At 32.7% G+C, this 72,089-nt stretch overlaps 3 protein-coding genes across 9 annotated transcripts; all 3 read left to right on the forward strand.

The window, feature by feature from the left end:
- Positions 1-13,157: 13,157 nt before the first annotated feature.
- Positions 13,158-16,459, forward strand: LOC140175025 (uncharacterized). Its single transcript, XM_072201920.1, has 2 exons — positions 13,158-13,808; positions 16,415-16,459. The coding sequence occupies exons 1-2, from the start codon at positions 13,158-13,160 to the stop codon at positions 16,457-16,459; spliced, it is 696 nt and encodes a 231-aa protein (XP_072058021.1).
- A 9,528-nt stretch (positions 16,460-25,987) lies between these two features.
- Positions 25,988-37,848, forward strand: LOC112710088 (protein ROOT HAIR DEFECTIVE 3 homolog 1). 7 transcript variants are annotated; one of them, XM_025762186.3, is made up of 20 exons: positions 25,988-26,199; positions 27,093-27,317; positions 27,519-27,585; positions 27,695-27,800; positions 28,301-28,371; positions 28,472-28,535; positions 28,623-28,688; positions 28,780-28,827; positions 28,916-28,984; positions 29,090-29,146; positions 29,629-29,787; positions 30,139-30,207; positions 31,215-31,306; positions 31,894-31,972; positions 32,191-32,356; positions 32,909-33,000; positions 33,816-34,175; positions 34,274-34,444; positions 34,693-34,794; positions 37,271-37,848. In XM_025762186.3, exons 1-20 carry the CDS (start codon positions 26,196-26,198, stop codon positions 37,445-37,447), a joined length of 2,244 nt encoding a protein of 747 aa, XP_025617971.1. In that variant the 5' UTR covers positions 25,988-26,195; the 3' UTR covers positions 37,448-37,848. The 7 variants fall into 7 exon arrangements, 5 of the variants coding, with proteins under 5 accessions (XP_025617971.1, XP_029144694.1, XP_072058437.1 ...); XR_011865272.1 differs by having other exon boundaries at positions 26,006-26,199; positions 33,816-34,185; XM_029288861.2 differs by having other exon boundaries at positions 26,198-26,602.
- A 7,647-nt stretch (positions 37,849-45,495) lies between these two features.
- LOC112708762 (protein ROOT HAIR DEFECTIVE 3-like) lies at positions 45,496-56,783 on the forward strand. Its single transcript, XM_072202339.1, has 20 exons — positions 45,496-45,670; positions 45,874-46,062; positions 46,201-46,267; positions 46,347-46,452; positions 48,231-48,301; positions 48,398-48,461; positions 48,548-48,613; positions 48,699-48,746; positions 48,835-48,903; positions 49,127-49,183; positions 50,064-50,222; positions 51,017-51,085; positions 52,733-52,824; positions 53,382-53,460; positions 53,661-53,829; positions 54,538-54,635; positions 54,717-55,062; positions 55,147-55,299; positions 55,486-55,587; positions 56,362-56,783. Exons 1-17 carry the CDS (start codon positions 45,661-45,663, stop codon positions 54,816-54,818), a joined length of 1,515 nt encoding a protein of 504 aa, XP_072058440.1. The 5' UTR covers positions 45,496-45,660; the 3' UTR covers positions 54,819-55,062; positions 55,147-55,299; positions 55,486-55,587; positions 56,362-56,783.
- The last annotated feature ends 15,306 nt before the right edge of the window (positions 56,784-72,089 follow it).

Raw genomic sequence — 72,089 nt, forward strand, 5'->3', positions numbered from 1 at the left:
AAAATTATTCCTATTAACACGTTGTTTAGTTTTTTCTTACTCCAATTTCACCAACCAAACACTCTTACTCCAATCTCACCAACCAAACACCCTTACTCCCACCACTTAATAGTCATCTTCTACTCCTCGTATCAAAACAGTCCATTTCCTCCATTAACATTGCAATTATCTTCTTCTACCTCCTTCATTCCAGTTTCTTCTGTTCCATTCGCTCTTCACCGCACCTTCCCTCGCCTGGAAATAAATAATATGATCATAATCTAATCAATTATGTGTTAAATAATTTGTTATTATTATTATATTAAAATATTAATATAATAAAGTCTTTGATTAAATTTAAAAATTTATCATTGTAATAGTGATCATAATATTGAGAGATGAATTTTTTATAATTTAATTTAAATTATTCTTGATCATAGAATTATTTAAAAGTTAAATTATTCTTGATCATAGAATTATTTAAAAGGACATTAATAATCTAAAAATATATATATATATATAAAATATGATATTTATTGGATGAAGATTAATAGATTTTATTTATTAAATTATATATATAGATTGTGCATATAGAGATATGACTCATTTTGAGAATTTCTAATGATTACAATTATCACATATTTGTCAATAGGATATTCTTAAGATGAACATGGTAATTGAGTTTTCTTTGACCTGCGACTGTCATATAGTAATTAATATAACAATGTATTTATTATACTTTGATTCCGGACACTTAATACCTTAGGGTGCTAGTTAAATGGATATTGGGTATAATTTAAATACTTGTAGAATTAATGATTAGTCAATAAAAAATCCGTCAATTCTCGGTATAAAGAGTTTGAGCTCTATGATTATAATGACTGAGATAAATAAAACCTTGGTCAAGGGGATTGAATGAATAAAAAAATGAGTTTCTTAAGTTATTCACAGTTTATTATAATAATGGTAACAATTTAGAGTTTTGACAATTAAACCATATTTTAAGGGTTAACCAAGAGTTGAAAAGATAGAAGGAATTATACTTTGTTCTTCTCGGGTTCTTAATAAAAATATATTACTTCATACTATTGGGGTCATTGAGGAGTGTTGCTAGACGCCAACCTTAATTAGTAAATTTAGTATGACTAATTTACTACCCACTTAGTATTGAACCTATGGGGTTACACACTAACGAGTGTTCTAATTTTTGCTGTAGAATTATTTAATCATTATTTTAATTTGATCAAATAAATAATTATATTAATTCAAATGGAATATTATTATATTCTTTGTTAGAACCAAGAATATAATGATAGTATGATAATAGAGAATATTAAATGAGATTTGAGAATAATTAGTTATTCTATTTCTAAATTTAAATTCTAAGTTTGGATGAGATCCTAACTGATTCTGTTTTAAGTTATTATGATATGATTCATAAATTTAAAAGATTCAAGTTTAAAATAATAAAATATGATTTAAATTCGAATTGAGATTCGAATTTGAAATTAATAACAAATCTCATACTATATATATGTATGCTAAGAGTAGAGGAAAAAAAGAGAAAAAAAACACAAGAGTTTTATTCCTTTATCTCTACACACATAAACGTATGTGAGCCTAATTCTTGGAGAAGAATTTTATGCCGTGCAAAGAGTTGCAAGAGGTTAGATCAGATGTCCATTGGTCAAGGAGTTGACAGCAAAGGTTGGTCTCGGTGTGGATACGCATAGCGCCTTCGTACCATCGAAGGAGAAAATTATTTTTACTAGCGTACACAAGTATTTAGATCTGATCTATATATTGTTTATTTGAATAAATTAAAATTTAAGCATAAAATAGATCTTTAGGATTACTTTCTTTTCTTCTCCTACGTGTTATGGACACATGATAATCCTTCACGCCACACCTGGCTGCCCCCATTGCCTCGCCTCGCCGCTCTTGCCATCGCCTCGCCCTCACTATCACCTCGCTGCCCCCTGCCATCACCTCACCTCGCCGCACCTCGCCGCCCCCTTGTCATCCCTTCGCCGTCTTCTGGCATCACCTTGCTCCTTGTAGAATAGAAACTTTGCATACTTTTCAGGTGAATCGATTTCAGTATGAAAATTTTTCTCTCCCCCTTTCTCTACTGATATCTGATTTGTCTCCCTCATTGATGAATTTTTTTTTACTTTGAATACTTTGTTGTTGTTGAATTTAAAGGATTTGATGTTGTTGGATTTATTGTTGTTGTTATTGTCTTTGGTAATGATTCTTGTTGTTTCTAATTTTTTTTCTTCAGAATTTCTGCCTTCAAGCTTCATCTCCCTATCCTGAGCTCGCAAATATAAAGTTTTCCAACCATTTAATCTTATCTAGCATCACAGAATTAAAACACTATTGTTGCTGGCTTGGGGAGTTTCGCATCTTCTCTATTTTTCAATTTTTTTCCTTTTAAACTTTTCCAATAATTGACATTTTTGGAGTGAGGATGAGATTTGGGATGGTTAAAAGTGTTTTTAAATTTATTTTGATTAGGGGTAATTTAGTCCAAAAGGATGATTTTAAAAATAACTTTAATGTTAAGGATAATTTTAAAATAAAAAAAAAGAATTAGAGATGATTTCGATTTTGAACTTAAATATTAAAGACCAAAATAATACTTATCTCTAAAAAGAATCATCCGAAATTTAGGAAAAAGAAATATAAAAAACTAGTTAAAAGAATAATTCAAAACCAAATAGGAGAAAGAGAAGAAGAGCCGCAGGGTGGCCGGCAACAACGTCTTGGACGGCGACATGGACGGTGGGGGACTTGCAGTGGCGCATTGCGAGGAGGAAGCCACGGAGGCCGCGCATCGCAAGTGGAGGAGTCGCCATGAATCGAAGTAGTTGATTATGCGTCATGAATGGGGGCTCGATGGGGTTGCGTGGCGACATATGGAGAGCCATGGAGTGCAGATTTTGCACTGTGTGGCGCGATGGATGGAGGCCACGATGGTGTTCGGCGGTGCAGATGTGTCAGGATTATGATCTCACAGTGTTGAAAGCGGCTATGTCCAACAAAGAAGGACGGCGGCAGGACGCGAGGAAGAGGCCGTACAGTGCGACGAAAGATGCTGTGGTGGTCGGTGGTGGTGGCGCCAAAAATTGCATGAAAACAATAAATTTGTAAAAAGAGAAATTTGACTGTTTTTAAGTGAACGAAAGAAATTATATTTTTTATAGATTGTTTTTATTGTATATTATAAATGTGATTAAAATAAATGTAGATAGAATTTTTTTTAATTTTAATTTTTAATTTTTTTATTTATAAAATTTAAATTATAATAAAATTGGCTTATGTTGACTTTAAGAAAATTGTTTCCTATATTTCTTCTATTGCACTCTAACAATGATATTATTATTGGATAAATCAAACAAAAAATTTCCTACCCGGAATTGCATTTTGCATATAGGGTTACATGCATACAATTCATTTTCTTCTGTTTTCATTTAACCCCTTAAGCATAACAACAATAACTCAACTTTATTTCTACAACTCGACCCATTCTAGCGTTGTTTGCCCTGCTAATGGGAAAAATCACACGTAATATTTATATCTTATCATAAAATCATTCTTCTAAAAATTTAAATTAATTAAAAAATACAAAAACAAAAATAAAATATACTTCTTTATTCACCAAATCCTTTCCATGCTCATGTCCAATTCCTGTTCTCTACGAGAATTTTCCAAATCAACTAAAAGAAAAAAAAATTTGGTTATAAATCGTGAGTTAATGAATGTGAGATGTCATAAAAATGGCTAAAAGAGTTGAACTTTACTAATTACTAAGGATATTTTAGTATTTTCACATATTCAATGTCCACCATCTGGAAAGTTGGCTACATTACATGGTAATATGGCATCATGTTTTTGGAGGGTATTGGACAAAGGCCTGAGCCAAAAGGGAAAGCTAATCCAACTATTGGAGCTTTACATGAAAAGCCCATGTCCAAGGCCTAATTAACCTTATTATTGCCCATGAGAAGGATACAACAAACTAATGGACCTTTAAGGTTTCATGTCCAAAAAGAAATGGAGCTTTAAGGTTTTGTTTGGTTGAGACCTTGAGGGGAAAATGGCAAAAAGGAAATAAAAAGAAAGAAATTGAAAGAGAAATTATCATTTTTTATTGTTTGGTTAAAATAAAAAGTGAAAGAAAAAATACAAATAGTATAAAAAAATAGATGGGCCTACTAAACTTTTTTCTCTGCAATTTTGGATGGAAAATAAAAGAAAAATATATTCATTTATAATTATCATATTTTAACATTGTCCTTTCCTTTTTAATATATTTTAAAATATATAAAGATAAAATTGTTATTTTATAATATTATGTATTATTTTTATTTTTTTCATCCAGACATATATAAAATAATAATAATTTACTTAATTTTTTTTCATTCTCTTCCCTATTCTCTACTTTCTTTTTCTTTTTTTTTTCTTTTTATCTAAGCAAAGTCTAAAACAGGGTTTTTACTCGAGAAATTGACAAGTGATATTTAGACGTGTATAGAAAAAGGAATAAGTGTGCAGACCGGCTAGGTAAAAAACTTAGATTTTCACTTTTTAGATTATCCCCCTAAAAATTTAAGATGTATTATTAATGATGATTGTCGAAGACTCTGTAGTTTACGTATTGTAATTCTCTCGGACGTCTTAGCCCCGTTTAAGGTGGGAAAAAAATTATTTTTGCTTTGGATACTCATGAGTCATGAATATGTTTGTATCCATGATGTTATTGTTTATGAATTTGTATTTTTTAAAATTTGAATTTTATTTTAAAAAATAAAGTATAATTTTTTATTATTTATTTTATAAATAAAATAAAAAATATAAAAAAATATTTAATAATAAATTTTATATTTTATCATCTAAAGTAAAAACTTAAAATTTATAAGATCTAAATTTATTGTACATAATTGTATTTTTTTCTAAAATTACTAATAAATCTCAAAACTAAAATTTTTAGGTGAGAATGAAAAGATTATATTATTTAAGTTATAATTAGTTAATATTGTATATATAATGATACTTGATAAGAATATATTACTGATTCTTATTTTACTGTAGAAAAAAATAGTATTTATTTTTAAAATAGAATAATTTTTTTACTTATAATAATACTTATAGAAATTTGTCTTTATTAAAATTTATTTAGGATAATTTTATTTGTTGATATCATATTTATTCTTGAAGTCAAAATAATATTATCAACGTTGTTACATGTTAAAATTTCACATTTTATAATATAGTTTTTAAGTTTTTAAACTTATAAACTTAACTCATTATAAAAGTTATTAGAATATTAGATTGATTAATATTTCTTGTTAAAACAGTATTGTTGAGTATTAATTAGTAAAAAAAATCAATAACAACTTTTGTTATTCAATATATAATTTATTCTATTATAAAATAAATTAGTATTCTCTAAATTAGTAAATACATTTTCTTTCAATTTTTTAAACCATTTTATTTGACTATATTTGCCATTAAAAATTAACAAATGATCACACTATCCTATAATATGATATACAAAATAATTTTTTTATCCTAAAATTAATTCTAATTAGTGAGATAAAATTTAAAATAATTTTTTATTTTCGTACTCAAATTTAAATTTGAATTCAAAATTGATTAACAACTCATTCTTTTTTAATTTCAATAACAAAAATACAATTAGTTAAGTGCAAAATATTCAGCATTTAATGATTTTAATCATTTAAATCTTAATTACCAAAAATTCTATCAAAAATTAATTATAACTTAATAATTGATTATATATATATTAGTACGTAAATAATAATAGCTAATGTATTAATTATTTATTGTTTGAGAGGACTAATGTATAATTTATTGAGAATTAATTTATTGTTTAAATTTTTTTTATAAATTTTTTAGTCTATAAAAATAGTGATCTCATTTATTATTATTTAATAAATTATTCATAATTTTTTATTATATAATTAACTTAATTAATAACTTTTATTATTATTTTACTAAAAAATAGCTTATATTATTTGTATATTTTTAATACTAATAAATAAATAGGTATTTACACTATTATATTTATTATCCTAGATGATGACTTAAGATATTTATTTTATATGTTAAATAATATAAATAATGTAACACCCTACCACAAAAAAATTTACGCTTAAGCTGTAAAACAAAGGTGGTGTGGTATTACGACCTCTAAAATAAAATATATGCATAATAGTATCTGAAAGAGAGTAATATACGAAGAGCCTTGAAAAGCAAGTAAAACAAATTCGCAAAATAAGAAGTGCAATGCTCAGGAAACGAGATTACTTGCGTGCTAAGAAACCTAAGGATCATAGGTGTAACTAAGTAGAAAGCGGGAATGGAGGGTCAAAAGTATAAAATAACAAGCTCCTAACTCAACCTGCGAAACTAAGGCTGGTCAGAGAATATTTACACACACACACATATATATCCCAAAAAGACAAAATACATAACTGAAAACTTAACCCTCCTCAACCCTCTAGAAGGGACAAAATAAACAAGTTTCTTGGAGAGAAAGCTAAGTACATATATATAAAGCTGTACATCAAAATAAAACCCAGAGACTACTCCGCTTCAGAAGTTCATATGCCTACCAATGAGCCTCTTGACCTGCATCTAAAAAATAACAACACAGTATGGGGAGAGAACCGGAGGTTCTCAGCATGGTAAAGGTGCCACACACATAATATATAAGGTCCTGAGAATACCAGAGGCAATCCTAGAATGTCGACACTCAGATTATAAAGCTTAAGCACTAAATAGAAACCACAAAGGGGTAGGTGTTCTAAGGAAAATCTAAACTCGGCTTAACTTAATCTTAACCTTACCCTGATCACCTTTCCTCTGTTCCTCCATCTCCAATGAGTTTGTACAGACAAACAAACAGACAATTGCAAGCACAGGTAGGAGACAAGTAGTGCAAGTAACAAATATAGCAATTAACAAGATATATACAGTTAGTCACTCCCAAATAATGCATAGCAAACAAACAAACAAACATAATGCACATGATGTATGCCTGTCCTATGGCTGATGAGGCTCATCTGTCGGTTATCCAGCCAACCCGACAAGTCCAAAACCCTTAGACTGTCTCTCGTTGCGCATCTCCATGAGCCTATGCATAGCTTTTTCTCATTTCATTCATACATTCTTATATAACTTACTCAATGGGGGATATCCATTTCCGGTCACCCTTACGACGTAGGATTAACAGAGTATCGAGTCTCTACCTGAAACACGTAGTGGAAAGCCACCGCTCTGTACCCAGAAAAACTCGTATCTCAGATAACATTAAAATTCATAAGCTACATAATATTCATAACCATTCATATTCATTACATAATCATTCATCATAGCCATGGAATCATATATATAGCCGTCATACATACACATCTTTCTCACACAACTCATCTTTAACCTTTACTTCATACATAATTCATATATTCCTCATACATACTCATCTTCCTCATTTAATTTTGTTACCTCTTTTTTTTCCTGTTTTATCTTTTAACCTTTACTTCATTCCAAAGTTACCTCTATTTCCTAGTTTCAACTAACTACTAGGCTTATTATTATATTTTATAACTAAAAGAATGAAAATAGATGTTTAGAAATTTGAAATTCTGTTTAAAAACATAAAATCCAGTTTTGTAGAAAACAGAGGTCACGCGCATGCGTCGGCCACGTGTACGCGTGGGCGTACAAGTTTGGCCCATGACGCGTACGCATTGGCTTGTTCGCGTACGCATGCATGGGAGGCAGTAGCCACCACATGCAAATGAGGGTTCTGCGTACGCAAAAGTCTCATGTCATGCGTACGCGCGTGTATACGTTTTACCAAAAATTTTACTAAGTCTAAAAACTGCAGATTCACCATTTTAAACCCCAAACTTTTGATGTGCATAACGTTTTTGTCTTAAAAAATTTTCATCCGTTCTTCAAACGGCATAAACTTCACGGACCCAATTTTCATACAAAATAAGTTTAAAATCATTTGGAGGTCCAGAAGCCAAGTTATGGCTCGACGAAGTTCGGCCCAAAAACCAAATTTCTTACAAAGTTCAAAACCTCAATTTTCTTAAGAATTCAATTCAAACCTAACATATCATACACCAAAATCAACATAACATCACCTTGTCATTACCACAATAATCCTTTCATAACTAACATAACTCAATTCCACAATATCATGTATCAATCTTGTAAATATATCAACAACTTTGTCATTCACCTATCCAAGACATTCATATATTCTTATCAACAAGTCCATAATCATAAATTCATCAATTCATATTCTATTATTATCATCAATAACAATTACCCAATTCAATACACAACTCATAATACAATTCAACAACAAGGATACTAAGTATTAAACATTCCTTTACATTCCAACCTATCCTTGGGTCGTCTAGCCTAAGTTTTTACAGAATATTATATATTAAATACGCGAAACCTAAATCATACCTTGACCGATTTTTACGTATAACCCAAGACACCACCAAGGCACCTAAAGTAACCTTCCAAGATCAAAATCTCCAAGGTAAGGCCTCCTAAACTCCACCAAGCCTCCAAAGTACTGAATCAACTTCAACATACACATATACAAGCCTAATTCATATATATCACATCCAAATTCAATACTCAATACACCAATTCAATAAATTAGCTAGAGTTCTAGTATCTTCACCTCACCCAAGCGTCATATAAGTAAGAGTGAATGTTTTTCTCAAGCTAATCGGGTCCTATAGCATCAAAGAAGCAAAATCTCACTACCACTTACATAAATTTCGAAAATCAAGAGGGTAGAGAAACTAGATTGGAAGTAAAGCTTACCAATAAAATTATTCTAATAAAATTGTAGAGCTCGACATGATGGACGCGTGGCTGCAAACGGTGCGGCCGATCGGAGCTCGGATGAAGAAGATATGTTAGATTGAAGTGAAGGTTAGGGTTGAAAGCTTTTTCCCCTTCTTCCTTTGTTGTGCAGCGTAAATGAAGTAGAAGGAGAAAGGAGAAACTGGCTCATTAAAAGTGAATCGACTGAGTTGGGCCTTGGGCCCATTTTGAGTCTAGTTCGTTTGGTTTGGTCTGTTCGACTCAATTTTTGGCCAAATTTTTTGAAATTAGTGTCAAAATTTTTGTTTTAATGAGTTCTATCATATTTTAATATAATATTCACATTTTTAATTTCTTATATTAAAATTTAATTTATTGACTAATTATTTACTAATTTAGCGAGATTTACAAATAACATCTTGTATCGTAAATTTATTAAATATTAAGAGAAAAAAGTACGCAATAAATTATATAAATAGTCATTACAAAAAATTAAAAAATGTATCATATATAATAATCTTTGATATATGTAGTATCATTAGATATTAGAATTATCTATTTTAATTATGTGAGTGATTATTGTTATTTTCACTTTTTCATTACATTGGTAAATAATATTTAAAACTACAAGAGAGAAAAAAGATAATTGAAAATGTTTCTTAATTTGAATTAAAAATCTCTTATAAATATATCTAACTTTTACATATACTGAATGTTATAATATTTAATAGTATATTATTTATTGCAACAATGACTCAAAATATTAATGTAATATATATTTGGACCCAGTAAGACTTTAAAGCAAGCAAAATCAACATAGGCCTATTTTTAAGATCTCAAATCCGACTTAAGTGCATTATCTTTAGGCCAAATACAGATGAGATGAAGTCCACATGTCCCTTCTCAAATCGATTCAAATTGGATCTCAATTACTAATTAAGTATGGTAATAGATATTTACGGAACCTGGCATGGAGGTCCCTTTTCCGTCCCTCACTCTTGTTTAAAAAAAAGTGTTATCGTTCCCTCTCTGTCTTCTCAAGTCCCTGTTTAATTATCTCATCAGGAATGTAGATCCCCTTGAATATCTACATATATTTTTTGAATTTTTTGAAAAAAAAATTAAAAAAGTATAATATAATAATAATAATAAAATAATCAATTTAATATAATTCAACACAATTCATAATATATTTATTATGAAAAATAACATTTTAAAAGAAAAAATATAAAAACATATTTCAGCATAATAACATAACATAATTTTTTTGACAATACTGAGCGATATAGTGACGAACTTTAGAATAAATCAGTAATTTTATATTCATGTAAATTTAACAGATTTCATGGGGCGAGTACCTATGTCGCTATCCCCGTCCATTTCACGTGGCGGGTCGTAGTTTCACTGTTTTCATATAGTAATCTCCACTAACACCCGCTGTTTTGGCAAGTTTTTTCATCATCTCTATTACTAGTATTCGTTGATTTGTAACCTAGAGTTATTTCAACTACTCATTAAATTCTTAAATAATCGAAGTCTAAGTTATATCATTTTTATAAAGTCACATGTATCTTTGTTATAACAATATTAGTTGACGATAAATGGATAAATACTAAATAGGTCATATTTTTTATATATATAATAATAACTAATATCACATGTTATAATTCATGAAATCATAATATTTTGAGAAATGATGTATAAATAACTTAGATGTTAATAAATCTAAAAAATTTTAGAAAAAAAAATATTAAAAAAATTACATGCATGTTGCTTATCCATAATATTTTCTTTTTAAAAAGTTGTCCATAGTGTATGATTAATATATATATATATATATTATTTATCTTATATATATTTTATTTTATTTTATATTTGTTGAGTTTAGAACACTTGAATTAAATTGAAATGATAATCAAATATTATTAAAATATAAATTAAAAAATTATTAATGTTTAAACAATTAAATTACTTCCAATTGTTTGGTTGATATATTTGTTAGTGTGTAGGAAGAAAAATTAGTTTTCTGTTGAATGTTGAATCAAAGTTACACAAGCCCAAATTGATCTTTGAACAAATTCAGTTTTGAGCAAAAATATTTCAAGTGTTAGTGGCTGATTGTTTAAAGAAAGAATCAAGTGGCCCAAAGTCTTAGAGGAAGCCTTTCAATGATCAGTTGATCACAATGCAATCTTTTCAAGTGACAAAGGCTCCATACGGTGAGACTCCAGAACTTTCTATTAGTCGTTCGCTTGACAACCATCAACCGCCGTGAATGAGGGGAGGTTTCGTGAGAGGAGGAACCTCTCGCCCCATGGTCCAAGGGATGATGGGGGAGGAAAGGAAGAGCCACCGACCAGAGATGCCAAAAAAGGAAGAAAGGACGAAGTAGCTGGCGAGGTGTTCTCTGGAGGGAGGGTGCTCATTTCAAGATTTGAAGACTGGATGGAGGAGATGCATGTTGAAACAGGAAAGAATGGAGAAGATATGGACGCTGAAGTGGGAAGGGTATGTGAGAAGGGGGATGATAGAGTGAAGGCCCCTATGCGTTCTTTCGCTGAGACTGTAAAAACAGGACAGAGGGGACCGAAGGGCAACTTGGAAAATATGGACATTGAAGCTGATGAAGGAGCACAAGGAAATATGGAAGAAAGCGAAGAGGAAGATGATGCTGATGATATAACTATACGGTAGATGTCGAATGGAATGTACAATCTCGTAATAGGAGAAAGAATCAAAAGAGAGCTAAGGAAAGAGTGGTGGGAATCACTAATCGTGAAGTTACTAGGAAGAAAAATCTCCCTTCAGGCACTCAAACGCAGATTAGAGATAATGTGGGGAAAGAGAGGAAGTTTGAAGGTAATAGACTTGGGCAACGAATATTTTCTGGTAAGATTCTTTAACTCCGAAGACCTGGATTATGCTCTTATGGAGGGACCCTGGAAGATATTAGATCATTATCTCACCATACAACCCTGGAAACCAGATTTTAACCCCAAATCGCATCAATTGATAAGATTGCTACGTGGATTCGTTTACCAGGGTTGGCTATTGAGTATTATAACAAAACTATTCTAGGAAAAATTGGTAACCTGATAGAAAGAACCTTAAAGGTAGATACTAATACAGCAGAAGTAGCAAGAGGCAAGTTTGCAAGAATTTGCGTTGAAGTAGAAATGGACAAGCCACTGGTCTAAAACTACATGATTAATGGTGTCAAACACTCAGTTGAATACGAAGGGATACACCAAGTGTGTTTTCAATGTGGTCGTATCGGCCATGAGAAAGCAGGATGCCCAGAAAGAACAAAATTAAATTATGCAAATGAAGAGAATGGAACAAACAAAGAAGGACAAACACAGGGAAGCACTGAGGTTGAAGATAGGGGTAGAGCTGAAAATTTGGTTGAGAATAAGGGGAAGAAAGTAATTAATACTCCGGAGGAAAACTTTGGTCCTTGGATGCTGGTTCAAAGGCAAACACGTGGAAGAAGGACCAATAAAGGCGCTGAAACAGGGGATAGTGCAACAATAACAAAAGGAAAAGGAAAGGATGTAGTGGAAGTGGGAGGACAATCACGTTTTGCAATTCTGAGCAATGAGGATAACATGGAGGTACAAAATGGGAATGAAGAAATTGATGTACGAAGAGAAAGTTCCAAGAACAATGACAAAGAAAAAGCAAGGGAGCAGCACTACCAAACGTCACCAAAAAGCCAAAACCAAAGCCCTGCCAAGATAACCTTAAATAATAAGATCCCTTCATGCCCTAATACTCTGAATATGCAACCCATACCTAACCCAGTCCAAAACCAGAACAACCCAAGAACCCAAAAAGAAAAAGAAACAAATATGCAACCCCCACAGAAGGAAAATAAAACTAGCCTAAAACATACCTCTCACACCCCATTCCAACAAACCATGACTCCAAATACTATCCAAACACATGTAGCTAAACATTTTCAAAAAAACTGGGCCATCTCTAGCCTAGGAAGCACCCAAAATAGCACCCAAGATATTCCCTCTTCAGGCTTGGAGATGGAGGAGGACAAACCTCCAGACCCCATGGGAGTGGATGATAGACAGGGTATGGAAATTGGATCAGACAACCCAAATGAACTTGTTGCAGCCATACTCAATGTGGAAAATGAAGTGATCCAGGAAGTAGCCCAAGGCGAGATGGAACCTCCCAAGAATGTGGAGGATGTACAAATGATGATTGGGGCTTAGACCCACCTCTCGATCTGTGGAGTTGATCATTACAGGTTCTTTATCTTACTCTGCTTAATTATGATCATTATAGTATGGAATGTTAGGGGAGTAGCGAATAAAGCCACGATTCGTACTCTCAAAGAAATGAAGAAGAATCATAAACCTGACATAACGATCTTAGTAGAAACAAGATGTAGTGGTAAAAAAGCTGAAGAAACTGTAAAATCTCTGGGCTTTCGACACTCTTTTTTTGAACATGCTAGAGGCTATAGTGGAGGAATTTGGATTATGTGGGATGATGACAATCTACAAATTAGCATCAATGCCTCTCATCAACAATATATTCACCTAAAAGTGAAGGAGTTTCAAAGGGAAGAATGGTGGCTAACTGCAGTTTACGCAAGCCCTCATGAAAACATAAGAAAAGAGCTATGGGAGCAACTTACACAGATTGGTAATGGCATGAGAGAACCGTGGATGCTTATTGGGGATTTCAATGAAATTGCAGACCCCACTGAAAAGAAAGGAGGTTCCAAAAGCAACAGCCAAGAATGCAGAAGATTCAAGAAGAGAATGAATGAATGCAAAGTGATGGATTTGGGGTTTATTGGAAACAAATACACTTGGAAAGGAGCTGCTAGAGATGGGCTTGAGCGAGTCTTTAAACGCCTAGACAGAGCCTTGTCAAATTTAGATTGGAGAATCACTTTTTCAGAGGCCCGGATTGAGGTACTCCCAAGAATAAATTCGGACCACCATCCTCTGCTTGCTAGAACCTGCCCAAACAGAATTGACACTAGAATCAAGCCTTTCAGGAATGAAGCTATGTGGGAGGTGATGCGGTATTATACAATCCACATTACTAACCGACAAGTGCATCGGGTTGTACCAAGTAATACCTTACGTGAGTAAGGGTCGATCCCACGAGGATTGATGGATTAAGCAACAGTTATTGAGTGATAAGCTTAGTTAGGCAAGCAGAAATTGGTTTTGAGATGTTCAAAAAGTTTAAGTGTAAATTCAGAATATCAAAAACAGGCAGATTAATAAGTTGGGAATAAAATATTAGAGAAAATAGTCAAGGTTTCAGAGTTATCTATTTTTCCAGATTTATTTTCTTACTAACTATTTTAATCATGCAATATTTAATTTCATGGCAAACTATATATGACTAGACCCTAATTCCTTAGACCTTCCTAGTCTCTTCTAAAATTCATTAACTGCCAATTCCTTGGTCAATTAATTCCAATTAGAGGGTGATGATCAATTTCTAGTTTATATGCCAAAAGAATTCTAATTATCCAAAGAATAAAGGGATTATATGTCACGTATCCCGTTAAATACAAACAATTAGAAATTCAGTATACTATATTTTCAAGCTGTTGTTCAAGTAAAGAGCTTTTCCAAGTTTTACAAGAACTCAATTAGAACATGGGTCATACTTCCGTTCCACCCATATTCATAAAGTAAAGAACGAAAACAATTATTGAAATATAAATCTAAACATGGATTAAATTAGAAAGATCAAACGAATAAATCCATACAAATAGACAAAGCTCCTAACCTTAACACTGGAGGATTAGTTGCTCATAGTTCAGAATATAAATTTGTATAGAATTTCCTAATGGAATTCCTCTAATGTAATGCACTTAATAGAAGAGAAGTCTTCCCTTTTTATAACTAATCCTAATTAATTTAAAATCTAATACTTTAAATTAAGATAATATCTTTTCCTATTTTAAAATCAAATTTGAATTTAAATCAGAATTAGCTAATTACTTCGCGTCTTGTAACGTGGGGACCACTTGGCTTCACTGGATCTGCGCCTAACTTGGGTGCTAAAATGGGGCCCAGAAATCACCCCCAGCAGTTTCTACGTTTTCTGCACGTGGCGCATGTCACGCGTACGCGTTGATAGTCTCTTCCGCAAGTCACGTGGACGCGTCTGTCATGCGTCCGCGTCGCTGAGCAAATCTTCAAATCACGCGTACGCGTCAGTCACGCGCACGCGTCGCCATGGATACTTCCAGATCACGCGCACGCGTGTGCGTCGCTCCTTGCAGCCATCTCCTTTGATTCTTGTGTTGCAAAAATTCCGTCAAATTCCACCGAATGCTGCCTAAAATAACTAAAATTACCTAAAACTCAAAATAGCATCCATAATGGCTAAAATATAATTAATTCTTAATTAAACTCAACAATTTAAGTGCAAATTCACTAGGAAATGATAGACAAGATGCTCACGCATCACAACACCAAACTTAAACTGTTGCTTGTCCTCAAGCAACCAAAACTAATATAAGCTTATGATGTGAATTTACATGAGAATGAGAATTTGATTAAGCTCATGTCTCTTTTTATAGTGGGATTTATAACTGTAATCCTGAATAGGTTTGGCATCTCACTCTCCTTTGAATCAGAAGAATGTTAATGTCATTCGGAATTAGAATCCAGATAATATTATAAATTCTCTGATCTTTTATATTTCAGTTTAATACTTGAACACAGCAAAATTCACTTTAATTTATTTTCTTTGGTGCTTTGCACCTTGAGCCTAGCCGTGACTTTAAATGTTTTGTCTCAAGCTTTACTTGACACAGAAACACCACAAGCACTTAACTGGGGAACTCTCTTTGAGTTCTGATTTTTCTTTTAATTACTCCTAGACAGTGGTGCTCAAAGCCTTTGGCATACTCTGTTAAATGCAATTGATCTCGACTCTAAGTGTTCTGTCTCAAGGATTACTTGATAAAATCACACCACAAGCATATGACTAGGGAAACAACTCTTTGAGCTTTTTATCATGTCTTGACCTCCCTAATCATTGATGCTCAGAGTCTTGGACCTTGCTTTTATTATTATTTATTTCTTTAATTATTTTTTTTCAAGGATTAAATTTATTTTTAATTCAGAGAAGTCATAATAATTCTCTAAATTCCTGTTCCTTATACATCAACATCCCTTGATTCAAATTCAAATATGCACTGTTCATATCATGCATTCAAAAAATCACAGAAAATACCATCACATATAAGTAAATAAGGCTATTCTTAGATTAGACTCAATTTCTCATGCAATACATCACTTCTTTTCTTTTTTTTTTTAGATTCAAGTTCAGTGAGTGGTACATGAAACATCTTTTCAGCATTAAAGCAATTAAAAGAAAACTAATCCTAGAATTCTAACTAATAAAAGATCATGCAACAAACAAAGTTGTCGAGTTAAGAAATTAAATAAATTAATTAGTGATGACAAACATTATTTTTGGGCAAAATAAATAATTAGTGTTGATCAATCTTAATGGCATATTACTAATTATTTATTTCATATTACAGGCCAACAAAATCTCAAGCAGTCCAAATGGTATGAAAATGATATAGCAAGGCTGATGGATAAGTAATCAAGCACAGCCCAAGAGAATCAAAGCCAAAGGATCCAATGGGCCAAACGGGTGGCTTAATGAAAACCGGATCCAAGCCCGTATCCATCCCACAAAGCTTTTCATACAAGATTGAAGCTTTCATTCCCTCTCACTTGCTCTCACCGTAGCAACGTACACTTCTCTAATCAAGTCAAATCATAGTATCAGAAAAGTAAGAAAGAGAAAGAGAGAAAAAGCTTCATCCATAAGCTAGTGATCAAAGAAGCAAGAGAGAGAAAGAGTGAAGCTTGAAGCACAGAAGCTAAAACAGTAAATCCAAGCTAAATCAAGCTTAAGAAAGGTAATCCATCTCATCTTGCATGCATCAGATCTTCATCCCTTCTTCCCAAATCTCTGCACTATCCGAAAATGGCATTCAAGAAAAAGTTGATCTCTGTTCTTCACTGCTACAAATCCACGGTCACAAGAGATTCTTGGGGACCAAGTTGCATCTCTATGGTTCAGATTTGGTTGACCATTGGAAAGCAATTTCGGTTACTCCTTCATGACTTTCGGTCAAGTTGGAAAAGTTAGAAGGAAAGGTTCTACTTTGATGATAAAGAAGAAAAGTGAGCCAGTGGGTAAGTGAAGCTCAAGGCTCAAGATGTTGACCATGGAAGAAGAACCAAGGAACATGCAAGGAGATAAAAAGAAGCTTGTTGTTCATTCTGAAGCAAGGAGAGATAACCAGTAAACTTGAGGTGTTTGTTCTGAGAGAGCTCTTTGAAGAAGTTCAACTAACTGGACAGTGTAACCTAATCAAAGGTGCATTCCGCCAGTATGAAGAACTGAATCAGAGGCTTGCTAATCTGGTTTTTCACATAGCACAGAGGCTGTTGATGTAGTCAATCTCCTTCATGTTTTACTGCTTGCAATGTATTTTTCTAAGCTTATCTTTCTGTAATTTCTTGAGAGAAAAGGCATTGTGAGAAAGCTTGAGAAAAAGCCAAGAATTGAAAAAAGCTGAGAGATACACTTTAGAGAAAAGTCTAGAGTTATTTTCAGATTTCTTTAGGTTAGCTAAGTGTCTTATATCTTGTACCTGTTTGGTATCCCTTTCTTAGTTGGGTTAGCACTAAGAGTGAATAGTTGAGTGTTAGCATAGCCAATGTCAAGTTAGGTTAGAACTTGAGTGTGAAATTGGTGTATGTAATACTGTTAACTATAGTGAAATTCTTCCATAGTTGTGGAGGAGACTGGATGTAGGTTGCATAGCACAAAGCAACCGAACCAGGATATATGCTGGTGTTAGCTTTTTCTTCTCTGTCATGTTCTGTTTTCTGATATTCATGAGACAAAAATAATTTGTCTCATAAATTTCCGCTACTGAATTCAAACAGAATCAGATTTGTAACTTTGCTCTAAAAAGGGGTGAAAACAGCAAATCAAAGAAAGGCATAGATTCAACCCCCCCTTCTCTAAGCCTACCACAACCTTCAAAAGTAAAATATCAGAAAACCGGAACATAACATAGAAAAAGAGGGGAGGAATAAAAAATATGAAAGGAACTCAACCACCTAAGTTATCCTAGCGGCCGCTTTATTCTTCAGGTTGTGCTCCTCCGAGAAGATGATTCGCCTCCCTTTTGTGCCAGAAAAAACCAATAAGCGCAGCGTCACAAAAACTTGATGCGGTATTTATAACCCACACTTACTAACCGGCAAGTGCACCGGGTCGTACCAAGTAATACCTTACGTGAGTAAGGGTCAATCCCACGAGGATTGATGGATTAAGCAACAGTTATTGAGTGATAAGCTTAGTTAGGCAAGCAGAAATTGGTTTTGAGATGTTCAAAAAATTTAAGTGTAAATTCAGAATATCAAAGACAGGCAGATTAATAAGTTGGGGATAAAATATTAGAGAAAATAGTTAAGGTTTCAGAGTTATCTATTTTTTCAGATTTATTTTCTTACTAACTATTTTAATCATGCAAGATTTAATTTCATGGCAAACTATATATGACTAGACCCTAATTCCTTAGACCTTCCTAGTCTCTTCTAAAATTCATTAACTGCCAATTCTTTGGTCAATTAATTCCAATTAGAGGGTGATGATCAATTTCTAGTTTATATACCAAAAGAATTCTAATTATCCAAAGAATAAAGGGATTATATGTCACGTATCCCGTTAAATACAAACAATTAGAAATTCAGTATAATATGTTTTCAAGCTGTTGTTCAAGTAAAGAGCTTTTTCAAATTTATAAGAACTCAATTAGAACATGGGTCATACTTCCGTTCCACCCATATTCATAAAGTAAAGAGCGAAAACAATTATTGAAATATAAATCTAAACATGGATTAAATTAGAAAGATCAAACGAATAAATCCATACAAGTAGACAGAGCTCCTAACCTTAACAGTGGAGGATTAGTTGCTCATAGTTCATAATATAAATTTGTATAGAATTCCCTAATGGAATCCCTCTAATGTAATGCACCTAATAGAAGAGAAGTCTTTCCTTTTTATAACTAATCCTAATTAATTTAAAATATAATATTTTAAATCAAGATAATATCTTTTCCTATTTTAAAATCAAATTTGAATTTAAATCAGAATTAACTAACTACTCTGCGTCTTGTAATGTGGGGACCACCTAGCTTCACTGGATCTGCGCCTAACTTGGGTGCTAAAATGGGGCCCAGAAATCACCCCCAGCGGTTTCTACGTTTTCTGCACGTGGCGCATGTCACGCGTACGCGTCAGTCACGCGTATGCGTTAATAGTCTCTTCCGCAAGTCACACGGACGCATCGGTCATGCGTCCGCGTCGCTAAGCAAATCTTCAAATCACGCGTACGTGTCAGTCACGCGCACGCGTCGCCATGGATACTTCCAGATCAAGCGCACGCGTGCGCGTCGCTCCTCGCAGCCATCTCCTTCGATTCTTGTGTTGCAGAAATTTCGTCAAATTCCGCCGAATGCTGTCTAAAATAAATAAAATTACCCAAAACTCAAAATAGCATCCATAGTGGCTAAAATGTAATTAATTCTTAATTAAACTCAACAATTTAAGTGCAAATTCACTAGGAAAAGATAGACAAGATGCTCACGCATCACAACACCAAACTTAAACTGTTGCTTGTCCTCAAGCAACCAAAACTAATATAAGCTTATGATGTGAATTTGCAAGAGAATGAGAATTTGATTAAGCTCATGTCTCTTTTTATAGTGGAATTTATAACTGTAATCTTGAATAGGTTTGGCATCTCACTCTCCTTTGAATAAGAAGAATGTTAATGTCATTCGGAATTAGAATCCAGATAATATTATGAATTCTCTTATCTTTTATATTTTAGTTTAATCCTTGAACACAGCAAAATTCACTTTAATTTATTTTTCTTTGGTGCTTTGCACCTTGAGCCTAGCCGTGAATTTAAATATTTTGTCTCAAGCTTTACTTGATACAGAAACACCACAATCACTTAACTGGGGAACTCTCTTTGAGTTCTGATTTTTTTTTTTAATTACTCCCAGACAGTAGTGCTCAAAGCCTTTGGCATATTCTGTTAAATGCAATTGATCTCGACTCTAAGTGTTCTGTCTCAAGGATTACTTGACACAATCACACCACAAGCATATGACTAGGGAAACAACTCTTTGAGCTTTTAATCATGTCTTGACCTCCCTAATCATTGATGCTCAGAGCCTTGAACCTTGCTTTTATTATTATTTATTTCTTTAATTATTTTTTTCAAGGATTAAATTTATTTTTAATTCAGAGAAGTCATAATAATTCTCTAAATTCCTGTTCCTTATACATCAACATCCCTTGATTCAAATTCAAATATGCACTGTTCATATCATGCATTCAAAAAATCACAGAAAATACCATCACATTTAAGTAAATAAGGCTATTCTTAGAATTAGACTCAATTTCTCATGCAATACATAACTTCTTTTCTTTTCTTTTTTTAGATTCAAGTTCAGTGAGTGGTACATGAAACATCTTTTCAACATTAAAGCAATTGAAAGAAAACTAATCCTAGGATTCTAACTAATAAAAGATCATGCAACAAACAAAGTAAAATAGCAGAAAACCGGAACATAACATAGAAAAAGAGGGGAGGAATAAAAAATATAAAAGGAACTCAACCACCTTAGTTATCCTAGCGGTCACTTTATTCTTCAGGTTGTGCTCCTCCGTGAAGATGATTTGCCTCCCTTTTGTGCCAGAAAAAACCAATAAGCGCAGCGTCACAAAAACTTGATGCGGTATTTATAACCCACACTTGCTAACCGGCAAGTGCACCGGGTCGTACCAAGTAATACCTTAGGTGAGTAAGGGTAGATCCCACGAGGATTGATGGATTAAGCAATAGTTATTGAGTGATAAGCTTAGTTAGGCAAGCAGAAATTGGTTTTGAGATGTTCAAAAAGTTTAAGTGTAAATTTAGAATATCAAAGACAGGCATATTAATAAGTTGGGAATAAAATATTAGAGAAAATATTTAAGATTTCAGAGTTATCTATTTTTCCAGATTTATTTTCTTACTAACTATTTTAATCATGCAAGATTTAATTTCATGGCAAACTATATATGACTAGACCCTAATTCCTTAGACCTTCCTAGTCTCTTCTAAAATTCATTAACTGCCAATTTCTTGGTCAATTAATTCCAATTAGAGGGTGATGATCAATTTCTAGTTTATATGCCAAAAGAATTCTAATTATCCAAAGAATAAAGGGATTATATGTCACATATCCCGTTAAATACAAACAATTAGAAATTCAGTATAATATGTTTTCAAGCTGTTGTTCAAGTAAAGAGCTTTTCCAAGTTTTATAAGAACTCAATTAGAACATGGGTCATACTTCCGTTCCACCCATATTCATAAAGTAAAGAGCGAAAACAATTATTGAAATATAAATCTAAACATGGATTAAATTAGAAAGATCAAACGAATAAATTCATACAAATAGACAGAGCTCCTAACCTTAACAGTGGAGGATTAGTTGCTCATAGTTCAGAATATAAATTTGTATAGAATTCCCTAATGGAATCCCTCTAATGTAATGCACCTAATAGAAGAGAAGTCTTCCCTTTTTATAACTAATCCTAATTAATTTAAAATCTAATATTTTAAATTAAAATAATATATTTTCCTATTTTAAAATCAAATTTTAATTTAAATCAGAATTAACTAACTACTCCGTGTCTTGTAACGTGGGGACCACTTGGCTTCACTGGATTTGCGCCTAACTTGGGTGTTAAAATGGGGCCTAGAAATCACCCCCAGCGGTTTTTACATTTTCTGCACGTGGCGCATGTCACGCGTATGCGTCAGTCACGCGTACGCGTCGATAGTCTCTTCCGCAAGTCACGCGGACGTGTCGGTCATGCGTCCGCGTCGCTGAGCAAATCTTCAAATCACGCGTACGCGTCAGTCACACGCACGCGTCGCCATGGATACTTCCAGATCACGCGCACGCGTGTGCGTCGCTCCTCGCAACCATCTCCTTTGATTCTTGTGTTGCAGAAATTCCGTCAAATTCTGCTGAATGCTGCCTAAAATAAATAAAATTACCCAAAACTCAAAATAGCATCCATAGTGGCTAAAATATAATTAATTCTTTATTAAATTCAACAATTTAAGTGCAAATTCACTAGGAAAAAATAGACAAGATGCTCACGCATCACAACACCAAACTTAAACTGTTGCTTGTCCTCAAGCAACCAAAACTAATCTAAGCTTACGATGTGAATTTGCATGAGAATGAGAATTTGATTAAGCTCATGTCTCTTTTTATAGTGGGATTTATAACTGTAATCCTGAATAGGTTTGGCATCTCACAATCCTTTGAATAAGAAGAATGTTAATGTCATTCGGAATTAGAATCCGGATAATATTATGAATTCTCTGATCTTTTATATTTCAGTTTAATCCTTGAACACAGCAAAATTCACTTTAATTTATTTTTCTTTGTTGCTTTGCACCTTGAGCCTAGCCGTGACTTTATGTTTTGTCTCAAGCTTTACTTGACACAGAAATACCATAAGCACTTAACTGGGGAACTCTCTTTGAGTTCTAATTTTTCTTTTAGTTACTCCCAAACAGTGGTGCTCAAAGCCTTTGGCATACTCTGTTAAATGCAATTGATCTCGACTCTAAGTGTTCTGTCTCAAAGATTACTTGACACAATCACACCACAAGCATATGACTAGGGAAATAACTCTTTGAGCTTTTAATCATGTCTTGACCTCCCTAATCATTGATGCTCAGAGCCTTGGACCTTGTTATTTATTTCTTTAATTATTTTTTTAAGGATTAAATTTATTTTTAATTCAGAGAAGTCATAATAATTTTCTAAATTTCTGTTCCTTATACATCAACATCTCTTGATTTAAATTCAAATATGCACTGTTCATATCATGCATTCAAAAAATCACAGAAAATACCAACATATTTAAGTAAATAAGGCTATTCTTAGAATTAGACTCAATTTCTCATGCAATACATCACTTCTTTTCTTTTTTTTTAGATTCAAGTTCAGTGAGTGGTACATGAAACATATTTTCAGCATTAAAGCAATTAAAAGAAAACTAATCCTAGGATTCTAACTAATAAAAGATCATGCAACAAACAAAGTAAAATAGCAGATAACTGGAACATAACATAGAAAAAGAGGGGAGAAATAAAAAATATGAAAGGAACTCAACCACCTTAGTTATCCTAGCGGTCGCTTTATTCTTCAGGTTGTGCTCCTCCGTGAAGATGATTCGCCTCCCTTTTGTGCCAGAAAAAACCAATAAGCGCAGCGTCAACACCAAACTTAAAGGTTTGCTTGTCCTCAAGCAAAGAAGAACTGAAAATAGAAGAGACGAAGATTATGAGGAGAGAAAAATAAAAGGATAAAAGAATAAGAGAGAATTAGGATTGGGAGAGAGAGAAAAAGAAAAACTGGGCGGCGCAAGCGACTCGTGCGCGTAAGGCACGTGTATGCGTGGGTCGCGCATTCTTCATAATGATGCGTTAGCGTCATGCTCGCGTCCACGTGACCATATTTGTGCTTTTAACACACTTCTTGCCCCAAGCCAGCACAACTCTCTATCCAAACACTCTTTTGCGTCGATTTTGCAGGTCACGCGTCCGCGTCAGTGGCGCGCCCGCGTGGATGCCGAAAATCACCAACGACGCGAACGCGTGGGGTACGCGATTGCATGGGCTTGTTTGTGCGAAATGCTCCATTCTTGCGCGACTCCCGCGCAACTCTTTGTTCATTTTTATTTTTCACGCACACCCCTTTGACGTGTACGCGTCAGCGACGCTTTCGCGTCGTGTGCACGTTTATTTATTTATTTATTTATTATTTTTTTTATAGCTAGAGGTGTTCGGTTCCTATGATAAAAATAGCTGCATGATTTGAAAATTAGTAAGAACTCAATAAAAATAAAATAAATGAGAAAATAACTAAGGATACGAAAAAGAACGATCATACCACGATGGGTTGTCTCCCACCAAGCACTTTTAGTTAAAGTCCTTAAGTTGGACATGCGGTGAGCTCCTTGTCATGGTGGCTTGTTCTTGTACTGATTCAGGAATCTCCACCAATGTTTGTAATTCCAATGGTTATCGGGATCCCAAACTATGCATCTAACGCCTTTGAGCAAGTTGAAGCAAGTGACAAGACCCAATGGGTGTTGGTTGTGGGAATGAATTCCAGGGTCCCAAATCTTGATTTTACACCCGTCTTCTTGTGTATCACCATTGTTCTCGTCGGGTAGCAAGCGGTCTGAATTCTCACAGAGGCATCCAAACAACCTTCTAGATCCATTCAATTGAGCTCTACACCAATCATTGCACTTCAATTTGGAGCATGCAACCATATTGAACCTTGCTTGACAACTCTTGCCACTAACCATCTTTCTCTTACTCTTAATGCCACAAAGAGCTTTAAGTTGACCATCCGTCTCTAGTAGCCCATATTCAAGTGGGAAAGTAAAGGTTAAGGATAGGAATTTTACCCACTTGAATGTTGTATTGGATGGTGATGGCTTTGGGAGAGGTCTTGCAAGCTACACTTCCTTGTGTTCTTCTTTGAATTCTTCCACTTCTTTGTAAGCTTCCTCAATTTCAACCTCTTCCTCTTGGTAGCTTTCTTCTAATTCAATCTCTTCTTCATTACTTACCAAGGGCATGGGAGGTTGTGCATCTTCCTCCTTTGTGGGTGCATCTTCCTCTTTTATTTTTGCATCTTCCTTTTCTTCCATGTGTGAGGATGAAAAGTTCTTTAGTTCACTGGAGTATAAACTCCTTTAATTGATTTCCTCACTTTCTTCCATAGGATCTTGCATTATATCTCTTGAGAAGAAATTTACTTGCTCCTCTTCCTGTGACTTGATAATTGACTGCACATGTTTCTCTATATTTTTGACACTTGTCTTTATATCATGTAGGCATTCTTTCATGAGGAGCTCAAGATCTGATGGTATTTGAGATGAATAGGAAGATGGTGTCTCTTGATATAGGTAGAAGGATGATAGTTCTTGATATAGGTAGAAGGATGATGGTCCTTTGATTGATTTCGCCAAATTCACTTCTATATTGATCCATGGATTAATTGGTCATATGATTTGTAGAAATGTCGCAAGCAACACTGAGAATATATTTGTATCGAGATGCTCTGAATTGAACATTTTAGTCAACTTTTAACCTAAAAACCTAAATCACTAAAAAATTACATCCTAATTAAATAAATAATTCTGTTTTAAAATTAATTATTTTAAATAAAACTAAAATTATTAAATAATTATGTTTTTCTAATAAATTATTTAAAATATAACTAAAATTACTAAAAAGGTCTGTTTTTCAAAAAAAATAAAAACAAAACTAAAATTCTAAAACGAACTGTTTTTCAAATAAATTATATAAAATAAACTAAAATTAATAAAATTTCTGTTTTAAAAAAAATAATTAAACTAAACTAAAATTAAAAAATATATACTAACATCTAACTAATACTATACACTAACAACAATTTATCAACGCTAACAAAGAAAATATATTTTTTAACTATTCTTAATCAACTAACAATTAATTTATTTATCTACTTAACAAAAAATTAATGTAAAAAAATTATATATTATTTGTTTCTAAAATTTTTAGTTCAAAAAAATAGAATTAATCCTAATTAATTACTAATAAAATGTTTAAAATACTAACTTTTTTCTGTCTTTGACTGGTTGCCATTTTTTTATTGTGGTGTAAATAAAATGTCAACTTTCAATTTTGTTCTTCCAACAAAATAGAATAATAGGGATAGAGACTCTCAATTGAAGAAGAAAGAATGAAGGAAGAAGAGGATTGATTTTTTGATTAACGTGTAGAAAGAAAGAGACTTGTCACGTATCGATCATGCACAACAAAACGTCCGTCACGTTTTGGCCAAAACGTCAGTGACGTTTTCCGCATAACAACATCGACGTCTTCATGGCGGTATCTGACGACTCCCATAGCGCCGTTAATCTCTCCTGATAAGTCATTTTAGTGGGTAATACCACCTTTCGCCAAAGTTAATGAGAACTTTTTTTTTTTTTTTTTGGACTAAATGAGAACTTTATTTATCTTCGAATTATAAATGCCACGATGAATGGGTTCCTTCCCGAAGTCTTTGTACGGTCAACTCAGTTCTGTCACTTTATTAAGTAGCTCTCTCCACTCTCCACTCTCCAACACAGAGAAAGAACAAAAGGAATATGAGTACGTTATTTTCAATTTCTCTTCCGTTATTATTTTGATCTTTGTATCTGATTCATGCATTATTCCAGCCATTTAATTACGATCGTTGATCAAATATCACGCAAACTTCTTTTTGACCGGTTTTCTTCCCAAGGCTGAATTAACATACTAGTTTTGTTTTATTAGCATCATCAATTCATCATTATTATTATTATTCACTTTAATTTCCTGCCAACTAACTCTGATTATCTGCTTGTGTATTAAATTTTGAGAATTTGAGATTTGTTTAAGATAACTGGAGAAAAATCTCAGCTTTAGAGAAAATCCATAGAATTGTTGAGTATAGTGCTGCCGAATTTATTTAAGATAATCTCGTGAGACCCATCTGGATAAAAGGGCTTCCTTCAAGTTCAACAACAGAAGCGTAAAAGTTAAAACTTGTAGTAGTGTTTATTTGTTTGTTTGTTTGTTGCTCAATTTATTTATTATTTATTGATATGGCGTTGTTCCAATGAATGAAGTGGGGACCTTTTTAAGATGGGTCATGGGGGATGAGCTGAATGCCAATGGGGGGCATTTGCCATTTTTATTTTAGTAAATACTGCAATTTCTTCATTCTACTCTATAGATTATAGAACAATCTAAACGGTTAACAAAAATCTTCAGGCCATTGGTTTAGTATTATGTGATCTCATTATATTACATTGCATGCTTCTTTGAATATCCGTCCCAAATAGGGATTTTGCCAAATTCACTTCTATATTGATCCATGGATTAATTGGTCATATGATTTGTAGAAATGTCGTAAGCAAACACTGAGAATATATTTGTATCGAGATGCTATGAATTGAACATTTTAGCAGTCTTTATCCCAGTTTTCTTTTCATGTTTTTTATTTTATTTTATTTTTTCAGGTGGATGGGGGGAATGGTCACTGGGGGATGAACTCTACTCTGCGGGATCACCAGAACCCCGTTTTGCTGCTGGAGCATTGGCTTATCCATGTTATCCAACTCAGCTTATTGATGGAGATGGCAAATTCCATGTCGCTGATGCTGAAAACTTTGTTAAGGAGATGGAATTAGATAAATGTGGTCAATCGTATGCTGTAGTTTCTATCATGGGTCCCCAAAGTAGCGGTATGCTTTCTTGCCTCCCTCCACTATCCCATTTTGTTTTCATAACTGTTTATTTATTTAAAATATAAGTTAGTATAAACAAGTTTTAGTGTATTCTTTTGCATGTTATTTAATCTCATAACATGAGCCGAACCATATATACTGAAGGTATTTTTGGTACTCATGCCCAATCAAACTTACTGTTCTCTTCACTTTGGGCAGGGAAGAGCACACTCTTAAATTATTTGTTTGATACTGATTTCAAAGAAATGAATGCTGATGATGGAAGGCAAGTAGTTCTTGTAATCCCCATTCCCCAGCCGTATACAAAGTTATTTGACAAGACTTACATCTGGTGTAAATATAGACATGACATGATGGTATTTGCTTGTTTCTAGGTCTCAAACAACCAAAGGAATCTGGATTGCTAGGTGTGCAGGCATTGAGCCTTGCACACTTGTGTTGGATTTGGAGGGAACTGATGGAATGGAGCATGGAGAAGAGGTTCTTCTCTCTCTCTCTCTCTCAATGATGATTTTTACTTGTTTATGTTTTATCTTACCTTATTTTTAATTCTGTTCTGGTGATTCAGAATATGTTGCCAATATCCAGAGCAGCATAACCATCTTACATTTAATATATTGGAAGTTCTGATGTATGTGTGGACATCAGGACATGAGTCCCCTATGACATTTTGGAGTTCCTACTTCCTATAACATTTATTTCCTTTTTTTCTTTCCGTGCATGTAATGTTCTTTTATCTACTTTTTGAGTAAAATGTTAGATTAATGGTTTTTCTATCTCGCTCTTTGAGTTTTGTGTTTTCATAGCAGAACAGAGTCCCATAATATTTCTAATACTGCATTTGCACTCTGATAGGGAGCAGTTAATATTTAGAAATTTTGATTATTGTAATGTGCGAGTTTGACATTGGTAAAAAAATATAACAAAGTTAAGGGTTAATAGTTCTGCTTTTCCTTGTACTGAAATTATCTTTATTGCAGGATGATACTTCATTCGAAAGTCAGAGTGCTCTTTTTGCTCTAGCAGTCTCAGATATAGTTCTTATAAACATGTGAGTTCCCTTTTTGTTTAATTTAGATAAATTGACAGTATAAAAAACTTTTAGGCACTTAACCCATCATATTCTTCTTTTCTATGCAATGATTGTGAAGGTGGTGCCATGACATTGGCCGCCACAATGCAGCGAATAGGCCACTTTTGAAAACTATCTTTCAGGTATAATTTGGAAGCTGATCAGCCACAAATAACTGACTTGAATCCTGAAAAGTAGTCATTTATTAAATTGTATGCTCATTTTTTCAGGTCAAGATGAAATTGTTTACTCCACGCAAAATAACATTGCTTTTTGTCATTCGCGATAAAACAAGGGTGCGTAAGAAAAATATTTTGAGCTAATTCAATTCTAAAGCAACTGTGCAATTTTTTCATAATGTTAACATGATGACCTTTCTTCTTATAGACACCATTTGAACGCTTAAAAGAGCTTTTGCTAACAGATATTGAGAAGGTAATCCAGTGATTTTACCTTCATATAATGTCACTGAATTGTTATATAATTTACATTGTCCTTTGTCAATTTACCCTTTTCTCTACAGATATGGGAAAGTTTTACTAAATCTAAACCAGACTCCCACAACGAGGCTGCACTAAGCGAATTTTTCAGTGTAAGCTCATCATTGCTAAACTTACTGAGCGTTTCTTGTTTTTAGCATAATCTATTGGCAGTTCATATTTCATAATAACTATTTGTTCTTGGAAACAAACTCCAGGTTGAGGTCGTTGCTCTTTCTAGTTATGAACATAAAGAAGAGCAATTTAAGTCGGAGGTATGAACTGTAGGCTAGCTCCTTGGGTTATTACTTGCTGATGGTTTTAAGTTGGCCATTATTAAGATATGTGGTTGAGTACACCTCATTTTTGCATAACTATTCCTACTGTTAATATAATTATTAAAAAAAATTACACATTATGATAAGTATAATTATATCTTAAAAATATATAAATTCTATTAGTAGTCAAAATTACCCACAACTAAGTAAATATATAGTCAATGTTTTTTTTTATCTTATTTTTTTAAGTGTATTATTGGGAAAACTAGTTAATGTTATCTTGATAATGGAAATGGAATATTATATTGAAACTGCAATACTTTTTAAACTTGATAGATATATTAAATGAAGGGAGTAAGCGTGTAAGTTTTAAGATGTGTAGGAAAATTGGATCATACAATTTGGTTATGTACTTTTGACTATCTCATATTTGATAATTTACATGACATTTCTGTTTCTTTGGATTATTTTCAATGTAGGTTGCGGGATTGAGGCAACAAATCTGCCATTCAATAGTTCAGGATGAGCTTGCTCGGGACTTATATGGAGTAGTTCATGCATCAGACTTTGCTTACAGTTCTCAGGAAATCTGGGAAAAGATTAAGGCAGACAAGGACCTCCACCTTCCTTCTCATAAGGTAAACCTCTCATGGATTTAGAGTAAATCTACATTATGGTTCCTAACATATTTTAACATATTACTCACAAAAATTTCAAATGCATATACTTTAATCCTCCAAAAGAAAGAGGTTGCTCCATAGCACATCGATCTTCATTATATATATTATTGAAAACAGTACTGAATTAATCTTCAGTCAGACGTAACATGAAATTTAAAAAATGAAGGTTAACAAAATTATATTAGCTCTCGAGATAAAAAATGTTAGCAAATTTTCTTTCAAGGACTTTTCTGTTAAATTTTATTATTTCAACAACCAAAGTGTATACTATCTCTTGTATTAATCTGTTGTCGCTTGATCAAATTGTAGGTTATGGTTGCTACTGTTCGATGTGAAAAAATTGCCAGGGAGAAATATGAGAATTTAGCTGCAAAGGAGGTATTAGGAGTACTTGAAAGAAAGGAGATTCTTATTTGACTGAATTAATTAATTGATTTTATTCAATATACAAACATATACATACATAAAGATGTAAGTGCTACCATTGTTTAAGGATCATAATTATGAAGTTAATCTATTGCCAATATCCTTGATATATGAACCTAATTAATTCTAATATGTTAGGGACTTGGGTATTATGGAGTGCCCGAAATCCCACGTAGTATGAGATACTTGAGGTTGTATTAAAGGAGAGTGGTTCTTCCTTTTTAATAGCTAGTTTTTAAGGTGTAGTTATCTGTTGTCCTAGGTATTTAACAATGTTACACTGTCAGATTTAGTTGCAAGACTCCCCCGCCTCAGAAAGAGATACCCTTATGAGTAGGAAAGTTGAAGTGGTGCCAAATGTAGAATCATTGCATCAAGTGGTTTGGACATGTTTAGAGAAAACCTTATAGTTATTCTGAGAGAGACTTAAGAAGGGAGAGTAGATCAGACGAAGAGTAGTTCTATAATTGGAGGTAAAGGGAGACTTAAAAAAAAAAATAGCCAAATTAGTCAAAGAGATTTAAATATTAATGGTTTAAAGTTTAAACATGAAGCTATAGCATCATTTGATTTATGCTTATGTAGCTGATACAACCTAATCAGACAGGTCTTAGTTATCGTTGTTGTTGCTAATGTATTGATAAAGTGTCAGAACTAAGTGGCATTCCAAATATGCTAAAGGTATCATGTGACATCCCACATGTGCGGAAGGTGACACATTGTCATGAATGTGTAATGTTTGCATGGCTAAAATGAGACTAAAGTTATCATTATCAAGCTTACTAAGTCAATCACCAAATTGAAACTTTAGTCGTAATCTCTAAGAAAGCAGAGAACATATCAACAAAAGATTAAGCAATAAACATCCGAAAATGAAATAAAATAATTTTGGTTATAAACTCCCAATATTATTTCTGCATTTGTAAATACTAATGCTAGGGAAGTTTCTTTCGAATCAGGAATGGCATCACTCGGAAGAGGATATGAATCACAGAACCACTCCTGAATTTGTGAATAGGCTCAGTTTACAAATTGATACTTGTTTGTCAGAGTGAGTAACTGAGTATAAGTCATTTTTCATGACAGCATAACATTAGTGGCTCAATCATTGGATGTCGCATAAAGAACCTATACTATACTGTAAGCTTTTGGCTAATTCTAGTAGTTTTTTGACATATATGTCATTCTTTGATCCTAGTCTTCATGAGAGTAGAGCATTAAATTTCTTGTTCTTTATCTTTGCCCCCCTACATGAAAGAATATGTTTTGGTATCAAGTTTTGCTTAAGTAGGTGCTAGCAGTGGCAATGGTTTTGATTGTTCTGTGTGTTGGAAAAAGATGGGTTCATATTTTTCTCCCAATTTCATTCTGCAGTCCTGCAATGTGGCAGTTTCATGTGCAACAAATATGTAATCCTAAGCTTTTTAGGTTTCTTATGCAATCTCTATAGAAACAACTTTGAATTGTGTTCTGATTTTATTGCTGTGGTTTTTTGTGTGCTATCTTAGTGTATGCAAATGCAGTATCTTTAAAACAGTTGTCTCAAGTTTTGAGTGCCTATATCGCATGTTGAAATATTGTGGTAAAAGTTAGTTGCGATTCAGGTTGAAGGGATATTGACATATTGTTTTCATCTAGGTATGATGCTGAAACCACTTACTATAATGAAGGTCCAAGATCTACATACCGAAATCAACTTAAAGAAAAATTGTTGCAGGTACATTATTTTAATTTTCTTGCAATTATACTAGTTCAACCTTTTCTTTTTCGTCATTGTCAATTAACTGATGATTGTTGAACGAGAAATAGAAATGAGTGATATATTAATGATTATTGAATAAGTCACAATTTAAATTTTTGGATTGTTGGCCACTTCATTTTGTTTATAATTAAGTCCCGACTCATGAAGTTCATAATGTCCCTTTGATTGGTCAGCTTTTTGAACCAGCATTGGTATCTGCATTGGAGCATATAGGATCTACAATTTTGAACGAGTTCAAGCACACATTTCAAACATCATTGAATCAAGGGGAGGATTTTTATGCAGCTGCTAGTAGTTGCATTGAGTCTTGTTTGTCTAACTTCGACAAAGCCTGTCCAGGTACATTATATATATAAACAAAAGGGAGTCTTGGAACAACAGTTGAGTTGTCTCCGTGCGACCTCAAGGTCACAGGTTCAAGCCGTGAAAATGGCCACTGATGTAATTATCAGGTTAGGCTGTGTACATTACACCCTTTAGGTGTGGCCCTTCCCCGGACCCTGTGTTAACGCGGGATGCTTGTGCACCGAACTGCCCTTTTTTTATCCTATGCAAATATCTAACTGGTACATTTAAAAATCAATATATCTAGACATTAATGTATCCAGATAGATATATTGATTTTTCAATGTATCAAATTTGCTAAAGCCAATAAACCATATTTATTTTCAAATGGAGTGAGTATTTGTTAGACAACAATAAATTGAAGTAAAGGGTTGCTAGCTTTTCTGCTGTTCAATTATTTAAGTAGGTGTTGGAGTAAAGGGTTGTTAGCTTTTAGTATTGTTTAAGATGTTAAATTTTATAAATCTTTCCGAATTTAGCTTTTGAAATTTCATGCAATTATGATCTCAAGTGAGTTGCAGACTTAAATACATTAACCTTGCACAGATGTTGTCATTGAAATGTCAAATAAGCACAAAGTTGGAGTAAGGAAGAAATTGCAGTGTGATATTGTCTCAGTACTTACTTCATCGTGTAAGGTATTGATGAATCATGTCTTGTGTTCCCTGCCTCCCTGAGAGACTATCTTCAAGCTCAGTAATTAGTTATATATGTTCATGGAAGAAAAATCACACTCAGTTTCAAATTCTTATTATGGTTTGGAAGTTGAAACTTCACATAAGTAATAAGAGTCATCTAAGTGTAAGGGATAGGTTGATAAAATTATCATTGACACTTACTTTCAAATAATAATGACATGTCAAAAGTAAAAAAACCGAGTTTTTTTTATGCCAGTTGGTTTGTTTCTATGGTTGAAAGACTACCTTTTTATAATGGAATTGTTATTTGTATAACCGTTTTTGAAATATGAGAAGAGATTTTTTTTTTTTTTGTTAGATAGTGATTAGTAGTTTAGATGATGCGTTAATGGAGAATAATTGATAGGTGCTTTACATTTATTACTCTCCATTCTCTATATATATTGATCTTTTCTACTGTAACAAAATAACAATCTATACAAGTAATATATTAATTATTATCTCTCTCTGTTGTCTAGTTACTCCAATATTTCTGCTGAGTAATCATGAATCTTAAGTTTTAACAACGGTTTAAAGTTTCTACTAGACAAACTTTAGTACGTAAGTAGGAAAATTAATTTGTAACTTCAAAATAAAAGGTTGATAACTTCTACAACAGTTTGTAACTTCTGAAAAACTTGAAAAAAGGCCATGCTGAGAGAGAAAATGAGTGGGACCCACATCATAATTTTAAAGCATGGGGTAACTTTGGCTTGTTTAAACTTTATATATCATTGCTATTCTTAGAAGGTTTTCTGATGGTAGTGCCACTGCAGGAAAAACTAAAAGAAGCTTTGTCTGGATCCATTGAAAAAGAACTCTCTGATGGAGATATTATAGATCCTTGGCGATCAATAAGGGAAGTTCTCAGGAATGAGATGGAATCAACTGTTTCCCAATTAATTACACCACTTACTCGACTTGGTATGGATGGATCCACAAGGAAGAAAATGATTGAGAGTTTAGAGGATTATGCAAGGGGTGTTGTAGAAGAAAAGGTTAGGAATGAAGCTAAGAATGTCCTGATGCGAATGAAGATGTGTTTTGAAAGAAGTTTTAAGATGCGTAGGCAGATTAACCGTCTTTGCATAGGCAAAGATGACATTCCAACCGCTGCGAAGTCTGCTCGCCGTTGTGTATGATGTGGTCAATTTTTCATGAATAATATTTCTTTGGCTGTTGAATCCATGTTGTATTCTTGTATGTTCTTAACCAAAGTCTTAATCCTATGCAGTCTTTGGTATTGCTATCTACTCTGGCTGCAATTCGTTTGGATGATGATGATACCGATGACATTAAGGAAAAATTAGAAGCTGAATTATTGAATTCATCAAGCACTGCTACCAAAGAAAGCAGCAGCGCAAAGTTTGATCCACTGTGGCTAGCTGATGACAGTTGGGAACAGGTTCGTTTTATTGTTGCTTGATTCTATTCGATGGGATATCAAATTTTGCACTTATTCTAGTGGATGAATGATCTTATCATCTGAAGGCCCTAGAATGATTTTATCTAGTGCTGACATATGCCCTGATCAAAGCATATTTTAGTTCCCAAGTATTGTTTCAAGTTTTTTGCATAGTTTTAATACTATGGCATGGCAAGATTTTGCATCTTTGGTATGGATTATCCATTGTGGCCAAGTTTTCTATGTAGATTCCATCCTGTCGAAAATTGATTGGACCTCGTTCATGCAAAAAGGTGTGGGATCAATTCATGCAAGAAACGGAGATCATGATCTCGAAAGCAGTTGAACAGGTTTGTACTGTGTTTCATATCTTTCTAAAGATATACTAAGGGAAAATCTATCTAGAGAATATTAATTTTGGGTCATCTCCGAAAATATGATGCTTCACAGTGTCATGTAATTGTTAATATCTTTTAGTGCCTATTCATTTAACAATGATCTATGGTGCCCTATTTCGTCACTGGAGAAACATCACCATGACAATCTTTCAACCACCATTGCCACCACCATTCAAATTGCATCAGTGATGATGATGATCTTTATCACGTTACCAACTCGTGAACTCCCCTACTATTGAGAGAATTCATGAACCACTTTGGGGAGGAGTTAGAGATTTAGAGCATTACTATGCAAATGATTTTTTTGTATTTTAAGCATTGACACCATATATATCCACTTTAACACTATAAAGAGGTGAAGCAGTGAGCTAAATGTACAACAAGATCTCTGTTGTCAGCACCTTTTGGGTTTTTAGTGTCCATGAAGGAGTTCAGATTCTAATTTACCCTTCTAAGACTGGACTAATGTATTCACTTGAGTCGAACAACCTCAAGGTAACCTTTACCCCCCTTTGGCTGTTAAAATTACAGATTTAGACAAATTGCTACAACTTCATTGGGATGATAGTATGAGTGGAAATGGACCTCATACTATGTAAGATCAAGAATCCTAACTTCCTTCAAGAGATTTTCAATTGTCGTGGAAAGTAAAAGTCAGTTACATACAATTGTTATAGCTGCCTCCATCAGTCCAAATCTTTATTTTGCACATGACTCCATGGTTTTCACTAGAGCAGCAAGTGTTCCATTCTGTTAGAACTTAGAAGTCGCCATACTATTTATATCACCATGATAGCTTCTATAAGTGATTTTTAATCCTTACCCCTTAACCTCTTAGGTTGAGTTAGGCCTCTCAAATCTAAGTATCATAATCTATCGGTTTAATTACTCTGTTGGTCTTTATAGTTTCGCGAAATTTTTAATTAGGTTCTTATACTTTTTTTATTTTAATTGAGTCGTTGCACCAATTTTTTTTTTTAATTGAATCCCTACACTTTTTTTTCCTTTTATTTGAGTCTCTGAACCAAATTTTTTTTTTAGTTGGGTCCCTATACAATTAAACCAATTACTACCAAGAGGGACCTAATTGAAAAAAAAAATTTGGTGCAGGGACCCAATTAAAAGGAAAAAAAGTATAGGGATCCAATTGAAAATTTCGTGAAACTATAGGAACCAACTGAGTGATTAAACCTAACATATCGTGTGTTTATTAGTTTAGCCAAGTTCAAATATCAGTCCTGCAAATCTCGCTTTCCAATGTTCAGTCTTCAGTATGTGGGGTGTGTCCCACATTAACGGACATTAACTACTTGGGGTTGGGGATATGACCATAGTGCTTTTTATAAAAATTTGTCAACTCTCGTCTCTCTCGAGCAATGATAAGGACAAGCTTCATTTGGGGTTTCATCCGACTATCTGAGCAAATTGATCCCTCTTGAGAGTTCCCTTTGTTGAATCAATTCTTCATTGATCTTTATCTCTATTTTCTACAATCAGATCTTCAGTTGTTTCCTCTTCGTCATGGCATGATCAATCAAAGCACCAATGTAATGGTAGCTACTGAGGTTTAGTTTAGTGATGTAAAAAGTGTATGTTGATGTATTTACTTTTTGCTGCAAAAAGCTTTAGCTGATATAATAATTCAAGCTTAAATTTATGATGATTACTCCAATGAAGACATCTTCATACAAAAATAATATTGTGAACCATTAGATTATGTGATGTTTGACTGAACCATCTAACGATTCACAATATCATCTTCCCATGATGTGATGTCATGGCTTGCATCACAATAATCATCAACCACTCCACCATGCAGTGATTTCTGAATATTTTTAAAAATCTAGTGCTCCTTATGTGTGGCTAGCAATGCATCCCATTGCCTATAAATGGGGAGAATTTTGAAGCCTCCAATGCACCAATTAAAACACAAAACAAGAGAGTAGCAACAAAGCATTCCTTCAAGGCTTTGTGTGTTTTTATTTTTGTTTTGTAAGTGAATTCTCTTGAAAAATAGTGAGTGTAATATTATAGTGTGTGAGATAAAATTCTATGGGTTGTGAGTGATACACATTAGAGTTTGATTATACAATCTAGTACTCATTTGGTACTACAAATTGTAGTATAAGAGTGTCTTGGTGGATATTTTTCGGAGTTTTGGCGCGTGGATTTTTGCCCATTCATCAAGAGGATTTTTTCATGTTAAAATATTGGTGTATACTCTCTCTCTTGCATGACCTATTTTGTTGGCATATTAATCCTGTGACTCTCCATGTCAATTTTTGGTTCGCTTCTGCTCCGACTCTGTCTTATCCCTAACACATGAAGATGTGAAAACATGTGTTCATAGAAATAGCAACCTAAATTTATATGTTGGTCCTTGACAAGGATATATTACTGATTCTTATTTTATTGACATTTTTTTCAGGGTGGCTCCACATGGTCATTATTTTTTAAACCTTTCCATGGTGACTCAAAATGGTCCACATTTTATAGTGTTGCCTCGGTATGTTTGTCCTTTGCCGGAGGTGCTGCGATGAATAAATTGGGTAGTGAGGCATTACTCTCACTGTTGGCGGCAGTGCTTGCGAAAAGGGCTAAGTGAAAGCCCTAAGCCTTTTAAGCTAGAGAAAGTTGGATGCCCAAACAAAACCATGTTTGTATTGAGCACTCCTTAAGCTTTGATACCATAATATTAGAGTTCAAAAGATTCTAGTGTGTGTGACAGATTATGAAACTGATTGTGTTATGTTTAAACTAACTCATGAAGAACACTGCAAGTGCAGAATATATAGTGTGGGTGCAGGGGCAGTTAGGTAACTCTACCCTAGAGGTGGTTAGAGTTTGTTCAGATGATCTTGTCTTGCCTTGAAGGATGAGCAGTTAGACAACTCATCAGGGGCTTGGTTTAGTTAATTGCATTTAAATATTGTCCTATTGTCATGAGGGTTTCTGTATACTGGAGACACAGAAAAAATGCAATATCTTCTTTTTTATTTCCCATAACATTTTAGATTAAAGCTTAATGCAATAAAACAACACGACTTATGATTTTTGATATTTGACATATAAAAGAGTTACGGTATTAACAACTGAATTCATTCACGACCTTAAATTATGCACTTAGCTTAACTAATAGGGTCAGATTCAGACTTAATCATGAAATCATAATTTAGCTTTCAAGAAATTCTTGTATCTTTGCTCTCTCGTGTTATATGAATACAAACCACACTACTAAAATTCACGAAAGAGAAAGTAATACCAATAAAGGTTAAGTTTGTGGTTATAAACTTGTGTAGAATAAATTACCATAAGAATCACCAATGTCTTCAAGTTAAACACTCTGCTTCAGAAGGCGCTGACAGCTCATTTATCATCATTCCAGTAGGAAGAAACATTCCATCCAAAACTTCAAACAACACAGTTTCACATTGGATCCTATTCCATGTCATTGAACTTATTATATGTGTTCATGTTATATATTGTTCTCTTCAGTACTAGTCTTTTTGGAGAACATTCTTGTTGCAGTTGGACCAATATTCTGACACCAGCTTATAGAATGAAGAATCTCTCTCCATAAGCTTTGAAGGCTCATCATACTCAATCAATTTCCCTACAGTGACCAGATCACACATAAGGAAGAAGAAAACAAAAAAAGAAAGTGGATATGACTAAAGAAGTGCTATATCTAAGGAAACTTTACAAATAACTATAAGAACTTACCATAAGACAGGACCATGACCATGTCACTGTCTATTACAGTTGGAACTCTGTGAGCCACCGTTATAACTGTGCATTCTGAGAATTCTTCTCTGATAACTCGTTGTAAAATGGCGTCGGTGGCGGAATCAATGGAGGCAGTAGCTTCATCTTAAGAAGAACTCTTCCTAGATAAAACAGTTGGCGCTGCCCTAAACTCCGTTTTCACCTTCATCACTCACTGTTAAAATTGGTAGTATTTAGTTTGACTATTTCAGTCAAATGAGTATATAGATGCAATGCAAATATTTGTCAAATCTTGAATGATACAAATCAACAATAACATTTGGCAAATATTTTCATTTGAAAAATATTACTAGTGAATGGCAATGTAATATAATATTTGGTGGTTGTTACCTCCATTTCATATTGTAAGTTAAAAAGTTCACCGATCTAACTCACCAGAAGAGTCCAAGAGATTTGGTAGACAACTAATTGTTTCCTTAAGTTGGCATTTCTCTAGAGCCTGTACAAAAATGAATGCCCATTAATTTTTCTTTGAAGGGCGAAAAAAAAAAATCTTGCATCTAATTTTGCAATCAGAGAAGTTTTGGAGCAACAGTTGAGTCGCCTCCATATAACCTCAAGGTTAGGGGTTCAAACCGTGCAGTCCTTATACCCTTTGTTACGTTATTCAAGTCTTTTTATGTGGATCTTCTTTGTTACGATAAACAAATTAACTTTTTTGCGACGAGTATAGTTGAATGTAACTGATTAGTTGGTTTCTTTAATGACGTGTTTCTTAAATGTGCCTTGTTGGTGGTATGAATAACATTGTTGTTTTTGTTGTGTCTTGTGCTTAGTTTTTTCTCAAGCCGTTAAACCCTAAAACTTATTTATGAGAAAGAAAAACAAATAGATTTCATTTGAGAAGTTGTTCAATGATACATGACCTACTTCAAACATTTTTCCTATTGTTATTTTATATTGAGTCAAGATATTAACCTTATTGAATTCTAACAATGACATTATTGGATAAATCGAACAAGAAACTTCCTAGCTACGCTGAATTGCATTTTGCATAAAGGGTTACATACATACTATTCTTTTTCTTTTGTGTTTTTTTGTAAGAACTTAATTTTGATGTACTGAAGTGTAAAATCATTTTACATGTGTGCATCTAATTACATAATGTCATATTAATAAAAATAATTATTTTTTATATTGACTATATAAATAGTCATCTAAAAAAATTATTATAATTACACGATTATATAAAATATTTTAGATTGTCAATCCATCAAAATTAAACTCTTCTTTTAAACCCTTTAAACATAACAACAATAACTCAACTTTATTTCTACAACTAGCTTCGTTTGCCCACTGCGTGCTAATGGAGAGGATTACACGTAACATTTATATATATCTATCATGGAATTATACTCTTCTTAAAAATTTATATTAATAAGAAAATGTACATGAATTATTATACATGTTTCTGTTGAAACCGTTCTCTGAGGAATAGCTCGACAACACCTGATGTAGCCTTCAATTCTAGAGTTTCAGTGTTGCTCTATTAGCTCTTCAGAGTCTTGACCCAGGTATTTGATCTGTAAAAAAGATTCTGACGTTCAAGTCAGTTCTTAAATACTCAGAAAACTATTATATTTTGTATTACCTTTGGTCTTTAATGCCCTCTATAGCTGTGATGATCCTATTTATCGTTGCATGGTGAGAACCGAATTATGCAGGATCTTTTCGAATTATTCGTGATCCGTTTGATGGTAATTCAAACTGCCCTTTGCAGTGGCCGAAATATGCGCGGATACTATAGAGGTGTTTATAACGGTTTTTCTTAAGAAATGTTTTTTATATTTGAAAGTTAGTTCCAAGATATAATGTCACAGATCAGTATTTGAATATGGACCAATATCTATAAATATAATATCATAAAATTTTAAATCACACATCACATTAATATCATAAGATTTAATAACCCATTAATTCAATAGGCTAACCGATTTAATTAGAAACTCACCTACAGTCGACTGCAGGTGAAGTTTACTTCTGGATCGTTGACACGTGTTACTGTATAGTTTTAAAAAAATCGATTTATTTTATATAAATGGTTTATTTAAAAAAATCGGTTTGAATAGATCAAATAACTACTTTTAAAATAATTTAAATTCTTTCTACGTGTTATTCCTAAATTCCTAATAGATGAATTTGATATGTTCTTTTTCTTCATTCATATTGACCAATTTTTCTTTAAATTTATCTAAAACTTTTTTTATTTAATTTTTGTCAAATATATGTATACAAATTGTTTGAAAAAGTAAAAATTTAGTATTCTGAAAAAGAAACAAAATTCACGGTTTTTTTATAGGAATGTCATAAATGATATCATCTGTCCTTTTTTTTTGTGTCTCTGTTTCTATTTTCTTGATGAGTTTTGTTTTGTTTTCCATAACTTACATTTTCAATTGTTTTTAAATTAAGCTGTAAATAGATTTTAAATTAAGCTATAAAAATATGTTCAATTGCAAATTTATCGTGAAATTAAATTTTATGGTAATCAATCAATTAACTTTTATTTTACTAATAAACTATTTTCATGCAAATTATTGTTGATTTTTTAATATTATTCTATAAATAAATTATTTTTTTAAGATAATAAGACTATAATTTACTTGTCTAGAAATTATGATTTCACTGTCATGCACGTTTTTGTGTTTTTACTTATCAACTAGAATTTATTTTTTAATGAAATTAGAATTTATTTTCAATAAAACAAAAGTATTTAATCAAAATATTAATTTGGTCTCCTTAAATAATTAAACATAATATTATTAATTTTGTCTACAACAAAAATTTTTAATAAATTTTTTCAAAATAAAATTAATTCAAAAATAGAGAAAAAAAAACAACTAATGAAAATATTTATTTTGACATTGTCATCAAGAATAGGATAGCCATAGAAAAAATTCAACCAAGTAAAAAGGACCTAACTCATACAATTAAACTACCATCATATCATCACAATAAACTATACGGTTCTGCTAGGTTACCAACAGCATTTCTGCCAACATCTGCCAACTCTTATGTATAACTATGTTTAATGGATGTGTCTTCGTGGATGTGTCTAATAAAAATGTATTTTTCATGGCTGTGTTTAATAGAAGTGTCTTTATAAATATATTTTCTGAATGTGTCTCTTTATATATGTGTTTAAAATATAATAATTAATTATTGTTAGTAATAAGTTGGCAGATAATATGTTGGTACCCTATACTTTTCCTAAACTATAACATCACTAACTAAAGAGACATATAACAAATATGAAAGAGATCATGCCAAAATTTCAACAATGCTCATGCTATCAACTAATCTACGTTATACCATAATTACATTTTTATCTTCCATCACATGAAATTGCCATGAATTATCTTGGCATTTATGATCTGAACATCAAAATGGTGTGATGACATAAATATGTACGTATTTATTAAATAATTTTCATCATTTACAGATGAATGAATAAAAACATAAATTAAGAAATACATTTGAAATAATAAATTTGATTAAGAAATATAAATAAAGGAACATACCTAATTGAAAGTTTTATATTAGTTCTGAAAAAGGGATTGAAAGAGAACGAATTTTACGTGCGAAACGAAGAAGAAGGAAATAAAAGTAATTGTTTGGTCCAATTTAAAACCGATTTTTTTAAATAAACCATTTGTCAACTATCCAGAAACATCTTTATCTGCAGTCGACTGCAGATGAGTTTCTGCCTTATGGATTGGATTTTGCAAAGTAGAATCCAATTGCAGCATGTACTCTACTGTTGGTGTTCAGAATGACGAGCACCTTCTTTTTTTATGTAACACTTGCGCTTATGCTAAAAATAGCACCACTATCATTATTTTTTGTTGTAAATAGTCTAGAAGATAACAAGGACATGTTAAAAAAGTTGGAAAAAAAGTTGCATAAAAAAGACATGAACTTAAATAATACGAGAATGGAAAGAGATTGAACGAGAATGGAAAGAATAAATAAGTTGAAAAAGAAGAAAATGTGACCATTAATTTGTGGGCAATTTTCTTAAATAAATAGAATGGAGATCAATTTTATCTGATTACACATCTTTTAAAATAAAGACGTAAATGTATTTTTTTATGAATCTATAAAAACCGCTACTAGTAATAGCGGATTAGGAAATTAGGAAATAATGTAAATCGCTACTGGCAGTCGCTGTTTACATGCATTGTGCGGTTTTTGTAGAATGTTGTTTGGGCATAAACCGCTACAGGCAGTAGCAGTGTATGTGTATTGAATGTTGAACGTAAATCGTTGGAGATAGTAGCGGTTTACGTTGAGTGTGTTACTAATGCCCAGCTCCAAGAGTGTTTAGTATATTAAGAGCTTCTAATTTAAAATGGGCGCTTTATTGTGATAACGCTCAAGTTTCTCTCATGAATCAAATATTCACGCTTCTATTTGGAATAACGCCCCTCATTTTAGACGTTAACAACGTTCATTTTGGGAAGAAGGTATGCTTAATGCCTTATGCATGCATTATTAGTGAATTAATGATTAAAATATGCATGCATGTGCTATTGATTAATAATAAAATACAAAAAGCATGTATGCACTAACGTTAATTCATGAAGCTTATATGCATATTAGTTGTGTGAATCAAAAAATAAAGCATGCATGTTGAAGGTGTTGTTAACGACACTTAACGAAGCATGCAAGCAATACATGTTATTCAAGATATAAGCAAAGCATGTAAAGAAAGTTTGACGTTGGTAACGCCCAACTCAAAGGGCGCCATCCAAGAATAACGCCTATGATTTTACCTTCTTCCCAAAATGAACGTTGTTAACGTCTAAAATGAGGGGCGTTATTCCAAATAGAAACGTGAATATTTGATTCATGAGAGAAACTTGAGTGTTATCACAATGAAGCGCTCATTTCAAATTGAAAGCTCTTAATATATTAGACACTCTTGGAGCTAGGCACTTGGACATTGGTAACACACTCAACGTAAATCTGTCTCCAGCGGTTTACGTTCAACATCCAATACACATAAACCGTTACTGTCTATAGCAGTTTATGCCCAAACAACATTCTACAGAAATCGTTGCTGTCCACACAGCGGTTTCTGTTCACCTCTCAATGTACGTAAATCGCGGCTGCCAGTAGCGATTTACGTTCTCCCCTAATTCGCTACTGTCAATAGCGATTTTTATAAATTCATGAAAAAATGTATTTGTGTCTTTATTTTAAAAAATGTGTAATCAAGTAAAATTGATATCCATTTTATTTATTTTAAAAAATTACCCTTAATTTGTTGAATCCGTTTGCATTTTTGGTTTTCTAAAGACAAAGAAAAAACGAGACCAGCAGTTTCAGTTAAAGTAACCAACAACAACCATCGCTTACTTTAATTAGTTTCTCAAAATTACATATATTGTTTAAAAATATTATAAAAATTATTTGGTATTTACATAAAAAATATCACCTGCTTTAATTATTTTAATATTTTGTTAAGTTATAATTATATTCAAAAACTAAGTTTTACTGTTGATATATATAAAATTTAGTTAAAAGTTATAATTAGGTAATCAATAATAAAGACTAATTTAACTATTGATTTTAATATTTTAAAGTTAAATATTAGTGACGGATCGATTTAGCAATTTAAAATAGCGACCATTATAAAATTACAGTAGATCACTGTCAAAAGACCGAAAATATAATTGGTTGCTATTTAACGAAAAAAATGTAGTAATTTAGTAGCCGATCTAATTTGTTATTAGTTTAATAGCACTTAATTAAAAATGGATTGTTAAAATCAATTGCTAAAAATTAGCAACTATATTTTAATTTAGCAACTACTGGACCAAGAGTTTAGATTTTGATTCGAATTCCACGAAGATGGGTGAAGAATCTTTTACGCGCATGATCAGCTCTAAAGCTGATGAAAACGTGGTGTTGATGAGTGACGGCAGGTGCTTGATGATGAGAAGAAGAAGCAGCACCTGAAATAAAGTGCCATGTCTTTATGATGGTAATGAGAAGAAGAAGCTGATGAAGACTTGGTCTATGTCCACAAGGATGAATAAACGGTCCTTACCATCTTTCTTTTTTCGGTGTGGATGTAAGTATGTAACGAAGGAGTCTTGAATAGAACTTTTGAAATTGCATTGCTAATCAATTTTTTATATTATTTTATCATTTTAATTTAGATATTTAAATAATAATTATTAATTAATTTTATAATAAAATTAATATTTATTTATTAAAATAAAAATAATATATAAAAATTAACAAAATATATTTTTATATCAAAAACAAAAATAATATATGAAAAACATATCAAAATATATTTTATTAAATTATATTACTTATAATTTTTTTTAATATTCTTAGTACTCTTTTATTTAATATTATTTTAAATTATAAATTTTAATTATTTATGACTTTATTCTTAATTATAATTGATTTTTTTATTTATTTTATTTTTTTAATAGAATCAATAATTTATATTATAATAAAATTATAATAATAAATTAATATACAAAAATTACACTTATAAATTTTAACAAAGCCAAACAAAAATATTTTTTTATACAAAATCAAAAGTAAAAATTTAATAAAAAATATAATTATATATTTAAAATATTTAAATACTAAAGGGACTACAAAAAAAGAAGTAAAGGGTAAAATTAATAAAACAAAATAAATTCAATTTTAACGTGATTTTCTAAACGCAGAAAGTACAATTTCTAGCTTCTTATAGACGCACGTCGGCGTTTAGAGAAAAAAATCATCCTAACACACCCTTGGTCTACGTCCACCATGAAGATTTGTCTACGTCCACCATGAAGACTTGGTCTATGTCCACAAGGATGAGTAAACGGACCTTACCTTCTTTGTTTTTTCGGTGTGGGTCCAAAACAATTAATATGCAACGAAGGAGCCTTGAAATTGCATTGCTAATAATTTTTTTTAAGTTGCAGAGAAGTTGTTTCTCATAGTCCTTAACGATCCCCTTAGTGCTGTCACTTTACCGAGTAGCTCTCTCCAGTCTCCAACACAGAAAAGAACAATATGAATATGAGTACGGGATTTTCAATTTCTGTTCTGTTATTATTTTGATATTTGTATTTGATTCATGCATTATTGCAGGCAATCTATTACTGATGGTTTATCAAATATCATACAAACTTCTTTTTATCAATAAATGACAAAATTAGAAGATCGTCGCGACCAAGGAAAATCCGTTTTCTTCCTAATAAGCTTCTTTTCATTTTATTTTTTCAGGTGGATGGGGGGAATTATGGCCAGTACACGATTTCGCTGCCGACCCATGTTATCTAACTCAGCTTATTGAAGGTCATGATGACAAATTATTCAAAGTTGCTGAGGCTGAAAACTTCGTGAAGGAGATAGAATTAGATAAATGTGGTCAATCGTATGCTGTGGTTTCTATCATAGGTCCCCAAAGTAGCGGTATGCTTTACTGTATTCTTTTGCTTTTGCATGTAATTTAATCTCATAACATGAGTTGAACCATTTATAATAAAGGTACATATACTTTGATACTCATGCCCAATCAAATTTACTATTCTCTTCACTTTGATTGGGCAGGGAAGAGCACACTCTTGAATCAGTTGTTTGATACCGATTTCAAAGAGATGAACGCTAAAGATGGAAGGCAAGTACTTCTTGTAATCCCCATTTCCTCTATACAAAGTTATTTGACATGACATGATGGTATGTGTGCTTGTTTTTAGGTCTCAAACAACCAAAGGAGTCTGGATTGCTCGGTGTGCAGGCATTAAGCCTTGCACACTTGTGTTGGATTTGGAGGGAACTGATGGAAAAGAGCAGGGAGATAAGGTGCTCTCTCTCTCTCTCAAATTTTAAAATATTAATTTTTTATAAATTATAAATACATGGAGTTATGATTCTTGACAAATTGAATTAAAAAATTAGATACTCTTTGTTGAGATTTTTTTGGATTTTTTATTTAAATAAATAAAATAAAAATAATAATTACCGAAATAAATAATTTTAAAAATATTTATCGATTTGTGTTTCCAGTCATATCTCGTTTATAGTGTAAACAAGATGAGATGACATTGCGTGTATCTCGTTTACACTGTAAATAAAATATGACACGTTGGCTTCAACGCGGCTATCTCGTTTACAGTATAAATGAGATAGACTCTTATCTCGTTTACACTGTAAACGAGATAAAGCCGAACGACGCCTGTAAGTATAAGTCGTTTACAAAGGGATCTTGGACCCCATTTTGACTTAATCAAACTCTTTCTCCCCTCTTTTTACCCTTTCGTACCATATTTGAGTCCGATACGATGATGGCACGCCAGGCGGGGAACGACGGGGATATCAACAGACTAAACGAGACGTCGCATTACAAAGGTGGAGGCAGGACATGGCGGGCCACGGTCGGAACAGGTGTCTCCGGAACACACTCATCTTCATCCCCACTATCGGACAAGTCGTTGTCACCACTGTCTGCCATGTAATCCTTGTCCGACTCCTCCTCGCCCTCCTCTGCCTCATCCACTGGAACGACGACATGAATGGGCAGTGGTGCGAGGGGTCGGTCGTCCTGCACATAAGCCGAATGTACGGAAGGACCACCGTCACTGTGTCCCACCTCTGCAGAAAGCTCCATGACTTGCTCCACCATGATCCTCCCATGGATGTCGAACATCACTCGCACATGCTCGTCCCCTTAAAGTCGGAATAGTCGAAACCGGAAGACACCATTACCCATGGAGGCCAGCAACCTATACACCACCCTTCCGATTTTTCTTGCTTCTGTTCCGCCGAGCTTGCTCAATATCAAACTCCTCAGATTGGACAACGTCTCCACATGCTGAGTGTGAAACAATATCGGATTCTCACACTCAAATGTCACCCTGTTGTCGCCGTTTCTCATACGACAATTAGGATAAACAAGCACAACTATGTACGGACTATTACTGGCTATTAATGCCTTGTTTTTGTGAGAAATATGAGACATAAAAATGATAGAAAAAGTTTGTGAAAATACCAAAAGTTACACATCCATCTATAGCTGGTGGGACTCTATTCCATGTATCTCGTTTACACTGTAAGTGAGATGACCATTGCATGTCTGTAAACGATATATATATATATATATATATATATATATATATCGTTTACAATGTAAATGAGATAGCCACGTTGCAGCCGACGTGTCATATCTCGTTTACATTGTAAACGAGATACATGCAATTTCATTTCGTTTTTTGCGTAAACGAGATATAACTGAAAACGCAAATCGGTAAATATTTTTAAAATTATTTATTTCGATAATTATTACTTTTATTTTATTTATTTAAATAAAAAATTCCATTTTTTTCCATTAGTTAAAGCTTTCATATTTATATTTGTATATAATGACTTTTTTTTTGCATTATCGTATTTAAATATAGCATAAATATGTTGTTTTATATATATTTCCATAATTCCAATCTAAATTATTATTGATTCTTCATCTTACAATTAATGATGAAGGTTATAAAATAAGAAAAATTTAAAAATTAAAGCACAAATAATATATAGTTACGAATCTTGGACTTTGATTGTTTCCTTGTGTACTGAGATTATCGTCATTGTAGGATGATACTTTATTTGAAAGACAGAGTGCTCTATTTGCTCTAGCGGTCTCAGATATAGTTCTTATAAACATGTGAGTTTTCTTTTATTTAATTTTGATAAACTTATGTAAAAAACTTTTAGACGCTTAACCAATCATATTCTTCTTTGTCATGCAATGATTGTGAAGGTGGTGCCATGATATTGGCCGCAACAATGCAGCGAATAGGCCACTTTTGAAAACTATCTTTCGGGTATACTTTGGAAGTTTATCAGCTACAAATAATTCACTTCAGTCCTAAAACATAGTTGTTTATTGAATTACATGCTCATTTTTTAGGCCAGGATGAAATTATTTACTCCACGCAAAATAACATTGCTTTTTGTCATTCGCGATATAACAAAGGTGCGTAAGAAAAACATTGAGTTAATTCAAATATGCAATTTTTTTTTTCATTTTAATGTTTACATGACCACCTTTCTGTTTGTAGACACCATTTGAATTGTTAAAAGGGCTCTTGCTAACAGATATGGAGGAGGTAATCTAGTGACTTTACCTTCATATAAAGTCAGTGAATTTTTATACAATTTATGTTATCCTTTGTCATTTTACTCTTTTTTCTGCAGATATGGAAAGATTTTACTACATCTAATCCAGACTCCCAAAATGAAGCTGCACTAAGCAATTTTTTCAGTGTAATTAAGATCATTATTCATTATTGTACTAAGCGAAGACCAAAAAAAAAAAATTAAAATTCATCTTATTTAGTATTCATTAATTATTACAGTAATTAATAAATACTAATTCTGACTGATTTTAGCTAAAATTTTTTTGTTGCCAAATATTTCTATTTTTTTAGCATAATCTATTGGCAATTCGTATTTCATAATAACTATTTGTACTTGGAAACAATTCCAGGTTGAGGTGGTTGCTCTTTCTAGTTATGAACGTGAGGAAGAGAAATTTAAGGAGGAGGTATGAACCGAGGGATATATCTTTGGGTTATTACTTGCTGATGGTTTTTAAATGGTCCATTTTTGAGACATGGTTGAGTGCACCTCATATTTGCATAACTATTCCTTCTGTTTGTAAAAACAAAATAATACACGGTAAGAAAAGTATAATTATATGTTAGTAATATTTAGAATTGTATAAGTAGTCAAAATTACCCTTAACTAAGTAAAATATATGTAATCAATGTTGATTTGATCATCACAATTAATTTTTAAGCGTGGTATCGGGAAAACTAGTTAATGTTATGTTGATAATAGAAATGGACAATTATATTGAAACTTCAATACTTCATAACTTGATAGATATTATATTAAACGAAGGGAGTATGTATGTAGGGTTGGAAATAGGTAGGGTAAGGTAACCCTATCCGCGAGTTGAAAATTTTATTAAAACGCTACCCTATTCTATTCGCGGGTTGAGAATTTCTCAACCCTAACCCTACCCGCACCCTAAAATTCTAAATCCTACCTACCCGCAGAAATATTAAATTTTTTTCAAAGTAAATATAAAATTCAATTATTTTGAATTTTATACATATTAATAACATAAAAAATAAAACACTAATGCTCTAAATTTTTAAATTAACTAACTAATTTAGTGATTGTTCATTCATTATAAATCATTACATAAGAGAGGTTGTGGGTTCAATTCTCACTTCCTTCACTATATAAAGAGATTTTTATAAAATATGTGTTATATATAAGGTGCGGGTAGGGTAGGATAGGATACACCCTAAACCCGTAACCTAGCCTATCCGAACGGATTTGGTTATGAACTTATGATTATCTCCCATAATGATTTACAACACTTTTCTATTTCTTTTGGATTATTTTCAATGTAGGTTACGAGATTGAGGCGACAAATCTGCCATTATATAGAGCAGGATGAGCTTACTAGGGACTTGTATGGAGTAGTTGATGCATCAGACTTTACTTACAGTTGTCAGAAAATTTGGGAAATCATTAAGGCAGACAAGGACCTCGACCTTCCATCTCATAAGGTAAACCGCGCATAGAAAAAGCCAGAAAGGTTTTCTAGCAAGCTTAATCATTCTTTTCAAAACACAGACTAGCTTTATTATATACTATTACTGATATAAGATTTATACAAATAAGGAGATCAAAAGGATATACGTAGTACAAATTTTGTTGTGAATCAAGTTCAACTAAGTTAAACAATAAAATTTGGATGAATGAGAATAATAAAAATAATTTTTGTTAAATATTATTAGACTAATTTATTAAACTTGGTTGACAAAAAAATTTGTAAGTGTAGCATTATTTATTATATATATTACTTTTATTATTAAATAAACATGATGAATCGTATCTGTGATATATAGAGCAGAAGTAGAACTAAGAGATTTAAAAATTATATTGCAAATTATTATTATTATTATTATTATTATTATTATTATTATTATTATTATTTATTAAATAATAATAATAATAGAAAAAGATGTCACATGGTTTGATTTTGGTTTCTAGCAGACTTTCACATATGAAAACAGTATTGAATTAATCTTCAGTCAGACATTTATAACACGACATTTAACAAATAAATATTAACAAAATGATTAAAGTTTTGCTAATAAATTACTGTTCAAATGGCATAGTTATCTCATTCTCAATTAAAAATAGCAGGTTATGGTCTCACAAACTATTGTTAATTCTTGTGTCTTGTCTTTGTGTGCTCAATAAAATTTTGCAAAATATTTAATTAGTTCCCAGATCAACAACCAAAGTGTATATATTATCTCTTGTATTAATCTGTTGTGGCTTGATAAACTTGTAGATTATGGTTGCTACTGTCCGATGTGAACAAATTGCCAGGGAGAAGTACGAGAATTTAGCTGCAAAAAAGGTATATTATTAAGAGCACTTGAAATAAAAAAAAAGGAATAATACTCATATTATACTTAATTAATTGATTGATTTTATTCAATAAAAAATATTTATGAAATAATAAAAATCAGCCTAAATTATGTGTTAGGGACCTAGATACTATATAGAGTGTCCAAATTCCTAGTATTTGATATTATATTATATTATATTTAGAGAGTAATTTCTTAATAAGTAAGAACAAAAATAATTATTTTTATTAAAAAAAATGCAAACTCCAACAAAACTATTCACGGAAGATAATAATAAATTTTGTATTTATGAAAGTTTGGTTTCCTTTGTCAAAAATACCAAAACATTAAATATCCGTTAAAAAATAAAAACATTAATTTATAGTTCAATATGACAAGTTAAGTGAAGAAGCGGCATATTGTTTTTAGTTTTCATTTTTTAATTTGTTCGAAGCGTTCTCTTCATTAATTAAGAGCTCCAATTGCGTTCAAAATGATCTGATAAAATTGAAACAAAAGCAGTGAACAATTCTCATTTTCATTCTCTAAGATTGTGAAATTCCAATGGAAGCATAGCAAGAAGCCAAGAACAGTTATAAAAATATTAATTCAGAATTTAGATCAAAATTAAATCTAATTAAACTCACTCAATCACGGTTGATAGGAAAAGAAAAAAGAAAAAGCAAAAAAGAAGATTCTGATCTGAATGCACCTCGAATCATCTAGAAAATCTAAAAATAATAATAACAAATAAAAACATATAGCTGAAATTTCTAGGATCAAATAATAGCTGAAAACTTTGAATTAAGTAAAGTATCAAGAGAGAATGATAAATTATGTATAAAATACAAAGAGAGTGAGTGAATAATAAATTATGTAGATTCCAATACTTCTTATTTAAATAAATAATTTTATTATTAAATATATTCATTTTCTGTATTCTATATATATTGTTATTCTGTATGTGAATATTAACCTATTAGTAAGAGAGTCGGAGTGATGTCAAATGTAGAATCATGCATTAATTAAGTGGTTTGGACATATATGTTTAGAGAAAGAAAACTTCAGAGGGTTAAATAAAGGAGAGTGGGATGAATGATAGTTCTATAATTAGAGGTAAAGGGAGATTTAAAAAAACCATAGCAAAATTATTCAAAGATATTTAAATATTAATGGTTTAAATGTGAAGCTATATATAGCGTCGTTTGATTTATGTTTATGTATCTGATATAACCCAATCAGACATGTCTTAGTTATCGTACGTAGTTGTTGCTAATGTATTAACAAAGTGTTACAACTCGCAACTAAAATTATTAGTTAGCCTCCTAAATTCTAAATTCTAAATCAAAGATTACATCAGGGATAATTTCGATTTTGACTCTCGACGCACCTTAAGGATCAAAATAATACTTACCCTAATGTTTACATAGCTAAAATGAGACTCATCAGTTATCGTTATCATGCTTACAAAGTTATTGACACCAAAGTGAAGCTTTACTCATAATCTCTAAGAAAACAGAAATTAAACATACAAACAGAAGACAAAGCAATAAACAATCCGAAAATGAAATAAAAAAATAATTTTGGTCATAAACTACTCCTAAGATTATTTCTGCATTCATAATCTACTAATGCCAGGGAAGTTTGTTTGGAATCAGGAATGGCATCAATGGAAAGAGGATACGAATCGTAGCACCACTCTTGAATTTGTGAAATGGCTCAGTTCACAACTTGATACTTGTTTGTCAGAGTGAGTATAATTCATTTTCCATGACATAGTGGCTCAATTATTGGATGTCGCATAAAAAACTTATACTAGTAACTTTTTGACATATTTTGTCATTCTTTGATCCTAGACTTCACGAAAGTAGAATATTAAAATTTTTATTCTTCATCTTTGCCCCCACTTCGTGAAAGAATATGTTTTGGTATCGAGTTTTACTTAATTAGGTGTTAGCACTTAGCAGTGCCGATGGTTTTGATTGTTCAATGTGTTCCAAGATGGGTTCATATTTTTCTTCCAATTTCATTCTGCGGCAGTTTCATGTGCAACAAAATATGTCATCCTAAGCTTTTAAGGTTTCTTATGCAACCTCTATAAAAACAACTTATAATGGTGTTATGATTTTATTGCTGTAGTTTTATGTGTGCTATCTTAGACCTTAGTGTATGCAAATAATGCAATATCTTTAAAACAGTTTTTTCACAAGTTTTGAGTGTCTATATCGCATGTTGAAATATCGTGTAAGATTTAGTTCTGATGCAGATGGAAGGGGATATTGACATATTGTTTTCATTTTAATCTAGGTATGATGCTGAAACCACTTATTATGATGAAGGTCCAAGATCTACATACCGAAATCAACTTAAAGAAAATTTGTTGCTGGTACATTATTTTTAATTTTCTTGCAATTATGTTAGTTCAACCTTTTCTTTTATTTTCGTCATTGTTAATTAACCCATGACTGTACAAAGAGAAACAGAAATGTGTGATATATATATATATATATATATATTTTAAATTTTGGATTATTGAATAATATAGTCCCGACTCCTGAAGTTCATAATGTCCTTTTGATTGGTCAGCGTTTTGAACCAGCACTGGTATGTGTATTGGAGCATATAGGATCTACAATTTTGGAGGAGTTCAAGCACACATTTCAAACGGGATTATTGAATCAAGGGGAGTATTTTTATGCACGTGCTAGTAATTGCATTGAGTATTGTTTGTCTAAATTTGACCAAGCCTGTCCAGGTACACAATTCTTTTTTGAGCAAGGCTAGTATGAACCAATTTTAACTTATATCAGTTAATCTTTTTTAATTATTTTCTCTTTTGTTTATCTCATTTTTTTATTTCTAAATCATAAAATTTTAATCCTAAATTTTAAATTATGCTAGATGTCAAATCTCCCAATAAAATAAAAATGTTTAAAATTAAAAAAATTAATTCCTATATTTTTTTTATTAAGATGTCCTATGTTTCAAACTAAATATCTAATTGGTACATATAAAAATCAATATATCCATAAACAATGATTTTTCAATATAACTTATTATAAGTCACATTTATTTTTAAATAAAGTGAATATTCATTAAACCAATCATATTAGATATATATCAAAATCAATTATTAATATAAATATATATTAAAAATAAATTAAATAATATATATTTATGTATAAATACATTAATAGTTGATTTTGGTATATAAATAATATTTTTGTTATTCTAAACAACAATAAATTGAAGTTGAAATCATTATGGAAGTGTTAAGTGGGGAAAAAGGAACTTGAAAGAGATGGAAACGTGAACTATTTTGTGACAAATTATTAATTTGGGGTTGAGCGAATGAGCGTTGATGGCTAGCTTTCCTACTGTACAATTATTTAAGTAGTTTTTGAAATTTTCATGCAATTATGATCTTAAGAGAGTTGCAGAATTAAAAACATTAACCTTGCAGTTGCAGATGCTGTGATTGAAATGACAAATAAGCACAAAATTGGAGCAAGGAGGAAATTGCAGTCTGATATTGTCTCAGTGGTTACTTCATCTTGTGAGGTATTGATCAATCATGTCTTTTTCATTCCCTTCCCCCTAGTGACTATCTTGGAAGGTTTTCTGATGGTAGTGCCACTGCAGAAAAAACTAAAAGAAGTCTTGTCCGGATCCATTGAAAAAGAACTCTTTGGTGAAGTTATTAAAGATCTTTCTTGGAAATCAATAAGGGAAACTCAAGAATGAGGTGGAATCAACTGGTTCCCGGTTATTTACTGCACTTACTGGGCTTGGTATAGATGCAGACACAAGGGAGAAAATGACTGAGAGGTTAGAGGATTATGCAAAGGGTGTTGTAGAAGAAAAGGTTAGGGGTGAAGCTAAAAGTGTTCTGATGCGAATGATGAAGTGTTTCGCAAGCAGGTTTATGAACCGTCTTTACACAGGCAAAGATGACATTCCAACTGCCGCGAAGTCTGCTCGCCGTTATGTATGACGCTGTTAAGTTTTCTTTAAATGTTGAGTCCATATTGTATTCTTATATGTTCTTAACCAAAGTCTTAATCCTATGCAGTCTTTGGAACTGCTATCTATTTTGGCTGCAATTCGTTTGAATGAAGATGATATTGATGACATTAAGGAAAAATTAGAAGCTGAATTATTCGTATCATCAAGCAGCAGCATGAAGTATGATCCACTGCTCATAGGTCCTGACATTTGGGAACAGGTAGGCTTTATTGCTTGATTCTATTCGACGGGATATCAAATTTTACACTTATTATGCTGACATATACTCTGATCAAAACATATTTTAGTTCTCAAGTTTTCTGCATAGTTTTGTTACTATATATGGCATGGCAAGATTTTTCACCTTCAGTATGGATTACTCATCGAGACCAAGTTTCCTATGTAGATTCCATCCTGTCGGACACTGATTGGACCTCGCTCATGCAAAACGGTGTGGGATCAATTCATGCAAGAAACGGAGATCATTATCTCGAAGGCACTTGAACAGGTTTGTACCATGTTTAATTTCTTTCTAAAGATTTCAGAGCTTAGACTTCATATACAATAAGGGAAAATCTATTTAGAGAATATAAATTTGCGGTCATCTCCGAAAATATGATTCTGAATCATCACCACTGCCGCCACCACTCAAATTGCATCAATGGTCATGATCTTTATTATCACATTACCGACTCGTAAACTCCCCTATTATTGAGAGCATTCATGAACCACTATGTTTGAATACCTTAGAATAAGATGGTGGGGATGGAGGAGTTAGAGACTTGAAGGATTATTATATATGCAAAAGAATTTTCCTTATTTTAACACTATAAAGAGTTGAAGCAGTGACGTAAATGTACAACAAGATCTCTGTTGTTAGCACCTCTTCCATTTGTACTTTTGTAGTGTCCATGAAAGGATTCAGATTCTAATATACCCTTTTAAGACTGGAATAATGTACTCACTTGAAGTCCCATACTATTTGGGGATATCGCCATGATAGCTTCTATAAGTGATTTACAATCCTTAATTACCCCTTAACTTTTGAGGTTGAGTTAAGCCTCTCAATCTATAGTATCATAGGTTATCAAGTGTTTATTAGTTTAGCCAAGTTCAAATATATATATATCAATCCTGTAAATTTTGCACTCTAATGTTCATTCTTTGGTACGAGGGTTGTGTCTAATAATTCTCCATAATATCTTCATGTGAAGATATCTTAAGTATTTTCCATTATTACCAATTCTTATTTTATTGACATTTTTTATTCAATCATTTTCAGGTCAGGCCCTTAAAATTGTGCAGAATTTTTAAAGTTGTTGGCAAAGTTGCCTCTGCCGGTTTATGTTTGACCGCAATGTTGGCGGCGTTGTTGGGTACGTGAAAGACCTAAGCCTTTTAAGCTCGAAAAGACTGGGAAGTCTAAAGCCTAAAGCCCAACTACAAAAAATAAAAAAGTTTGGAATACATGAGACAGACTATTTACTAGCGTTTGTTTGCTGTATTTTTCTTTTATCTAGCATGAGACAGATTATGACACACTGAGTCACTGATTGTGTTATTATGTTTAACTAAGTCATTAAGTATACTGCACCTGCAGAATATATAGTGTGGCTGCAGGGGCAGTTCGGTAACTCTACTCTACCCTAAAGGTGATCTGTTATGCATGATAAGTATTTAGGCCAGCTGCCACTGTTTAACTAATTTCTTCACTTACGGTAGACTTTGCTTAAATGATCAAGTCTTGCCTTGGACGAGCAGTTACACAACTCAAAAAGGACTTGATATAGTTAATTGCATTTAAATATTGTTCTATTCTCATGAGGGTTTCTGTAGACTGGACTCCGGAGACAAATGAAAAATACAATATCTTTTTTTAATTATATTAAGTATTTATCAAAATCAATTACTAAAATTAGTCAATAAAATAAAAAATATACATTAAAAATGATACACATATATTTATACATAAATATATAATAACTAATTTTATTATATAAAAAATATTTTATATTTTTTTAAAAACATTTTAGATTAAAGCTAAATGCAATAAAATAATACTACTCATGAGTTTGACATTACCGTATTAATATCTGAATTTATTCATTATTTTAAATTAGACTAAGATTTATACTATATCTGCAGGAAGTAAAATAATTATATTATATAACAAAAATTAAATTATTTTTAAATTAATTAAAAAATATATAAATTAATATTAAATTTAAAGTGTTTTAGTTATAATGTTTTTTCTTCTCGTGTGGTATTTTTTAGCTTTTAAATAAATTAAAAATATATAAGAAATAAATAAGAATGAACACACCAAAAATATAATAAATTATAAATTGAGTTTATAATTATTATATATTTAAATATATTTAATATAAGAGATACATTAAATTTAAACTTGTTTGGCAAAATTTTTAACAATTTATATGAGATTAAAAAATAAAATAATAATAATAAAAGGTAGGTCAAATAATATAATAATAAGAGCTTTATCCATTATGTATAAGTTCTGAAATTTAAATATTTGTAAATAAATTTTTTTATAATTATATTATTGTTCATACCCTGGCCCAACGACAAAGGCCCAGGTCCAAATAAAAGGCCTAGTCCGAAGGATTAAGCCTAGCTAAGTACCGACCTTCACATAAGAAGTCGGTATCAACCACGACTTACTCTAAAGAAGTCGGACATGAGATTAGCTGGCAGATAAACACTCATTCAAATGAGTAACCGCCCCTAAAATCTCTCTAACCGCTTCATAAAGCCATATCTTAACCTCCCCAAGATAATGGGACGGTTAACACCCTAAAGATACGGCACTACTCCAACGGTGGTTATTGGCTCACCACTATAAATACACTGACACCCCTCAGGTATCTCTAAGCCCAATACTCTCTAGACCTGCTAACACCCTTGCTGACTTAGGCATCGGAGTGTCTTTGCAGGTACCACCCCCCATTCACCAACGTGTATAAGTCGGAAGGAGGCTCCAGCGTGCTAACCATCTCGGAGCTCACCATCCGCGGACGATTAGGCCAACTTACGCCATCTACTCTATTAATCTCCGGTTATCCATCATAACATTGGCGCCGTTGCCGGGGACCCGAGAGATCATCCATCGATGGCGGACAGATCCCACAAAGAAGGCCATGTGGAGACAGATTCTGAGCAAGAGAATCTGGACACAGGCAACAACGATGCGGACCTCGCCCTCCACCAGGAAATTGACAATCAGCATAGAGAAGGCACCTCCGGAGTAAAGAACCCGAAGGTAAATTCCTCAGAAGGGCGCGAATCAGAAAAAGGAGGACCACCCCATGTAACTGAACTCATGGGGTTAGTCCACAGCCGCCTGGAACAGTTAGAACAAGAGCGGGAGTGGCAAAAGGAAACTGAAAAGTACCTAAAAGAGGAGATGGAACGGCGAAAAGAGTTAGAAAGAAAACTCTTAAAGCTAGAATCCTCCCTCAAAAATCACAACTCCCGTGACGAACAGGAAGAGCCACCATTAGGGGGGAGGATCCCTTTAGCGAGGACATAATGAGGGCTAAAGTTCCGAGGAACTTCAAAAGCCCTGATATGGACCTCTACGATGGAACTACGGATCCAAAGCATCATCTGAGCAATTTCAAAAGTCGGATGTATCTAGCTGATGCTTCCGACGCTACGCGATGCAAGGCCTTTCCGACCACTTTATCGAAAGCAGCGATGAAGTGGTTCGATAGCCTCCCCCCGAGGTCGGTTACTAGCTTTGAAGACCTCTCAAGGAAGTTTTTGATGAGGTTTTCAATCCAGAAAGACAAGGTGAAACATGCACCGAGCCTCTTGGGAATAAAACAGGAGGTCGGAGAATCTTTACGAACCTATATGGAAAGATTCAACAAAGCATGTTTGGAGATTCAAGACCTGCCCACAGAGGCAGTCATAATGGGGTTAGTCAATGGGCTCAGAGAAGGTCCCTTCTCACAGTCCATATCTAAAAGGCACCCCGTTTCTCTAAGTGATGTACAAGAAAGAGCTGAAAAGTACATCAATATGGAAGAAAACGTCAAGTTAAGAGACCTGAGCTGGCGACCTGGACCCCCTCCCTCAACTAAAGAGAGGGAAAGGGAAGCCAAGAAAAAGGAAGAACTCGGTCTCGAGAGGCCAAGGAAATATCACTCTTATACTCCCCTGAAAGTTTCTATAGTGGATGTATACAGAGTGATCTGCAACACTGAAAGACTGCCACCCCCTAGACCCATTAAAAATAAAAAAGGGGGGAGCCGCAGCGATTATTGCGAGTACCATAAAATATATGGTCACTCCACTAACGACTGCTACGACCTCAAGAATGTGATAGAAAAGTTGGCTAGAGAAGGTCGGCTTGATAGATATCTCATAGAAAGGTCGGACAGTCATGGAAAGAGAAAGCGAGATGATATGGATAGAAGAGACCCACTACCGCAGACTCCAGAGAGGCATATCCATATGATCTCAGGAGGATTTGCGGGAGGGGGCTTACTAAATCCTCTCGCAAAAGACATCTCAAAAGAGTCTACCAAGTCGGGGAAGAGTCACCCGACCTTCCTACCATTTCATTCACAAAAGAAGATGGGCAAGGAATAATCCCTGGACACGATGATCCAGTGGTCATAACTATGATCCTAGCAAATGCCCATCTCCACAGAACCCTAGTAGACCAAGGAAGCTCGGCGGATATTCTTTTCAAGCCGGCTTTTGACAAGTTAGGGTTAGACGAGAAAGAATTAAGAGCCTACCCCGACACCCTATATGGATTAGGGGACACGCCAATAAAACCACTGGGATTTTTGCCCCTCCACACCACTTTTGGAAAAGGGGAAAATCAAAGACTCTGAGCATAGACTTCATAGTCATAGATGTAGGGTCAGCATACAATGCTTTGATTGGCAGAGCTACCCTTAATCGACTCGGAGCGGTGGTATCCACTCCCCACCTCTGCATGAAATTCCCAACCTCAGCGGGAATAACAACAGTAAGGGGAGATCAAAAGTTAGCAAGGAAATGCTACAACGAAAGCCTAAATCTGAGAGGAAAGAGCAAAGAAGTCCACACAATAGAGCTCGGCGGCGCAAGGGCCAGAGAAGAGCTGCGACCACAACCGGGAGGAAAGACCGAGGAGATACAGATCGGTAAAGAGGAAGGAAAAAACACTTATATAGGAGCCAACCTAGGGGAAACTCTAAAACAAGGGCTGGCTGAACTCCTAAGAGATAATTCCGACCTCTTCGCTTGGAAGGCTTCCGACATGCCTGGGATTGATCCCGAGCTCATGTCCCACAAGCTCTCGGTTTACCCAGGATCCCGACCTGTACAACAAAGAAAACGCAAGCTCGGCACAGAACGAGCCCAAATAGTAGAAGAGCAAGTACAGGCGCTCCTGGAGGCCGGCTTTATTAGAGAGGTCAAGTACCCAACATGGCTAGCCAATGTAGTGCTAGTCAAAAAACAGAATGGTAAATGGAGAATGTGCGTCGACTATACCGACCTAAATAAGGCATGTCCCAAGGACCCTTATCCCCTACCAAGTATTGATACCTTAGTGGACTCCAGCTCGGGGTACCAATACTTGTCATTCATGGACGCCTACTCGGGATATAATCAAATCCCGATGTATGGGCCCGACCAGGAGAAAACATCGTTCATCACACCCAGAGCTAATTATTGCTACGTGGTCATGCCATTCGGATTAAAGAATGCAGGAGCCACATATCAAAGGTTGATGAATAAAGTGTTTTCCCCTCACCTGGGGACCTTAATGGAAGTATACGTCGACGACATGCTGGTAAAAACCAAGAAGGAATTCGACCTCTTATCCGACCTCTCACAAGTCTTTGACACCATAAGGCTGCATGGAATGAGACTAAATCCTGCAAAATGCGCCTTCGCGGTGGAGGTAGGAAAATTTCTAGGATTTATACTAACACAAAGAGGGATTGAGGCCAATCCCGGTAAATGTAGAGTCATCCTAGAAATGAAAAGTCCGACTTGTTTGAGAGAAGTCCAGCAGCTCAATGGCCGACTTGCAGCCCTCTCCAGATTTTTGGCAGGATCGGCACTAAAATCCCTTCCACTATTTTCCTTATTAAGAAAGGGATGCCAATTCGAATGGACTCCGGAATGCGAGGAGGCGTTCCAAGAGTTCAAAAAGTCTTTAAGCCAACCTCATATCCTAACCTGACCAGCACCAGGAAAAGACCTCGTTCTGTACTTATCCGTAGCAAACAGGGCTGTCTCGTCGGCCCTGATAAAAGAAGACGAGGTCGGGCAACACCAGTCTACTTCATCAGTAAGGTCCTACAAGGCCCTGAACTAAGGTACCACAAACTAGAAAAGTTTGCCTACTCCTTAGTAATAGCCTCACGAAGGCTACGACCTTACTTTCAAGCTCACACAATAAGAGTCCGTACAAACCAACCCATGAAGCAAATCCTCCAAAAGACGGATGTTGCAGGGAGAATGGTTCAATGGGCAATAGAGCTCTCCGAGTTCGATCTGAGATATGAAACTCGGACAGCAATTAAAGCTCAATGCCTCACTGACTTCGTAGCAGAATACGCAGGGGACCAAGAGGAAAAGCCGACTACATGGGAACTCTATGTAGACGGATCCTCCAAATAAACGGGAAGCGGCGCGGGCATAATATTGGTGGATGAAAGAGGAACCCAAATAGAGGTTTCCTTAAAATTTGAATTTCCGGCTTCAAATAATCAGGCAGAATATGAAGCCTTGATCGCTGGACTAAAGTTGGCAGAAGAAGTCGGTGCGACAAAGGTGATGATATACAGCGACTCACAGGTGGTGACTTCCCAAATAAGCGGAGAATATCAGGCAAAGGACCCTAATATGAAGAGGTACTTGGAAAAAACCCTGGAGCACCTTGGGCGCTTTGCAGAAACCGAGGTCAAACACATAACTCGGGATCTAAACAGTAGAGCGGATGCCCTATCCAAGTTAGCAAGTACCAAACCAGGAGGAAACAACAGAAGCCTGATTCAAGAAACCCTCCAAGAGCCCTCGGTAGCAAAAACAGAAGATAAGCAAGAAGTACTTGAGGTAGTCGGTTTAAACCTCGGATGGATGAATCCCTTAGTCGAATACCTGAAATTCGACATCCTCCCTAAGGAGGAGAAAGAAGCTAAAAAGATCCGAAGGGAAGCACAACATTACACCTTGGTGAGAAATGTCCTCTACAGAAGAGGGATATCAACACCATTGTTAAAGTGCGTACCGACCTCAAGAACCGCCGAGGTATTGGAGGAAGTACATAGTGGGATCTGCGGAAATCACCTCGGAGCAAGGTCACTCGCCAGGAAAGTAATCCGAGCAGGATTCTATTGGCCGACCTTGCAGAGAGATGCCACAGAATTTGTGAAAAAATGCCAACAATGTCAGATGCATGCAAATTTTCACGTAGCTCCACCAGAAGAGCTCATCAGTATCACTTCTCCATGGCCTTTTGCAAAATGGGGAATGGATTTGTTAGGTCCTTTTCCCCAAGCGCCAGGACAAGTCAAATACTTGATCATGGGAATAGATTACTTCACAAAGTGGATAGAAGCAGAACCATTAGCCACTATCACCGCTCAAAGAAGTTGCAGGTTCTTCTACAAAAATATCATCACAAGATATGGGATACCTTATTCCATTACTACAGACAATGGAACCCAATTCACCGACACCACCTTCAGAAGCTTAGTAGCCAGTATGAAAATCAAACATCAGTTCACCTCGGTGGAGCACCCACAAGCCAACGGGCAAGCCGAGGCAGCCAACAAAGTCATACTGGCAGGGCTAAAGAAGAGATTGCAAGAAGCAAAGGGAGTTTGGGCTGAAGAGCTCCCTCAGGTGCTATGGGCTTATAGGACAACCCCCCAATCCGCCACAGGAGAAACACCTTTCCGACTAGTCTATGGTGTAGAAGCCATGATTCCAATAGAAATCAATGAGCAAAGCCCAAGGGTAATTCTCCACGACGAGGTCGGAAATATACGGGGGCACAAAGAGGAGCTCGACTTACTCCCCGAAGTCCGAGAAGGTGCCCAGATAAGAGAAGCGGCATTGAAACAAAGGATGACTACCAGGTACAACAAGAAAGTCATTCGAAGAACATTTGCCCCGGATGACTTGGTCCTAATCAGAAACGACATTGGAGTCAACAAATCAGGAGAAGGAAAGCTCGCCGCAAATTGGAAGGGACCATACAAAATCAAGGAAGTGTTAGGAAAAGGTTATTATAAAGTAACCGACCTGAACGGCACTGAGCTACCAAGGTCGTGGCATGCTTGTAATATGAAAAGGTACTACAGTTAAAAGCGAACTCTACTCCCTGATGTACTCTTTTCCCAACTTCATGATTTTTTCCCAAAAGGATTTTTTCTGGAGAAGGGTTTTTAACGAGGCATCATAGTAGAGGCTAAGGGAAAATAGGCTATCAAGACCCTTAGTAGCAAGAAGGTACCTCCCCAATTAATAAAGATCTTTTTCATTTACAATATCTCTTATAATATCCTTCCTTATTTTTCTAAGTCTTTCTACGAAACGCGCCGACTTAAGCTCGACAAAACGTGAAAATCCCATGAACCGACCTAGATGGTCGTCAGGATAAAATGACGAGGTACAAGTCGGCGTAAAGAGGTTGTATGAGTTGATCGTAGAAACTCGGGAACAATCCGACTCATAAGTCGAAATGGGAACCCGAGTAAATAAACTCGGAAGTACTCCGAGTAGAAAAAACGCATCACAAAAGTAACCTAAGTCATAAAAACTCACTAAAGCAAAGTCGAGTATAAAGGATAACAAAAAGAGATTGGAAAACCTGAGGAAAGTTTAAAGGCTGCCTAAAAGCCCTTAAACAAAAAGGCTCGGAAAAACAAGACAAGCCAATAGGAAAGGTTTTCAGAGAAAGATCAAGAGGGTTTTAAATTAGAAAAGCATACACGCATAAGGTAACTTAAACCCTTATCCAAAATAGGGTATTTATTTTGTTAATCTAAACCCTTATTCAAAAGGGCACTTGCCGAAATATTTTGTTTACGGCCTTAAAAGGCCAAAAGAAATTGTTCAAGCGTCACCAAACAAACATATAAGTGAGTTTAAAAAAAAAGGGGGGGACTCACAGGCCGAGCCCCCATATAGCCATAAAAAAGTCATTTCTGCAGAGGAGTAGACGGATCACCACCACCAGATTCAGGAGGAGCGCCACCGGGACCAAGAAGAGAGGCTGAAGAGGAAGTCGGAGGAATAACTGAAGAGCTCGGAACATCTTTAGGACGAGGAGGGGACTCAATAATCCTCTGTCCCTGAGTCTTCAATTCTGACTCGGAAACAACCACGGGGACAGGAGGATCCACGATAGCACCATCAATGACGACTTTATCAGGATGTAAAGGAGAAAGATCCAAGTCGGGAGCGATAACTCTGACTTGCTCCAGGAAAATTCTCCAAGACTCTTCGGCACCATCAGCAATAGAGTCCTCCAACTCGGCGTACGCATTCCGAGAATTCAGCAAATCCTTCCTCACAGACACAAGATCCTGAAATAAACTCTGGTAACTATCCTGTGCTGTCTTCCTCAAGTTTGCCTCCATAGTACATTGGGCCCGCAGCTTGCTCTCCTTCTCCCGAAGGCTATCTCTCTCCTCCCTCAACTTAGCTACCTCCTCTCTCAAATCCCTCTTGTGATCCTGGTAAGCAAGAAGCCTCCCCTCCAACTCTTCAACCTTCGAGGTTACCCCCAAAGAGCTGAGGGGAGTCTTCTCGAAGATATCCAAAAGCTTGCCACAAACACCCGCTGCCCGAAAACTCTCCTCAGCCAGGATGGTGAGGTGGTTTCGAACAGAAACATCATCCATACTTATATGAGGATAGATGTTCTTTCGGACGAATGCAAGAGCATCCGCCTTAACCCCACCATCAAAAGAAGAGCCAGACTCTAAAGTCTTACGCTTCTTCTTCTCTGGCTCAGAAAGAAGTCGGGCAGAAGGAAGTGGTCGGGACAAGCTGGAAGAAGAAATCACAATGGGCTGAGAGGGAGTCCCCACGTTTTGAGGAGGAGGAGGAGGAGGAGGAGGAGGAAGAGGGGAGACGATTGCCCTGGCACCACCGGCCCTGGCCCGAGACTTTGCCTTAGCCTCCTGAACTCTCTGGTAAGATTCCTGAGCATTCTTCCTTGCCATATCTGCAAAAGAAATAATTAGCAAAATTTACAAGTCGGCAAAAATAATATATGAAATATATATTCATATGTAAAATATAATATAATAAAATAAATCTGTTCAGAATATTTAAAGTATAAATTAAATCAGGAATATACAAATATAATAATAAAATTTGTACTCTAAACAAGTAAATATATCTTTTATCATACATAAATTATTTAAAAAAATATAAATTATTAAAATTAATAACAAAAATTTAAAATGATAAAATTCAACTTTCTTATAAGTATTTTTTATAATATTTTTATTTTTTTAATTTTTAATTTATTAATATTTTATTATTTAATTAATGATTAAACAAATTATTTTCATGAGAAATTATTTTTTGTATAATCTTAAAGAAGAGACCAATATAACAGTTTAAAAATTAATGTAAAAATGATATTTTAAATAAAAAATAGTTAATATTAAAATTTTTAAATACAAAAAGAAATTGTATAAATATTCAAGATATAAATATAAAATATATGTTTAAAATAAATAAAGAAGACAAAATTAATTATTTATTTCTCATGAGTCCTCCCATTTTATCTGTTTTATTTATTTTATGCATATATTTATATTTATCTTTTAAATATTTATACAAATTATTTTTGTATTTAAAAAATTTAATATTAAATATTTTTATTTAAAATTTTATTTTTATGTTATTTTTTAAACTATTATATTGGTCTCTTCTCTAAGATAATACAAAAAATAATTTTTTATAAAAATAATTTGTTTAAATCATTAATTAAATAATAAAGTACTAATAAATTATAAATTTAAAAATAAAAATATTATAAAAAATACAGTAAAAAATGGATTTTATTATTTTAAATTTGTATTATTAATTTTAATAATATATTTATTTTTTAAATAATTTATGTATGATAAAAAATATGTTTACTTTATTAGAGTACAAATTTTATTATTATATTTATATGTTCATGATTTTAAATATACTTTTAAGTATTTTGAATAGATTTATTTTATTATATTATATTTTACATATGAATATATATTCTATCATGTAATTAAATAAATATATATTTTTTTAATAAAAAAATTTAATAACTGAACTAACCATTAATGATGTTGATGTTGGTAAGGAGTGATTCATGGGTCATGGCCAAAAAAAGGGGATTGAGTGAGAGGACAAGAGATAGAAATGAAGTGGGCGCTGGCTATACTGGGAAGAACGAAAAAGTTACGAGCCATGAGAATTCAATGACCCGTTAAGGAATGATGGGGAAAGAGATTGCGTGAGAACGTTCTTCAATTAACGGGTAGAATTTTAATATTTTAAAAGATTATACAATTACCCATCTAAAATAATAAATTACAAAATAATCTAATTATAGTTAAGATAATAACCAATTAAAGTGTGACACATCATAAAGGGTAACTTACATATTATTTTAGAGGGGGTTGGGTAGAATTCACCTATAAATATCTGTCTTTTTATATAGGATAATGCTACATATTCATATTTTTTGTTAACCAAGTCCAATTAAATTTGTCTAAGACAACAAAAATCAGTTATGACTAATATTATTTTAAGTTTTATTGTTTAACTTGTATGGTTAGACTTAGTTCATAAAAAAAACTTGGATGTGTAGTATTCTTTTACATATATATAAGTAAATACTTATTTAAAAATTTATTTCTTATACAATTAGAAGTTAATTTTTATTGAGATTCATAGTTGAAAAAGTTTTTTAATTAATGTAGTTGTTATAGAAAAAAAATTAAAACTAATATAAAAAAAGATAAATAACACAAATTTTATTTAATTTGAGAATTAATCATTCTAATGATATCTAATATGAAATTTTTAAATTGTTTATAAAGTATCAAAAATTGAATAAAAAATGATTGTGGGGTCAAATTTAATAATTTAGTGGAGCAAATAAATATTATTATCATATACTACTCAAAAAAATTTTAAATCATAGGGGCGATTGTCCCCACACTCCAATGTATACATCCGTCCCTGCTTTTATATATATATATAATGATTATTAAATAAAATTAACTAATTTATCATAGTTAACTTATTTATTTCAACATTCCACTGATTTAGATTTATAATATGATATATAAAAGTATTATTTACGTATAATAGAATCAATCTGATTTAATTTTGACCATTATTATTGCTGCAGTAATAAAGCCTAATAAGATTTTCAGTTCTTGTAGACTTGTAGTAGTTACCCAATATACCTGACTCCGGTAACTTGAGTAATAATTTACTAATATTTGATTTGAAACTTAAAGAATTTATTTTTTTAAAAAATTTACAAATAATTTTTAAATTTCCTATTTTAATTTTGATGAAGGTCTGGTATATAGATTTCATCGTGCATTCATCAATCAACAGGCTCATCTAACTCGATAAATATTATATTTTAATTTTGAGCTATTTGCATATAAGTTTTCTTATGTAGTTTCAAAACATACATACTATACTCATCTATCTAAATCAATAAAAATTTTAAAAGTCGATCGTTTGAAAATTATTTTTTTCTAATTACGAAGTGGATATTATTTTATAATATTTACAGTAAAAATATTCTTTTAATTAATGAAATCGCAGCGAGAAAAATAAAATATAATTTTAATAAAAAAAACACGAAGAGATAATTATTGTAAAATGTTGATTATGATAAGTGAACTAATTTTATCCAATAATTATTAGACATATAAAAAATAACTTATTTTTAAAAAATTAAATAAAATATATTTTTAATTATATAATATTTAATAAATATATTAATAATATAAAAATCACTAAGTTAAGTCTATATTAAAATTAAAAAAATAAAATCATAATTAAATTCATGTTAAAAGTTACGAATCACTCAAATATCAATTTATCATCAGTTTTTTTTAATTAATAATACAAATAATTATAAAATATTGACTAAGTCATTTGGAAGAATTATAGAAAGCAGAAAGCAGAAAAAGTATGTTCAATACTTACAAACTCATAATATACATATAATTTTCTTTTACAAAATACACTAACATATTAAACGTGCAGATAAATTGGATATCATTATCAAGTACTTGTTAACATTAATAATACAAATAATAATAAAATATTTACAAAGTCTTTTTAAGAATTATAGACAGAGTTATTAACGATAGTAGTTAGGAGTGTTTATGAGTTGGATGAAATTGGATTTGATGTTGGCTTAAAATATATACTGGACTTATTTGTTAGACTCGAATTCGATTATAGACCCGATGAAACTCACATATTTTCGAGCCATGATTATATCGAATAAAAACTGGATAAAAATTGGACCATTAACATTACATTACCTTAATACTTTCTTGTAAGCTAGCATATGAAAATATCCAAATTTCTAAAATTCTAACAATTATTTGACATGGTAAAATTCACTTAGAAAAATATAACAAGAACTAACTCTTCTCCAAAATTAAAGCATAACTACAATCAATACTAATATTGTTTAATAACACCAAATATTTAAGTCAATACAAATAACACGATATTATATATTGGTCTAAAGTCTTATGCATTCTAAACATAAAATATTAACTTATAATCTTATAATGATTAATAACACAAAATATTAAGATTTATAATACTTAAATTCTACAAAAAGAATAACCATCATCCATCACTAATAACACAAAATATAATTATATTTTATGTATGATGACCGGATCACCTGATCGAATCAGTCTCAATTTCACTCACCTTTCATGTTTCATTTCTTCTCCCCGAGTTAATTCCGAGTCACTTCGAGCAGAATCTTTATGGTCCAAAATCTTTCGAACCCAAATTAAATTTTCAGATCAAACTGAACTATACACACCCTAATAGTAGTGATAGTACTCAATCAATTAGTTAGAGTACTCTCAATTAAATATAAGTGTAGCTACATAAAATACTGAACTGTGTGTATATTGATAGATTATTTTTACTCTCTTGAGCAATATACAAAAAAAATTATCCTTCATGCTTTATGTCTTTGTTCTGAATTTTTTTTGGGTTACTCTCTCTTTTCAAAAAACCAATACTTCAGTGAACTCTTTAAGAATGTCTATATTGCATTCTATATAAATCAAATTAAACGAAATAAATAATTAATTAATGGAATAAGTATTGTTTTGTGGAAGAAGTTGCTTCCTCCTTCAGTCCTCACAGCCATATTGGACAATATAGTCTTGTCACAATTGTCTGATGCTGCAGATACTTGAGAACTACATTGAGAGACCATTCCTATCCACACTTGGGTGTATCCATGTTTACCAAGTATAGAGCACAAGTTAAAAGGTATTTACACGTTGGGAACGGTTTCGATTAATTAATTTATTTGTGAATTTTTTTTTAATTTCTATCAATTATATACATGTACATAGCCTTGTACTGGTATCTTTCAGATTGGAGAATGAGAGAAGATGTATAGAGCACAAATTTTTTTTTCTGTTTTCTTTTTCTTAAATTATTTAAAATATGAAATTAAAAAATAAGGTTAATTGAATTTTAATGTTTATTAAATTTAAAAAAGTAATTTTGTCAATGACAACAATAAAATGTTTAATTTATTTTTTAAAATAAATAAAAGATATTTTTATTATTTATTAATTAATTATAAGAATATTTTAATAAAAATAATGATATAATATTTTTTAAAAAATATTAACGTGAATAATATAGTCTATATATTATATTTTTATTTGTTCAATTTTTTTATTGTATCAATACATCTAAATTTATTTTTGTACAAAAATAAATATTAATATTTTTTATAAAATACACTAATATATATTAAAAATGGAGATTCATAAGATAAAATTAGACCTAAACTGATGCTAATACACTGACTTCTTTGTTAAGATAGACGAAGACTTCATTGAGTATAATATATTTTTTTGTGGTCTAGTCATCTAATGCATTGATTAACAGAAGATATCCTTATCCTTATTTTGGGAATTTATTTGCTTCTTATATATGTATATATATTCCATAAGTGATTAAGTAACATTAGAACAGAGTATTTTCTTTCTTGTTAACCACTGCTAAACCATTTCCTCAGTTAAGTACTATAGTTCCCCTCTATCTCCAACACAGAAAAGAAGAAAAGTTATGAGTACGTTATTTTTAATTTCTATTCCGTTATTATTTTGATCTTTGTATCTGATTTCATGCATTATTCCATATAATTTATATCTAATTATGATCGAATATCATACAAACTTTTTTTTCTTATCAATACATAAATGATTAAATTAGCATCCACGAAAAAAATCTATTTTCTTCAAGGCTGAATTAACATACTAAACTTGTATTATTATTATTATTATTATTATTATTATTATTATTATTATTATTATTATTATTATTATTATTATTATTGTTGTTGTTGTTAAAATTATTATTATTATTATTCTTATTATTATAAAAGATATTATTGTTATAATTATTGTTAATATTGTTGTTGCTGTGGTTAGAGTAATGCTAGAAAATTAATATTTATCAACAAATATTATCTAATTTTTTAGATTATTTATTTTAAATTCTATACTCTAAATTATAAATCTTTAATTCTACATCCTAAATTATAAACTCTAAAAAATAATTTCCTAAATTAATCTTCTTCTTATTATTATTATTTACTTAAATTTCTTTTCAACTATTTCTCATTAAACAAGTGTAATGGCCTTAAACGTTAAAGTGAGAATTTCATAATTGTGTATCAATTTTTATTTTATTTAAACTTTAATTCTGTTAGTAATCGTACCATTGACATTAGTAATTCATTATAATTTATGCATATTTATTATAATCTTTGAATCTTTAATATATATGAGTCTTTTTTTATTATTTATATTTTAACATATATTTTATATGAATAATTGATTTAGTGGCTATTTTTTGTATACCTAATATATTGTATAAATAAATATTTAAAGATATAATAATATAAAAATATTTTTGTAGTTATTTATTATGTTAAAATATCTTTTTCTAAAATAAAAAGATTTTTTAAAAAAAATTAAATTATAAGTTCTAATTTTTTTATTTTTAATATTTTTTTAATAATTTAATGACATGTAAATAAATTGAATATATTGTTATCATGAACAAATACATATATTAACATTACTGAAAACATAATCTTATTGCAAAATATGCTTAAAAAAATTGAAAACGATTAAAAAAAACTAATGAAAAATGTTAGCTCACAAATGCATGCATTAACATTCACTGAAGTGTAAAAAGTCAAAACTTGTAGTAGTGTTTATTTGTTTGTTTGCAGCTCAATTTATTTATTTACGAAAATATTTAATAATAAAAATAATTAGTTAAAAATAATCTAAATTTATTTTATTTAATATTTATTAATTATTATTAAAATAAATAAATATCAAATAAAACAAATTTGAACTCTCTATTTTTAGGTACCTAGCACTATCCGATTTATTTATTTATTATTGATATTGGCGTTGTTCTGAATAAATGAAGTGGGACCATTTTAAGACGGTGGATGAGCTGAATGCCAATGGGGGAATTTGACATTTTTATTTTAGGAGTACTACTGTTACAATAATTTATTCATTCTACTCTATATAACACTACTCTAAACGATTAATAAAGATCTGCATGCCATAGTTTAGTATTAATATTATGTGGTCGGTTTTATTTTATGGCTCAGGATTCGGTGGTTCAGGTAACTTTGGACTACTTAGTAGTTCAAGTAGAAAACATGTTTTTAAAGTTTTTTTATCAATTGCTATGTAA

Source organism: Arachis hypogaea, chromosome 9 (genome assembly GCF_003086295.3).
Source record: "Arachis hypogaea cultivar Tifrunner chromosome 9, arahy.Tifrunner.gnm2.J5K5, whole genome shotgun sequence".
Taxonomy (NCBI): Eukaryota; Viridiplantae; Streptophyta; class Magnoliopsida; order Fabales; family Fabaceae; genus Arachis; species Arachis hypogaea.

Coding starts and splice junctions, on each gene's coding strand:
- LOC140175025 (XM_072201920.1), top strand. CDS start 13,158: ATGATCATTATAGTATGGAATGTTAGGGGAGTAGCGAATAAAGCCACG. Junction 13,809..16,414: donor TTTCAGAGGCCCGGATTGAG/GTACTCCCAAGA, acceptor TTCATATTACAG/GCCAACAAAATCTCAAGCAG.
- LOC112710088 (XM_025762185.3), top strand. CDS start 26,739: ATGCCAATGGGGGGCATTTGCCATTTTTATTTTA. Junction 28,689..28,779: donor TCATTCGCGATAAAACAAGG/GTGCGTAAGAAA, acceptor TTCTTCTTATAG/ACACCATTTGAACGCTTAAA. Junction 28,828..28,915: donor TGCTAACAGATATTGAGAAG/GTAATCCAGTGA, acceptor TTTTCTCTACAG/ATATGGGAAAGTTTTACTAA.
- LOC112708762 (XM_072202339.1), top strand. Junction 48,614..48,698: donor TCATTCGCGATATAACAAAG/GTGCGTAAGAAA, acceptor TTCTGTTTGTAG/ACACCATTTGAATTGTTAAA. Junction 48,747..48,834: donor TGCTAACAGATATGGAGGAG/GTAATCTAGTGA, acceptor TTTTTTCTGCAG/ATATGGAAAGATTTTACTAC.